Source organism: Pelobates fuscus, chromosome 3 (assembly GCF_036172605.1).
Source record: "Pelobates fuscus isolate aPelFus1 chromosome 3, aPelFus1.pri, whole genome shotgun sequence".
Lineage (NCBI taxonomy): Eukaryota > Metazoa > Chordata > Amphibia > Anura > Pelobatidae > Pelobates > Pelobates fuscus.
The window spans coordinates 282,158,466-282,227,439 of record NC_086319.1 but is presented as its reverse complement, the minus strand read 5'-3'; the positions used below and the strand labels follow the sequence as shown (position 1 = coordinate 282,227,439).

The window sequence follows — 68,974 nt, the reverse complement described above, 5'->3', positions numbered from 1 at the left end:
CTTTCTCCCCCCTCCCTCCCTGTTTCTTTCCCCCCCCCTCCCTCCCTGTTTCTGTCTCCCCCCTCCCTGTTTCTGTCTCCCCCCCTGTTTCTGTCTCCCCCCGTTTCTTTCTCCCCCCTACTCCCTCCCTGTTTCTTTCTCCGCCCTTCCCTGTTTCTTTATCCCCCCTCCCTGTTTCTTTATCCCCCCCCTGTTTCTTTATCACCCCTCCCTGTTTCTTTATCCCCCACCGTTTCTTTATCCCCTCCCTGTTTCTTTATCCCCCCTCCCTTCCTGTTTCTTTATCCCCCCTCCCTCCCTGTTTCTTTATCCCCCCCTCCCTCCCTGTTTCTTTATCCCCCCCTCCCTCCCTGTTTCTTTATCCCCCCTCCCTCCCTGTTTCTTTATCCCCCCTCCCTGTTTCTTTATCCCCCCCTGTTTCTTTATCCCCCCTCCCTGTTTCTTTATCCCCCCTGTTTCTTTATCCCCCCTCCCTGTTTCTTTATCCCCCCTCCCTCCCTGTTTCTTTAGCCCCCCTCCCTCCCTGCTTCTTTATCCCCCCCCTCCCTCCCTGTTTCTTTATCCCTCCCTCCCTGTTTCTTTATCCCTCCCTCCCTGTTTCTTTATCCCCCCCTCCCTCCCTGTTTCTTTATCCCCCTCCCTCCCTGTTTCTTTATCCCCCTCCCTCCCTCCCTGTTTCTTTATCCCCCCTCCCTCCCTGTTTCTTTATCCCCCCTCCCTCCCTGTTTCTTTCTTCCCCCCTCCCTCCCTGTTTCTTTCTTCCCCCTCCCTCCCTGTTTCTTTCTTCCCCCCTCCCCTACCTGTGGCCGAGCTGTGTACTGTCCGCGGGTACAGGGAGCTTTTGTTTCCTGTATCCGGCGGACTAACAGGAAGTGCACACTCAGTGTTCACTTCCTTTTAGTCCGGCCGGGTACAGGAGACAGATGCTCCCTGTACCGGCGGACTATGCAGGGCTCGGCCACGCTACATTGAGGGAGTGACAGGAGGGAGCGCTGAGCGCTTCCCTCCTGTCAGCCCCTCTCCTCTGGCTGCGCCCGGGCAGAGCTGCAGCCGCCTGAGGCTCTCTGCAGAGCGCTCGGGCGGCTGCAGCAAAAGGGGGGCCGGCGGAGCTGGGGGGGATTTCCCCATTACCTGTCCCCCCCGCATGATTTGCTGGGGGGGATGCGTCCCCCCCATCCCCCCCGGTTCCTATGCCCATGGACCCAATCCAATACACCCTCGCCACCCCCCACTCTAAAACATTGCCACCAAATCCAAATACACTGCCCCCTTCCCTCCATCTCCCAAATTAATACACTGCCTTCCCCCCAATTTAACACACTACCTCCCACTCTCATACACTGCCCTCTCCCTCCCCCAAATAATACACTGGCCCCCTCCCTCCCTCAAATTAATACACTGCCCCTCCACCACAATTGAATACACTGGCATCCTCTTTCCCCCAATTTAATACACTGGCCCCTTCCTTCCCCCAAATGAATATACTGCCCTCCCCCCAATTTAATACAGTGCCCCCTCCCCCAAATTAATACACTGCCCCCTCCTTCCCCCAAAGTAATACTGTCCCCCTCCCTAAAATGTATACACTGCCCCCTCCCTAATTTAAGACACTACACAGGAAAATCCCCCAAACCCCTCTTCTCCTACCTTAAGATGAGCCACCCGTCCTCCAGTTCCAGCTCTGCTCTGTTCAAGCAGGCCAGAGGCTCCATTGGCTCTGCGAGAAGGAGGGAAGGTGGAGTGGCTTGCCTACTCTGCAGACAGACAGGCACTCTGCCCTCTTGTGGCCGCCGGAGGAAAGACAAGGATCAGACAGAGCCATAGCACAAAGCGGCCCCAGGGCAGGCAGGCCGCAAATATATTAATTGTGGGCTGCAAGTTTGACATGCTTGTTCTAGATTCCTAGCTTCAATGTAATTTCTCTGTCACTTCTTTATTCCCTCTCCACATTAAACGCTTTAGAAGCACCAATCTGTTTTTTATTTTAGGCAACTGAGATATACATTACATTTAAAAAGGAGTCATAGTAACTTCTTACAGGTGTAGATAAACTTAAAATGCACGAAAACAGAAACATGACAACAAAGCTCAATGGTATAGACTCTTAGTGAAGTTTGAGGAAAAGAGGAATTTTTAGTGTATGAATAACCTTCTTTGCGAATCATTGTGAGCTTTCTACTAGTTATTTTTCAGTCTGTACGTATTTTTTTAGAATTACGAAAGATACAGGATATATATTCTTGTTAAATCAATAGGTATACTCTAGGCCAGGGGTCAGCATACATGTTAAGGATGTGAGAACCAAACAGTCTCTAACCTATCAGGAGTCCCAGCAGGACTTCAGATATCTGCTAGTGCAAACCGAGTGGTGATTGCAGGTGCTGAGGGGCAATCCTCAATTTACGCATTGCTGCAATAATAATAATTGCAGTAATTTCAGGTCACTTCTTCCCCACACCTGTGAACAGTAATCCACACTAGAGTAGAGCAGCTTGCGGCAGTCATCGCAGCTCCTGGCAAGCCCTCTCCCACTACCCACACTGCTACATACTGTAGCAGTACTTACCCTCTCCCGCCTGACACTAAGAGCGCGCCGCGCGTCTCGGGCGCGCTCTTAAAGGGACAGTGGGAGACAAAATTACAATCAGTCTCCCATTGGCCCCTGTCATGCCACGTTCCCCATACATTCACGTTTTGGGGGCGTGGATATAACAGGGGCCAATCAAAGTGAACTTTAGGGTATTTATACTCACCTGTTTCCTTTGCACCTTGCCCTATCGTGGTTTCTGTTCAGTTCCCTTTAGTGCTTGTTTCGTTCAGTTGTTTTTTTGGTGCTTGACCTTGGCTTTGTTCCTGACTCTGTTCTCTCTTTATCCTTGCTTGTTTATCCGCTGGTTTGTCCTCCTGTGTACCAGTCCCCGGCTTGTTCTACTTTACGCTGTCTCTCCGTTCCCTTGACCTCGGCTTGTTCTGGACTCTGTCTTTTCTTGTACTCGTCTAAGTCCGGCCATTCTAAGGTCCGGTAAGACGAGTCCTGTTTTCTTGTCGCTTGACTATCTGGACTATTCCTGCGTGTTGGGGTATATTACCGTGACATTACGATAGGGCCATGGACCCCGCAGGTTTAGGACAACAGATGGCCACTCATGAGGCTAGATTCGCAGAACAGGATCACCGTATGGATCAAATGGCTCAAGCCATCCAGACACTGATATCCAGAACAGCTCCGGTACCTGTACCTGCGCCTCCTGTAACCCCTGTACCAGACACAGCTAATATGCCTAATGCTTCAGCACATCTAACCCCGCCACCTAGGTATGGAGGGGACGCTGAGACATGTAGGGGATTCCTTAATCAAGTGGAATACCACTTTGAAATGTACCCACGTTCATTTCCCACTGATAGATCTAAGGTGGGTTTTCTTATGCACCAGCTTACTGATAAGGCACTTGAATGGGCAAATCCGATTTGGGAGGCTAATGGACCTATGGTACACGATTTCAATAGCTTCCTCACAGCGTTTCGTAGAACATTTGACACGACTAAAGGGTCAAAGAATGCCGCCAGGGCGTTAATGAGAATTAAGCAAGGATATAAATCTGTAGCCGATTATGCTATTCAGTTCCGTACCCTTGCCTCACAGGTAGATTGGACTAACAATGGGCTTACTACTGCGTTTATGGAAGGCCTGTCTGAAACTATGTTGGATGAGGTAGCAGCTAAGGACCTCCCTGTACCCCTAGAGGACCTTATTGACTATCTCATCGATATAGATAACAGGATCCATGACAGGTTATATACCAAGTCCAGAAATAGACGCTTTGTCCCCGTTAATTCACCTAGAGCTGAGACTCCCGAGGGATCTAAAGGGTCAGAGGAGGAACCTATGCAGTTAGGGGTTGCTAAACTTACTGACGCTGAAAAACTTTATAGGAGAAAGGAGGGACTTTGTCTTTATTGTGGTAGGAGGGGCCATATGAGACAAAAATGTTCCGTGCGTCCGGAAAACTATCGCACCTAAGACCGTATAGAGGACAGGCCTTGGGTGTGACATCAGAGTCCTCACATTTGCCTCTTAATAAATTGCTTCTCCCTGTTTCCCTGCACCTTGGTAGTAACTGCATAGCAGGGAATATACTAGCCCTGGTTGATTCCGGAGCGGCCGAAAACTTTATAGATTCCAGTTTTGTTAAGGAGAATAACATACCCACCAGAGAGAAGGAGACACCCTTGGCCGTTGAGGCCATAGATGGTAGACCATTATGCTCTCCAGTTATCACACATGAAACTGTACCGCTACATATGTCTACAGGGGTGTTACACTCTGAAACCATTCGGTTTCAGATCATTACTTCTCCTTCCTCTCACCTCGTGTTAGGGTATCCTTGGTTGCGTACTCATAATCCCACTATTGACTAGGAGTCAGGACAAATAGTATCTTGGAGTGATGCTTGCCAAGAGTCTTGTATTGTTAAAACCACCCCTTTGAATTCTACTAATATTCCTACCGTGCCTACTGTTATACCCCCTCAGTACTTGTCTCTTAAATCTGTTTTTGATAAAAGGGAGGCTGAAAAGTTGCCACCTCACAGGCCTTACGACTGCGCTATTAATTTACTACCTGGTACTATGCCTCCCAAAGGGAGAATATATCCTTTGTCTCCTCAGGAGAATCTTGTTATGGAGGAATATGTTAAGGAATCTTTACAAAAGGGATTTATAAGAAGATCCTCTTCCCCGGCAGGGGCTGGTTTCTTCTTTGTATCCAAGAAAGATGGCGAATTAAGGCCTTGTATTGACTATAGGGGCCTTAATAAAATCACCGTCAAAAATGCGTACCCCATACCTTTGATCACGGAACTATTTGATAGGCTTAAACATGCCACGGTTTTTACTAAATTGGACCTTAGGGGTGCTTACAATCTCATACGTATCAAAAAGGATCACGAATGGAAAACCGCATTCAATACCAGGAGTGGTCACTACGAATATACTGTGATGCCCTTTGGCCTTTGTAACGCCCCAGCAGTTTTCCAAGAATTTATTAATGATGTCCTACGTCAGTACATACACACATTCATAATAGTATACTTGGATGACATATTAATTTATTCTACTGATTTACAGACTCATCACATGCATGTTAAATTAGTGTTGAGAACTCTTCTTGTTAACGGTCTCTATTGCAAACTCGAAAAATTTTCATTTGATCAATCAGAAGTCCAATTCTTGGGTTATATAATCTCTGCTAAGGGTTTTCGTATGGATCCCAAGAAACTTTCTGCCATCATGGAATGGCCTCTACCTCAGGGTTTGAAAGCCATTCAGCGTTTTCTGGGTTTTTCAAATTATTATAGGCGTTTTATTAAAGGGTTTTCTGCCATTGTAGCACCTATAACCAGAATGACCAAAAAGGATGGTAATACTCATGTCTGGAAACCAGAAGCACTTGAGGCTTTTGAATTCCTGAAGGCTTCATTCGCTTCTGCCTCTATTTTACAGCATCCTGTCCCTTCCCTACCCTTTATTCTTGAAGTTGATGCTTCTGAGATTGGGGTAGGTGCTGTCTTGTCTCAAAGAGATTCACCTGAAAATCCGTTACACCCTTGTGGCTTCTTTTCCAGACAGATGTCCAAAGCAGAAAAGAATTATGATGTAGGCAATTGCGAACTCCTTGCTATCATTTTGGCGCTCAAGGAATGGAGACATCTACTAGAAGGCACTAGGGATCCCATCCTCATTTTAACGGATCACAAAAACCTCTCCTACCTTAGTGAAGCAAAAAGATTGTCTTCTAGGCAGGCCAGGTGGTCTCTGTTTTTGTCTCGTTTCAATTACATAATCACATACAGACCAGGTGATCGTAATACTAAAGCTGACGCTCTGTCCAGACAATTCAAAACTACTGACAAACTAGAAATTGATGTTACCCCTGTCATTCCTCCCAACAGAATAATAGCTACTACTGTTCTCTCTATTTCTTACAAGCTATACAGGCTAAACAAAACATGGCTCCTGGAGAGAGGCCTGCTGATAAACTGTTCGTTGATATCCCCGAGAGACGGGACATTATGTCATTGTATCATGACACAAGAACTGCTGGACACCCTGGTATTTCTAAAATATTATCAGCAGTTTCTAGATATTTCTGGTGGGCTTCCTTACGCAAGGACGTCACCGATTACGTTAATGCCTGTACTACTTGTGCCAGTATGAAGTCCTCCCACAGAGTTCCTTGTGGGTTGTTGCATCCGCTGCCCATACCCGAGAGGCCTTGGTCCAATCTATCCATGGATTTTATTGTTGAATTACCCCCTTCAAATGGTAAAACTGTCATCCTGATGATAGTGGATCGTTTTTCTAAGATGGCTCATTTTGTGTCTCTTGTCAAACTGCCCTCATCCAAGGAACTTGCCTCTATCTTCGCCAGGGAGGTGTTTCGGTTGCATGGTATTCCTACTTCGATCATGTCCGATAGGGGTAGCCAGTTTATCTCCAGATTCTGGAAAGCATTTTGTTTGTTTTCTTCCGCTTACCACCCCCAGTCTAATGGAGCTGCTGAACGTGCCAACCAATCTCTAGAGCAGTATCTTCATTGTTTCGTGTCCCAACATCAGAACAATTGGGCTGACCTTCTTCCTTGGGCTAAGTTTGCTCGTAATAACGCTGCTCATGAATCCTCCGGTAACAGCCCTTTTTACGTTGTTTATGGCCGACATCCCCTGGTTCTTCCAGCTGCATTCTCCTTACAGGGCATGCCAGCTCTGGATGAACATTTGGCTGGTTTACGTAATACTTGGGAGCAGGTTCAGTGTTCTTTGGTGGATTCCGCTGCTCGCCAGAAGGTTCAGGCAGACAAGCATCGCAGGGCGGCTCCATCCTATGCTGTGGGGGACCGGGTTTGGCTTTCTACTCGTCATATTCGTCTTCGTGTGCCTTCTATGAAGTTGGCTCCTTGTTTTATTGGTCCTTTTCGTATCTTGCATGTGGTTAATCCTGTTTCGTATGCCTTGGATCTTCCTAGGAATCTACGCATTCCTAACGTGTTTCATACTTCCTTGTTAAAACCCCTCCTGTGCAACCGTTATACTCGGCATGTTCCTCCTCCCCCTACAGTTTCTGTGGAGGGCCATGAGGAATTTGAAGTGGCTGCTATACTCGACTCTCGTTTTCTTCGGGGTCGCCTCCAATATCTGGTACATTGGAAGGGCTATGGGCCTGAGGAACGCAGTTGGATTTCCGCGGGCGCTGTTCACGCTCCTCGCCTTGTGCGTTCTTTCCACGCTCGCTTTCCTGCCAGGCCTGCTCCTCCCCGCCCGGTGGGCGTGTCTTCAGGGGGGGTACTGTAGCAGTACTTACCCTCTCCAGGGGCCGGCTGGGGTCCTCTCTTCTCGCCGCGTGCGGTCCTGCTCCTGCACGAGTCGCGCGCGGCTCATCCAACGACGAGATCAGGAAGGCGGGCAGTGACCGCGAGAAGCGGTCACGTGTCCCGCCTGACACTAAGAGCGCGCCGCGCGTCTCGGGTGCGCTCTTAAAGGGACAGTGGGAGACAAAATTAGAATCAGTCTCCCATTGGCCCCTGTCATGCCACGTTCCCCATACACTCACGTTTTGGGGGCATGGATATAACAGGGGCCAATCAAAGTGAACTTTAGGGTATTTATACTCACCTGTTTCCTTTGCACCTTGCCCTATCGTGGTTTCTGTTCAGTTCCCTTTAGTGCTTGTTTCGTTCAGTTGGTTTTTTGGTGCTTGACCTTGGCTTTGTTCCTGACTCCGTTCTCTCTTTATCCTTGCTTGTTTATCCGCTGGTTTGTCCTCCTGTGTACCAGTCCCCGGCTTGTTCTACTTTACGCTGTCTCTCCGTTCCCTTGACCTCGGCTTGTTCTGGACTCTGTCTTTTCTTGTACTCGTCTAAGTCCGGCCATTCTAAGGTCCGGTAAGACGAGTCCTGTTTTCTTGTCTCTTGACTATCTGGACTATTCCTGCATGTTGGGGTATATTACCGTGACACATACACACAGAGCTGCATAGAAGCTACCTACACTGCTACATACACACACAGCTGTAGAATAAGCCTCCCCCTCATACAAATAATACAAACAGCCCACACATAAACAAACACAATCACAACATAACTGACAATCCACATACATGTACACAACCTCGCACATACAATACCCCAAGTGACCCCACACATCACCAAAAACACAATGTGATGTTAATAATGCATGGCCATTTCAAGTAGGTCTAAAGTTAAGATTTGCTTGATTTTATCTTGAGTTAGCAGGAGCTAGAGAAGGACATATCTGGCCATCTAAGGTGTCATCTTCCCCCCTCCCACACCACCATGATTATTTAGATGATATGATGCACACTCCAGCACTTAGAGAAAAACACAGCATGGCCACTGTGGAGGTAAATTAATTTCCATGTGCCAAGGCAGCCAGGAGTGCAACATAAAAAAGAAAAAACGAAAAGGTGAAACAATAACGAAGTTGTGTACTTTAAAGGAACTCTCCAAACACCATAACCACTAAAGCACACTGTCGTAAGTATGGCGACAGGAGTGCCTTACATGTGTATACAAGCAGTCTTGCATCTCTCCTTACTTGCTCATATTATTATGCATAGGTGCCCTGTGCAACACATCAGTCATTTTCTGTAAAAATGGGTCATTTCACAATTTTCTTTTCTCGTAGAAAGTTGTAGATTTCAAACACTGGTCCACACATAGTTACATGGGATGAAAAGAGACATGTGCTGCATAATATCACATCTGAACTAACCATGACACATTATTTACTCTAATATTACAGGATTTTTTCTTGTTCAGTTACCCCCTTTCTAAAGTACTCTTACGACACAAAACTTGTGACGATTTATGTCTTGTACCTGTTGTTATGTGAAATCTTAGTACTGTTTTAAATTTCGAAATATTGAAATTGTAATCTCAATGTAATCTCGCTGTATCAAAGCTTTAGTATTACTATGTAAAATATATAAACCAATAAAAATGTATTAAATATAAAAAAAAAGAAGAAAAGAGACGTGTCCATTGAGTTCAGCCTTCCTCACATTTGTTTTTTGCTGTTGATCCAAAAGGCTCTCACATTTCAAGGCTTAATTAGAAAATCTTAAACCCAATGTTTGCTCCCTCAACTCACGTTACCAGCAAGAGGGGATTTTTGAGTAAATTGACATCTTCATGCTATTTACCAGGTCTTTGCCAGTTAAGATATTAGTGGAATATTTTCAGGGTCAGAATAATGAATGACCAAGCCATGGAGAGTATCACGGCAGAACGAGCTGTACAGGAAACATTAAATATTAAAACATTCCATATGAAGCTGCAGTGCATTAAAAGTAAAGATTTTAAAAATACAACAGATTCTCTTCTCTACTCAATGGAATTCATTTATTGTATATTTGTATTTATTTATATTGCAGTTTGTTTTCCAGGAGGCATGTATAGAGATTTATTTCCTTTTAAATATGTAATGAAACGTCAATTTTGGGGAATCTGCATTCCTTTGAAAGAATCTGGACCATCAACTCCAGGGAAGTAAGCAACAGATTGATATAGTGAAGTATCCTCATTCCCTGGGCCTTTGAAGCATGTTATTTACCCACTCCTGAAATTGGAGGGATTAAATATAACATTACCATTACAGCACGCATTCGTTAGACATTCTTTTTATGTTGTAAAGATAAAAAAAAAGGATAAGAGGAATTTTTAGTGTATGAATAACCTTCTTTGCGAAACAATCATTGTGAGCTTTCTACTGGTTCTTTTTCAATCTTTCGGTTCTCTCTGGATAACCACAGTACAGTCAACTTCCTTAAACACTACAGAATCGTAACAGGCTTCCACCCTACTTGAATTCCTCTCATCTCTTAATACTCTCTAGTTCTGACCACATTAGTGCAATAACACATGTTGCAATAGTTTTGTAAATTCACTCATACTCCACGAACATTGAAATATTTCCTTTTTTTCTGCAAGATTAAGGACCCTACTTTTACTCATCCTAGAACTTATTGTTCCAACAATCACTGTGCCCTACTTAGCAGTTCAGCTGTGCCCTATTTAGCAGTAGCAGGGCTATGAGGGTATGAAGACGTAACAAAGGAGACCTGTTTTGGTGGGACTGTCAACAAGAGCATTCCATACAAAGCAACTATGGAGAAGAAAGGTATGTAATTAGAGGAGAGGCAAATATGTCTGCTCACCTTAAGATGTGGTGCTGTTTGTCCATGATGTTCTATCCATGTGGTGGTCTGTCTTTATTGATGCTGCAATAGCGTATCCTCTCACAAAATGGCTCCTGTCACATAATGATACACCAGGTGTGAATTAACTTTGAAATTAATTTTGAAATGTCTATGAATTCTCACTTTGGTGAATAACCCTGCCTAAAAGATCTTCCTATGCTTCGCTAATCCTTACATGTCTTCTTTTTTTTTATTTCTCAAAAAACGCAGATTTCAATAGGGATTAACACTTTTATAAATTAACCTGGTTACACCCCCAGGCTATCCATCAGATAGCTGGTCCTGTAACTTCCTGGTTTGTTAAGCTCAGTGGAGCTTATCTCAAGAGACAATTGTTCAGATTCAGAGCACCTGTTTTGCAAACCCTTCTCATTAAACTGCGTTGGGAAGTTTGTGATTGGAGAGCTATAAACAGTCTAGGCAGTGTTAGAAGTGGAGGGCTTGCAAACGCTTTAGACAAGATATCTGCAGTTTTTGCCACTTGTTTTCTAGATATAATTACAATGAAAAAAATACAAAGTTAAATGCATGCAAGTTATCATTAAAGGTATATATCCTAAATTGAAAAAAAAATGAATAGAAATAAACATTTTACAATTGGAGTGTTCCTTTATCCTGGTTATCCAACCTTTCACAAGATTTCTATATTTTTTCCTATTCTGAAAAATACTTTGGAATAAAGCCTACTGCTAGCCCTACTCAGACAGCCGTCATGCATTCACCTGAGTGCACAGCTGCAGGTCTCTAGTGTGTAATTTTCATAGACCATGAAAGAACTTCTGTATTTCCTCTTTTAACTTTCCATTTGGCCCACATCTTTGATGACAACTGTGGCGAAACCAACTTCGCCACTGTGGGCTGGAGAAGCCTGGCTGCTAGCCTCCTGCCCTGCGACTATGGCCCCTGGACATATTGCACTTTAAAGACTATATTTGGGCATGTATAATTTATATTGCTGCTACTGGCCCTTTAAAATCAGCAATGGACAATTTGGGACTACTGTCCCTTTAAGACTGTGAAGCATATCCTATTGTACTGCCTGTATATTGTATATGTATTTATGTATGCAGTTAACCTGGGTTATATATATATATGCAGCCTTCATCTGATTGTTCGGTAGAATCACTCCATTCATTGTATTGAGGAAACTACCGAACAACCAGACCACCCAGGATTAAGTGTGCCTCCAATTACCGTTTGCAACAATGTTGCAAACGGGTAATTGGCAATCATGTAATGTGTTCTGGGTCCTCTGGGTGGCCGCCATTCAGGAAACAACCACGTGGCGGCGGCCATCTTTAACTACCGAACAGCGGTGTTTTGCCGTCGAGTGTCTGGAACTAAAATCGGACACTTGACTAGGCAAACACCGCTGAGACCTCCATACTTCCAGAAATTCGTATGGAAACTACCGAATGACCCGCCGTTCGGTAGAAAGAAACATACGAACTAGGGGATTCATGCGAATCCCCCTTAGTCTCTATAACCCAAGTAATTCGTATGTTTCATTCACCTGTTTGTGACCGACCGCAGGGCCAAAATGCATGGAACTGTTTTCGGATACTTTACCCATGCGGTCGGTCAATACTTTAAAGTCCCATAACTCCCGAACCATTTATCCGAATGGGCTGATTCTTGCATATGTTGTCCCCCTGAATAAGGGCTATCAGGGGATACCTGTTTTGGAGGTGTAGCATATGTATTTGGGGTACATCCAGGAATTGGGGAAAAAGGTGTACAGTATAATTGTGTTAAGTGTTAATCTAAGGGGAGGAAATGTGTGGGAGGTACATCCATGTGATTGGTTAATTTCATCCTCCCCCTGGGAGTGTCCTGTATGTACTTGTTGGTAATAAAAGCCAGACTGGGTGTCCCAGTCTTGAGTTCCTGCTTAACCCTCAAAATGAAGTGTTGTCTCGTTCTTGGGGGGGATTGGATTGTAAGCTGACTGCCAAGAGTGTAAGCCGATTGTATGCTTTTCTTGTTCAGCTGTTCCAGTTCGGAGTGTTATTTCGTATCCAGATCGGGAGTGTGGTGTTCTGCAGTAGCTGTGCCTGTATCCAGAAAAGGGGATTATCGCCTAAACGGATTTTTCCCCTTTCATGCTAAAACGGTCCGTTACAACAACAAAAGTGGTCATGACACTATGACATCTGGTTCTTGAATACACTTTGATTAAACCTATAACCATAGCGTCATACAGTTTGCTGTAAGCACTGAGCTCCCCTATGTATCATGATATGGGGTATTTCCACCAAGTTCTAAATGTAGAACACTCAGCACAAACATTCCATTTGTTTCTATGGTGATTTGTCCATTTTTAGAACCCTGACCCATAATTGTCTGTATATATATATATAATGGAGTTGTGCAATTAAGTGTTGCCATAAACTGGTTTCTACAGAGGTCTGCCGTTGTGTGATTAAGTAAATAAGATTGGATGAAAAAAAGCAAGCATTTCAAATTAGTATGTAAATTATATATAAAAAAATATTATAAAGATAGACTACACTGCACAAAGTCAATGATTGTATTAAACATTGATTCAACCTGCAGAGACAATGTGCAATGCACGTTTTTTTTATTTTCATAAATTTATAGAAGTCCATGAATGATCTGGACAGTGGGATGAATTGTATTATTTCTGGTACTTTTTCATTTTTACATTTCGTTTGCGTTCAATATGGTCAACGTTTGGGGCAAAGCACACTTCAGTCTTGTTATTCAATAAAGCAGTGGCATAACTAAAAACACATGGGACCTGTCACACTACAATGCTCAGTGAGATACTTTGTTCTTCACATTTGCTCCCCACCTGTTTCTAAGTTTCTGTAGTGCAAAGTGCTACAGATGCAATTTTAGAATTGTGCTAGAACAACTCCTTTCTCAACAACCCACAGAATATTGAGCAACAATGTAGCAATTAATAGTTTACATCCATAGCACAAAAAAAACCCTTCTAATATATTACCAGCACCAATTAGATGAAGTGGTCTCTTATTAGGTTTGCATTTGATAGATCTCAGCATATTCTTTCTAAATAGAAATAAATAACATTTTGTTAATTAGTAATTGTCTAAAAATCACAAACTATTAAGATCTTATAATGCAATTCTAACACTTTAAATGTATTTCTTGTAATCTTTTTCATATACATTTGGTCATTATGTATAAAGCTCTTTTCTGGGGTGAATTTCTAAAACGTGATTGCTCTACTTTGTGCCAAAAATATATTTTTTGATAAATTACCGGTTTTATACAGCAACAACCAATCCAGTCTGGGTGCAGCTGTTGTATTGATATTGTTTTTCATTTATTTATTTTTTGGTAGTTATTATACGTTATGTGAAAATATGTGGTTTGTTGCTCTGGTTCTATTTTTATCCATCCATCCGTCCATCCATCCAAGTCATCTCTTCTAACCCTTCTGGTTAATTTATAAAGGGAATAAAATTCCTTCTTTCTTGGGCATACAGCATATCGAGGATGTTGTGTGGATCACTTAGCAACTTTCCCACGTCCCTTGTAGTGTGACAAAAGGCTTTCCTCCCCCCTCCCATCTCCTCCTGCCATGCACCAGTATTCTAAGGCTGATCTTTCAGACAGATGCTAAGAGCAACACACCCCTCCCTGAGCCAGCATTGTCTGAAAGGGTGTACACCCAAGTGGATCTCTGTTAACCAATCCAGTGCAGGCCCAGACACTACTATCAGCTACTATTGGACAGGAGGAAAGGATATTGAGCCATCTATCACAGTGTGAGCACAGCCAAAGCTCATGCATTCACAGACTTCCCTTTTATTGATGAGAAAAGGGGGGGGATTCTATTGAATGTACACTGGGGGAGGCGAGCACCCTAAAAGGATTCACTGACACACACAGAGACCCTTCACCAAACCGATAAGGCAGGGGGACAGGGTGAGTATATTATGCATTGTGCATACACCAAATCATGAGACTTCCTTTTTTGGCTGCATCGTTGTTTCTCGTTGTTTGTTATTTTTGTCTTTTTCCTATGCATCCAGTATCTCTGAAAATGGGCAAGATGTCTAAATAAAGACACAACTATCACAGCAGGCGTTTCCTGCGCAGGTTAAAGGTTGGACAATTTAACCTTTTTTGCAATGTATATTCTGGCCTCTTTGGTAACCACAGAGTTAAATACAATTTCCTGGCATGCACTATCGTATATTTTGGCACAAAAAAATGTCAGTTTAACTTCTAAGAGGTTTTACTGGCAGAAGAACTGCTATTTGATTTTCAAATTCATAACTAAATATGTTCTGCATACCAATTGCAGATGAGGCTCGCATGTACGCACAAGTGGTATCACTTGAAGGAACCCCTCCTGAATTCAGACTCTCTATTCTGGAGTTTACATATCCAGAAGGAGTTTATTGAATTAAAGATATATTATATTATAATGCAGGATAGAGTAAGTCTTGCATCTTAGGGATAAGGTCAAGGAGTAATAAAATAATAGGAATAACAATGCTCAAACAACTTCCAAACACTTAAAGTATTTTTAAAAGAAAGTAAAAGGATACAGCAAGAAGTCCGATCATAAATTACATTTTTTTTAGTCCAAACTAAGAAATATTTTTTTTTTGCGGAAAAGGTGGTAGGTGCAATGTATGTACTTACAGAGGAAGAGTAAAGGACCCGTGTCTTATGCACGTCCAACAATAACTAGTTTAGACATGTTTTCATTTGGACACTAAACCAATATTTAGATTATGGGGAAATTAAATGGAACAGTTGACTTCTCAGTGTATATGTGTACCTATAAATGTATGGATTTATATGTATGTATTGTCGTGTGCTTACATGTTGACCACACAAAGCAAAGCAATGAGTATTTGTACAAAAAGTTTGCAAGAGATTTGTCAGTGTCATAATTTGAAGAGTGGTGCAGACTGTAACAATGGCATATTCACCAGTGGAATGCACCTAGTAACTTCCATGCTGATTGACCCACCGTTACAAATTGGAGACACTATAAGATCCTGTAACAAAGATAAATTGAGACTTATTATTGCTAAAACAAAAGTTCCAACCACAGCTGCCATGAAATACTGATGTGTAGACACATGCACCATCATGGAAATGTCATTGTGTTTTTAGGTTAGAAGCTGGTCCATTGGTCCAGCAGGTGCAATGCATTGGTGCAATGATTGGCATGTGCTGCAAACTGTTTTGTGTAAGTAGGATCCTGCAAGTTGAATGCAGTCCTAAGTGGATCCTTGTAATGTCCTAGAAATAGCATACTCTGTATTGTATTACATTACTTCTTCTTTTGGCCTGCATCTTTTACCCTGTCTATTTTATTGCCGCCCTCCCCCCAAATTAGACAACATTCTATACAGCATAACATCTCTCTATATATTTTTGATCATTGATGTTGGCACAACAACAATACAAAACTGGAACCCTTAATGTCAAATTCCCTCCTTGGATCTGAGGATATTATTATAATTATATATTATTAGTCTGAAATCTCCATAGAAGCAATATAAACTCTCGACCCTTGGACACCCTATCCATGTAAGCACAGCAATCTAACGAGGTTGGATTACTTTCAGAGGCAAATTCTTTATTTCTATAAAATTGTATAGGTTTTACAGTGGAAAGGTGGGTTTTCTCTCTTTTTATTGTTTTACTGATTTTTTTGTTGCCAGTGTCAGCACTCCACGGTGAAATCAGAAGTAACCATATATTTAGGATGGATGTCATATATTTAGGATGGATGTCATTCTTTCCTGACATCACATCAGTGTGTAACCAACATTTGTGACCATTGTTATCACAAGTTGTCTTTTTTTTTGTATACCTTACAGGCTCATTGCAACCCAGTCCACTAAAAGTATCCCAGCTTACAAATGTGATTAGCCTAAACTTTGCATTTAGATTCCAATTTGCTACAATTCAGAGTTTAGTGGATACGTCATGTGTTACACATTCATTTAGAACTCAAAAGGTAACATTTAACAAATTGTAATTTTTTCTTACTTTATTCAATGGGTCACACACCTGCCTGCCTGTATTGGGTACTTATCCACCATAGATTCAGTTTTATATGAATGGATGAAAACTGAAAATTATAATGTGGATATTTTTAAGTTACTTTCCTTTATGTAGTATTTATTGAAGGTTTATTGGCATTATATGAAAGTATTTCTTATACATGTAGACTTCTATCCATCAGCATTTAAAAGATGCCACCCCCACTTGAATTGTCAAAAGCTTCCCCATCAGCAGACGAGAGAGGAAGTGACTCCTGGAAGGAAGTGACTCTCGTGCCGCACGTCTCATTGACAGGCCAGATCTAGTGCAGCGTGTCGACAAACAGGAAACTACAGAAACTATTCTTTAAATACAATTTATACTTTGGTGCCTCCCCTCCCAAGCAGAGGTGGAAGACTAACAAACGGAAATTCTGTAGCACACTGTGAATTCTCATTCATTGTGTATGGAATATTGATTTCTGTGACTTAAATTCTAATGGATGAATGGATGTGCTAATAATGGCAATACGTGAAGTTAATTAATCAAATTATTAAAAAAAAAAAAAACTGGCTATAACCAGAAATTATCAGCAATCTCTCAGACTCCTTTGGTTAAACAGCTTGGGGATCTTGATCTAGAGCCTGAAACTTCAGATTTTCCAGAATATGACATGGGACTTTTAATTTAGTTTAGATTTCTGATTTTGAAAGAGTTTGTTGTTTGTTGTTTGTTTCTGTCTAGCTGGGTGGCTTGGCTTTCCTCTCTGTATTGAGTAGTGAGAATTGTTTTCTATATTATATATATTCTCCTAGATGTTAAACATTTAGACTACCATGTAGGCCTCCATTTATGAGTGGACAGACTCCATGAGTATCAAGCATCAATATCACTATGCATGATGAATTGGTTTCTGTTAATCTGTGTACAATACACTAAACCATTCATCGAGCTTAAAATTGAAGAGAATTGCTAATTTTACGTCAAATAGTTGTAATTGGAAAAAATATTTTTACAGCTGTTTAGACCTAAAAATTGCAGTTACCTGGTCAATGCTCTACACTTTTCAGGTTAATGAATAAACCGCTTTAGGTGTACATGAGAATGAGTAATATAAGGAGGCCTCTGACCTGATATTGTTTCTTTTTTCAGGTTAGCCCTCCAACAGACATAGGGATGAGCACATGGAGAATTCACCGGAGACCTCATTAGTCCCTTGCGGAAAGGACAAGTATATTTCCAAGTGAGTTTTTCCTATTTGTGTCTTCCTGCTCCCTACAATAACCTTGTAGGGATGTAGGATGTAGGACGTCAACCACATAATAAAATACAGCAAATATGACAACCCCTACACATTATAATATTCATTTTCTTTTTTATTTCCAATTTAAATACTCTTTTTATTCCAATCTTTAAAAACTCAGAAATACCTTGATAAAAAGAAGTCTGTATTAGCAAGGGTCAGATGTGGCCCAACTACTTTAGAATTCCATAGGACACCAATGTATCACACCATTATTTAACAACCTCCAGCCTGTGTTAATGAATAGTATATTATATATGATTATGATGCCCAAATCAGAGTGTTTATTGTACAACGGAACAGCTTGTAAAAGCATGGTCTTTCTTACAGATCACCCCTTCACTGCCAGGCAGTGATTTAAAAAGTAGTAGCAAAACATTTATTTGAAGCGAGGGATACCTACACAGATATCATAACACAGATATTGTGCATAGCTTGCTTTGCAGGCAAACTTAAAACTTAAAAATATGTAAATTTACACAACTTTTATTTTACACTTATTTGTTAAATTTTTATAAAACAAATATTTGGGATATGAAAAGCTGTAGACAGTATACAGTGTCCTTTGTCTTGCAATAGTTCACACATGGTCTGAAATGTTAGCATTAATGCAAAAATGCATTGTTTTTTCTCACAGTAGAAGTGAATATACTATATACATAAAAATGGTCAAAAACCTTGCTTATAGTTATTGTTAAGAATTCTGAAGGCATTACTTGCAGTTTTTGCTTACTGCAAACCGCAACAGAATGTAAAAATAATGTATGGATTTGAGCATAATGCCTACATAAAGTATATACAGTTAAATCATATATTTCTAAAATAAAGGTACTTAAATATGATATAGCAACCTTTATTAAGCTCTGAAATGTTAATGTAATGCTGACAGTGAAATGACAGCGTTCACTCACTGCTTACCCCTCCCTGATTGTAGGAATGATATGACCTAGGGAAACATCCTGTACTATTTGGAATCGGGGGCAGGCAGGGAGCTTACATTTTCAGTGAATTTATATTGATCTGTAACTAGTGGCTTCTGGCAGAGAAATGCATTCTTCTACAGGCTGGTAATCATAACTAGAGTATAAAATAGGGTAAGTGAGTTTTTACGGACTAGATTTCATACTGCAAAATACATGAAAATTAAAACATTCATACTCAAAATGTACAGGGTACAACAGATTTATAGGAATACATTCTGCTGTTTGCACAAATTGCAGCAACATAAGGCCTTGGCCATTGTAGCTACCCAACATACAGTCATATTAGTGAAAGGAGGACTTTAACAGAATTAAAGTATAAAACAGCCAAAACATGTTTTCTTTAAAATAGTTACTGTTAAAAATTAAACCAAACATTGATGCATTTTAAATGGTTTTGGTCAGCCTTCATTTATCTTATATGATTAAAAAAATATTATAGTTACAGTACAAAAACAGGGCAGGTAGCAATAAACATTGGTGGATACGTGGTAAAATCAATTCATTGGATTGAAATTGTTTCAGTGATAATGTTAATTCCAGCTATTTGAGAGACATTCAGCTGACGTTACATCAGTAATCAGTATAAACTGTGAACAATACCAATTTTTACTCTGTTACAACCATGTTCACATTAACCCTGTTGACGAATTTGCAGACGGTGTCTAAATCTTTTTTTTAAATCAGCACATTTAAAAATTAAGCAATACCAAGAAAAAACAAACAAAAAACCTATTAAAATCAATAGACTGTATGGAAGAACATTTTCTGTAATACATGACTTACTTAAACCTGTATTCCACCCAAATAAAGGAGTTATTTACAATGTGAAATTCTTGCTGTGATTTTAACACGCCCAACTCTCTCCCATACTAATCTATTCCCAAAGGCCCGATACATGCCATTTCATGAGTATGAGAACAAAGACACAAGTCTTCTCATAAATCATTGTTCTTGCGAATATTGTTTATTGTAGCAGAAGGAAATAACCTTGAATGAATGAATGAGCTGCAGCTGTGTAAAACTGCAACCAAGCCAGTCAACAAACAATATGCAGTCATAATTTTAAAGGGGCCCTTTCATATATTTGTATTCAAGATTAACTGTTAAATACTCTTTATATAATTATCCTGCCAAGAGACAGGACTGGCTCGGAAGGTTTTTAGGTGACATAAAGGGAGCCTTTAAGCATCAAAACAGCAAATTCACAGGATTCACAGTCCACTCCATCGTCTACTTGCATACAGTTAACATTCCAAGGTTCACAAGGTTTTGCACACTCTGCCTTCGGTGGTGCTGGTACCTGATCTATTACCAAATACTCATTACTCTTGATTTTACGTGTGCACTAATTTTACATTATATTGAAAAAAAAAAAATCCTTCAACGGCATTTTCTTTCATGTGCATTTTAGACATTTTGTGAACAGGTTACCCTCCTCCCATTGTATTTCTGTTATAGTAATAGGTAATTGCTACCTGCGTCACCTGCCCTGTACCAACAGATGGTAGGATGACCTTCAATTAATGTTTGCTGACAACTGGTCTCAGTTTTTCTACTTGCTCCATAAATCATCTCTTTAGCTATTCATACTCGTAACTAGGGATAGACCGATTATTGGTTTTGCCGATTATTGGAGCTGGTTTTCAGCATTTTACTGATAATTGGTATAAGCCTTGTAATTTACTGTTATCACTGATAACTTACTCAGCTGTCCCAGTCACCACATGTATCTGGAAACTCTAGCCTTCAGCCAACGAAGAGCCATTTAGTGACCTCACGTCACCGCTTTCTGTGAGTCTCTACATGCGGAGATCAGCTGAAGGCATGGAGGTGAGACAGTGAAAAATCTACTGTAATATACTGGGCTTGCTGACAAAGATTTAGGAGTAGGATTACTGTCAGTAATCACACTTCTGTCATTACCAGCACATGCTGGGACATCAGTGATCCCAGCATGTGCAGGCTGCCTGAGCGTGATAGGCGAGTGATTGCCTACAACACTGTCATCCGGAATCACCATTGCCATGTATGTGGTCTAACAATCTCTACGTAAGTGTCAAAGTAACATCCACATGAATGCTAAGACCCAAGGTTTTCCAGCAGAATATTTTCCAAAGCATAATCCTGCCTCTCCCAGCATGCCTTATTCCCATAGTGCATCCTGCTGCCATCTCTTTACCAGGTAAATGACTCACATGCATCTAGCCATCCACCTGATCTAATAGAAATTGTGATTCATCAGACCAGGCAACCATTGTTCTATGGTCCAGTTCTGATGCTCACGTCCCCATTGAAAGTGCTTTTGGCGGTGAACAAGGGTTATCATTGGCACTTTGGATGATCTACGCAGCCTCATACGCAGAAAACTGCGATGCACTGTGTGTTCTGACACCTTTCTTTCATGGTCAGCATTAAGTTTCTCAGCAATGTGAGCTACAGTAGCTTTTCTTTGTGATGGCAGTGGACGGGCTAACCTTTGCTCCCCATGTGCATCAATGAGCCTTGAGCGCCCATGATTCTGGTTCCGGATCACTGGTTGTCTTTCCCTGCACCACTTGTGGTATGTTTTAACCACAGCATACCAGGAACACCTTATAAGACTTATCATTTTGGAGATGCTCTGACCCAGTCATCTAGCCATAACTATTTGGCAGTAACTCTTTTCACTTGCCCATTTTTCCTGCTTCCAACACATGAAATTCAAGAACTGACTGTTCACGTGCTGTCAAATATATCCCACCCTATGACAGGTGTCATTATGACCATATATATAATCAATGTTATTCACTTCACCTGTCAGTGGTTTTAATGTTGTGGCTGACCAGTGTAGAGGGGTGATGTTAAATAAAGAATACATTCATAATGTCTTTCATTTGAACATAGGTACTAAAGGGAATCTGCTTTGGTTTTTTTCTTACAGCATTTTGTAGATAATTAGCTTAAGAGGAAGTTTTCACTTTCAAAGAATTTTAATGCAAGCTTTGCTTATCCCTATATTTTTAATTAAGATAATTCACACCCCTTTTCTAGCAACTGAGCATCACCATCCCTGTCAATCATTGTTATAAGCTCTGCCCTTTGCACCTGCAATAGAGAAAGCGTACAGAGAAGAGGTGAAATGTTTCCGTTCCTCCTCCTCATTTGATTGTGTGTCATTTTCTACATCATTGTTTCCAAGTTAAAGATACAAATACAATTATAAAGATTAACACAAGTTACAAGTGGTTTTAATGTTTCAATCAATGGTGTTTTTTCCAAAGAATTTATGGATATTTTTTTTAATACCGATTGAATCATTACTATTTTCACTAAACAGAAATTATTTAATATCAGTGATTGGCACTAGTGTTTAATTTCACCAAGGGCCATCTGCAATCACACAAGGTATAGATTGTATTTTTTTTATAAGAACATTTTATATAAATAGAGATTTTCAGTATATTTCATGCTCATTTAAGTCATGCACTTTATTTCTCAAACCATTTACTGAGAGTTAGCAATGCATTATTTTTTAGAGTATTTTTTATACACATCCTGTTTGTTTGTACTGCTATCTCTTTTGCTATCTCTTTCTTTTGCTTGAGTGGGTTTGTTAACGTGGCAGGTTGCTCTATATTATGCGTGGCTGACTTTGTGTGGAGATGTCAGAGTTCTGAACATGGAAAAGTACATCCTAATGATCCGTGAATATAAACTGTCCAATTTTGTTTCTTGCAGGAATGAGTTGCTGTCTCATTTAAAGAACTATAATTTATATTATGAAGGACAGAACCTACAACTGAGACACAGAGAGGTAATAGAGGAGTGTCTTCCTTGTCTTGTATATTGGATGTTAATGTTGATTTGCTGTCCAGGAAAATTAGAAATCATTTGGTGGTAAATAAGAATCAATACTCTCATCTGATCTTCTCATTCCCTCGCAAAAAAAGCTCTGACTTTAATTTTAATCTTATTTCCTTCTATAGTATTTTCCCACTGCTACAGAATCTCAGTTATCCTTACTTGAGTTTTCATTATGAGTACGGTCCAACACTGAGTATTGTAATATCAGGACGGGGGTATGAGAAGAACCAAATGGGGATGTCAATGAAGCAATGTGTGTCACTAGTAATTCAATAAATAGTTTAGCTGAAAAGGGGACATGCGAGGCTAGTGAGAGTGCATGCTGGACTAACAAGCAGCTCTGATAGTCAGCCAACCAGGACTGATATTACACATAGGTTTGTGGAAGCACTAGGGGGAGAAATGCCCTATATTGGCCTTCTGCAGTTGCAACCACACTAGACTTGCCTTTTTTTCTTCTTCGCAGAAGTGAGACACTGGACTGAGTAAATAGGATAGTTGGATGATGTGAGAAGTTTATAGTGAAGGACCTAGCTGGGGATGGCGTGGTATCAATAGAATACATAATATATGACAGAGAAAGGTGGTTATTGAGGAAACAAATCATAATGTGTATGAATGGAATGCAGCTATATGAGGTAAATTTGCATAGGGCTTCTGTTACGAACGCTGGTATTTAAAGTACCTTGTTGGCCTATTCCTCCCGAACTGCTGACCATTAGTGATTATAGCTACAGTTTGGGTGTAGATACGAAAAGTTCCAGACGAATGCAGCTTCCAAGTAGTTTCTTCCCCAGCCAGTAGATAGTTACCCAAACATGAGCCTAGACTTCATGAAGGGTACAACAGGAATAATAGTTTATTGATGCAACACTGGCTTTTATGCAAGTCCCCATGTAAGAGGACCTCCCACATGGAACTTGTGGGGCACCAGGACACAAAGGTTACAACCAATAATATTACATTGACAAAGTGAAACACTCCCACTGCAAACATACAATCCCCTCCTCTCTCCAGGCAGAAAAAAAAAAATATTTTCCCCAAAACTTGGAAAGTACCCTAAAACACATGGTATCCCCATAAATGATATAGCCCATGATAGCCCTGATCTGGGTGACCAACATATTTAAAAAAACACCCAGATCAATTCAGGGGTTTTCGAATTGTATGGAAGTCCCATTTTACCGACCGCACACAAGGCTCCTGCCCAAAACAGTTCCATGAGTTTAGGTTGTGTGGTCGGTCTATTTCGATAAAGTCAAATAAATGAATGGAAGCACGAACGGAGCCCCCTGGCTCATAAGAGCGATTGTTCCCCTTGTTCCTGAGAACTAAACTACCGTACGGCGCTCTAGCTGTTTGTGAAAAGGAAGCACGCGTTCGTATGTTTTTACCGGTATTCGGGAAGTCGAGTGTCCAATTTTAGTTCCAGACAATCGACGACAAAGTCCCGCTGCCTCCTTTCGTGCAAACAAGATGGCCACTTTTTCTCTTCCATGTGGCGTTCGGCTATAGTTTCATCTACCGAACTAATAAAGCAAAAAAAGTCTTGAATGAAAAGTCTCTTTTCTTCACAGCTTCCACATCTGTCGATAAGGTTTGCAGCCTAGGCCACACATATAGATGTAGGCAAGTTTATGTGTAAGTGGGGCTTAATATATATGATTAGTGAGGCTCCTCAGCCTCTCTCACACATTCAGGTACTGCCTTATACAAGGTTTGTCCCTGTCATGTCTGTTAGAGGTCTAGAGATCCATCAATTACCCTTTCCATGCTCCCACACATATGAAATAAACCCATACTTTAATGCAGTCGTAAATGTGAGTTTAATGTTGGTCTTTTATTTTGTAGGAAGAAGGCGAGTTGATTGTTGAGGGTCTTCTCAATATATTCTGGGGTCTAGGGCGCCCCATTCGTCTTCAGATGCAGGATGACAATGAGAGGATTCGTCCACCTCCCTCTTCCACATCATGGCACTCGGGCTGCAATTTGCTCTCCCAGCGGTTGGTATCAGAATTGTAGTTCTGTTGCGGTAATATTTAATGTCAAACTTCCAAGATGCAATGCTACATCCTGTTGCCACAAGACCTGCAGTCAGTAGTGTGTTTAGACTGAGGCTGATACAGCTGCCCCCATCCATTGTGCTGCAAGCCACTCAAGCCTTACCTTTAGGTTTTACTATAATGATGGAACTGGAGCGTGGACAGTTGGTTCATACTTGGAGGCTTGCTCTCCAGCGCATATATTTTATACAACTAAATGTAGCCATAGTGGTAATGCTGGAGTCAATTTACAAAAATGTTAAACTGTTAGTGCTACTGCAGCCATATTGGAGTAAGTGACTTTAACACAGTAATAACTGCAGTAAGAACACTGTAATAACACAGGCAATCATTCATCCCTTTCTCATTCTTTACCAAACCTTACCAGCCCTACTGGTAGATATTAATCTGATATATGGCTCAAATTGTAACTGAGAAAATGTTGCTGTGCTCATAAGAACATGAAACATGAAAAAGATGGCATTAAAGCAATGCCATTTATAATGAAGACCCTAGGTTAAGGTAAGGGTTGAATTTAAAGGGACACTCCAGGCACCCAGACCACTTCTGCCCATTGGAGTGGTCTGGGTGCCAACTCCCACTACTCTTAACCCTGCAAGTGTAATTATTGCAGTTTTTTATAAACTGCAATAATTACATTGCAGGGTTACTCCACCTCTAGTGGCTGTCTAATAGACAGCCACTAGAGGGCACTTCCTGCTCTATAGCACAGAAAACCTGTGCTAGAGCGTCGCTGGACGTCCTCACGCTGTGTGAGGACCTCCAGCGTCGCTCATTTCCCCATAGGAAAGCACTGAAAAGCATTTTCAATGCTTTCCTGTGGGGAGCGCTAATGCGCATTAGGTCTCCCCGGCCGGTGGGCAGGATCAGTCTCGCCCACCGGCCGACGCAATCACAGGGAGGAGCAGCAGCAGAGGAAGAAGCAGCGACGTAGGACATCGTCGCTGCCTCTGGTAAGTGACTGAAGGGGTTTTCACCCCTTCAGCAACCGGGGATTGGGGGGTGGGAGGGAGAGGGGACCTGCAGTGCCAGGAAAACGGATTGTTTTCCTGGCACTGGAGTTTCCCTTTAAGGTGTTAATGGTTACTGAATTTAGAATTAAATTATTTTTGTCACCAATTTCTTGGTTGTTTTAAAGTATTAAGTTGTACAACAGGCCTTTCTCCAAATGGTGGCACATCCTCACCGGTCACTAGTGATAAATCAATCAAAATAATGGTGTATTTTGCAATAAAGTAAAGAGAATGCATTTAAAAATATATTTTGTGGCAGTTATTCAGCAGCAATAACACTATTTCCTTTCTTGGTACTCCAGTTGTCTCGGAACTACATCTCATGTCCTTATTAATAGCTGAGCATCATGGGAAATGTAGTCCAAAAAACATCTAGTGTACGAAGGTTGTCCATCACTAATTTACAAAGCATGGTAAATTTTGGTCATGTTTGAAAGTTGATGTTATCATTAATATTATTGCTTACTAAGGGTTACTGAGTACTTTCTAGCAGGCAGGAATTGGGTCGGCGGCTGGATTCTCAAAGCCTGCAAAGCTTTTATATTTCTGGCAATTTCCCGTGACTTTTGGATTCCAGACGCCTCTTCTAAGCCAACAAGAGGAATAGTCAGATTAAAGACATGTGAAAGTCATCTGGGCACCAGTTCCTGTTAACTGTTGCAATACTGTTTGTTTTAAAGCAGAGCTGTTCAAATACTGGCCCGCCTTCTTTATTTTTAATACAACTCCCAGCTACTAGAGGCAAAAGCTTCATGCCGAGTTCACTAACTGCTGGAAGGCTATTGCACACCGGTAGCAATAGCTCCAAGTGACCCTATTTAGGAGGAACAGTCCCTATTTATTATTCTGTCGTTCTTTTTTATCCTAATGTCCCTCTTTTCTAGGAGCTCCATGTTGTTGGTTTCCCTCTTTGTACTTTTGAAATTTGAATTTGAAATTTACTTTGAATTCTCACTTTAGTGAAAAATCCTGTGAGGCCAAACATAACACATTTTTCTAATTTGGCTATTTAGGCATAAAATATGAAATTCACTATGATTTCACTTTATATTCCTGGTAATTCCCACATTTGTGAATAACCCTGATAATGTTAAAAAAACAACAAACAGGGTTATTCACTAAAGTTAGAATTCAAAGAGAATTTCTAATTTAAAACCGAAGTAGCTGACATGTTTCTAAGACAGCTATGCTTCCATTTCTGCTTCACTGGCCATAAATGTAAAATTCACTTTAATTTCTTACTTTAGCGAATAATCCTGAAAGTAAAAAAAGAATGATGAAAAAACCTGACAATTACCGATCCCATCACACGTATTGACAGCATTACCCAGCATGCTCAGGCTCCCATCACACGTATTGACAGCATTACCCAGCATGCTCAGACTCCCATCACATGTATTGACAGCATTAACCAGCACGGTTGTTAATTTTTTGTTCCTTGAACTTAAAGGGATACTATAGTCACCTGAACAACTTTAGCTTAATGAAGCAGTTTTGCTGTATAGAACATGCCCCTGCAGCCTCACTGCTCAATCCTCTGCCATTTAGGAGTTAAATCCCTTTGTTTATGAACCCTAGTCACACCTCCCTGCATGTGACTTGCACAGCCTTCCATAAACACTTCCTGTAAAGAGAGCCATATTTAGACTTTCTTTATTGCAAGTTCTGTTTAATTAAGATTTTCTTATCCCCTGCTATGTTAATAGCTTGCTAGACCCTGCAAGAGCCTCCTGTACAGTGGTGTATTTTGGATTTGTGCTGCCCTAGGCACGACTAAATTTGGGCACCCCCAAAATCTAAATTTGCCCCCCCAATTCATGTCAAGGCCACTTTTTTGACTGACAGATACATGCCCTCATTGATACATGCACTGATATACACTCACTGACAGATACACAGTCATTGGCACATACATACAGTCATTGGCGCACACTGTTTAACCAACACACACTTTCACTGACAGACACACTGACAGGCACACACTCTCAGATACACATAAAATGACATACACACACTGACACACACTCGCATGCACACCCATTCTCACTGGAAGACACACACTTTCACTCACTCACAGACACACACTGACAGCTACACTCACTTACTCACAGTAAGGTGGACAACCCCAGAACATAGTTACATAGTTACATAGCTGAAAAGAGACTTGCGTCCATCAAGTTCAGCCTTCCTCACATTTGTTTTTTTGCTGTTAATCAAAAAGAAGGCAAAAAAAAACAGTTTGAAGCACAATTTTGCAACAAGCTAGGAAAAAAAATCCTTCTTGACCCCAGAATGGCAGTCAGATTTATCCTTGGATCAAGCAGTTATTACCCTACATTGAAAGATTATATCCTTGAATATTCTGTTTTTGCAAGTATGCATCTAGTAGCTGTTTGAACATCTGTATGGACTCTGATAAAACACTTCTTCAGGCAGAGAATTCCACATCCTGATTGTTCTTACAGAAAAAAAACCTTTCCTTTGCCTTAGATGAAATCTTCTTTCTTCCAGTCTAAACGCATGGTCTTGTGTCCTATGTAAAGTCTGGTTTGTGAATAGATTTCCACACAATGGTTTGTATTGGCCCCGAATATATTTGTATAATGTTATCATATCCCCTCTCAGGCGATGTTTTTCTAAACTAAATAGGTTTAAATTTGTTAACCTTTCTTCATAGCTGATATGTTCCATTCCTTTTATTAATTTTGTAGCCCACCTCTGCACTTTTTCTAGTGCCATAATATCCTTCTTTAGAACTGGTGCCCAAAATTGCACAGCATATTCAATATGTGGTCTTACCAGTGATTTATAAAGAGGCAAAATGATATTCTCGTCCCGAGAATGAATGCCTTTTTTCATGCATGACAATACCCTACTGGCATTGGCCACTCCTGATTGACATTGCACATTGTTGCATAGTTTGTTGTCTATAACAATTCCCAAGTCCTTTTCATGTGTTGTTATCCCTAATTCGCTTCCATTAAGGGTATACGTTGCTTGTGTATTCTTTACGCCGAAGTGCATAACTTTGCATTTTTCAACATTAAATTTAATCTGCCATTTGAGTGCCCAGTCCTCCAGTCTATCTAAATCCCTCTGCAGCAAAGTAATATCTTTCACATTGTATTATTTTACAAAGTTTTGTGTCATCTGCAAACACTGAAACATGACTTTCAATGCTGTCTTCAAGATCATTTATAAACATGTTAAATAGAAGGGGTCCCAGAACAGACCCTGAGGGACACCACTTGCCACCTCTGTCCAGCTTGAAAATTTACCATTAACGACAACTCTTTGTACTCTGTTTTTAAGCCAATGTTCTACCTAAGAACAAGCATTTTCATGTAGACCGATTTCCTTGAGTTTAAACACTAATCTCTTGTGTGGAACTGTATCAAATGCCTTGGCAAAATCCAAATAGATCACATCCACTGAAACACCCTGATCTATACTTCTACTTACTGAGGCAAACAAGGCATTTGTCTGGAAGCTTAGGGTGGTGTTTTTTTGGCGCCCCCCCTGAAAGTGCCGCCCTAGGCAAATGCCTTGTTTGCCTTGTGGTAAATACATCCATGCTCCTGTATGTGATTAAAGTTCAATTTAGAGATTGAGATACAATTATTTAAGGTAAATTACATCTGTTTGAAAGTGAAACCAGTTTTTTTTTTCTTGCAGGCTCTGTCAATCATAGCCAGGGGAGGTGTGGCTAGGGCTGCATAAACAGAAACAAAGTGATTTAACTCCTAAATGACAGTGAATTGAGCAGTGAAATTGCAGGGGAATGATCTATACACTAAAACTGCTTTATTTAGCTAAAGTAATTTAGGTGACTATAGTGTTCCTTTAACATATATCAGTTTAACATATTATTATAAAAAATTGCTTTTTTGTTTGTAACTTATTGATTCAGGACTCTGTCAAGTGTTCCCCAAAGTGCCAACAGGAGTAACAGGACCTACAAAATGGATTATTATATTCCAGAGCAAGAGATGTGGCAGAACAAATGCCATTCTCTGATGAGTGAGAGTAACATGATGAAGTATTATTTAAATAAACAATAAATCCTTCTTGAGAAACTGCCTTGGATTTAGTAGTGGTTTCAAGTTCTAAGCTAACAGAAACTTATTCAATGTACTCTATCTATATGACATGATCATGTTTCGTTTGCTTTTATGTCAGAAACTATACATTGTGTTTGCTGTAAGAATGGTTTGCCAATGTAGATGGTGGATTTTGTTACCAGAGATTAGTTATTTCTTGGGAATAGAATAGCAATTTACTGAAACGCAATAAGATAATTGCTATTCAATAACTGGGGATAAAGGTAACATAATCCAGTCCCATATGTAAGCTTCAAATACCTACCAACCATTGTCCTTCTACGGTAAATTGCAGTTATTAGATTTAAGTTAGCATTTGCTCTTTCTAGAATGAGATTTAATGCACCTTATTTGATATATTGTTTAAATTTATCTTTCAGACAAGTGGCTAAGCAAGACACAATCCCAGATATACAGATAACAGATGTTTCGGATTCACCCAATACAGGTGAGTATCTGACAGATGGTTTTTAATTTGCATGCTTAATATTGACTGAATTTTTAACATTAGGAATTATGAGCACCACTTTAAAGTTTCTAAACATAAAAAAAAACAACAACAAACAAACAGGGAAAACAAAAACCTGTAAAACTTTATAGAATATGAAGTTCATGTGAAGTAGGGTAAATTGGGGGACTATCAGGTAAATATTGCTCAGACTGACCAAGGGTTCACAATACCATAAAATAAAGTTATAACCTAACTAAAAATATAGCAAGCAAGATGGCAATAATACTTGCCCTCATATTCTGTTGACATTCTGTACCAATGTATTTTATTGTCAAGTTTTTTATGTTATATAAATTTAAATAGCATTTTTTTTGGACTCAGTAGTGGATTTTACACCCTATTTATAGACATATGTTATTTTTATATTTCTATATTTTTAATTACTACTTATTATTGCATCCCACTCAATATTATTGCTCCTGTCCATCCTGCTATATTTTTAGGTTATATCTTTACAGTTTCTCTCTCTGGCTGATTATTGGAATGAACCTTGGACAACTGCAACAATTGAAACAAAACTCTGTCAAAACCTTGACAATAGTTCTTAAAGGGACTCTATATGCACCCAGACCACTTCATTTCATTCACCTTCGGTACGGTAAATGACGCTGGATACATCCAGTGTCAGATTTTTCCCCATAGGAAACCACTGATTCAATGCTTTCCTATGGGGAGGTCTAATGCGTGCGCCATTCACCACGCACGCGCACTAGCTCCCGCTCAATACAGGATGTCAGAGGAGGCAAAGTTAAGGTAAGTAAATAACCTTTTATTCACCGGAGAAAGTGAGGGAGGTAAGGCTGGCAGAGAGGAACCTAAAGGAATCCTTGATTAATTCAATTGATTCCGTGTCTACATTACTACTTTAACCCCTTAAGGACCAAACTTCTGTAATAAAAGGGAATCATGACATGTCACACATGTCATGTGTCCTTAAGGGGTTAATAGGACCCCTATCTGAATTTTCCACTTAAATTGTCCAATAACTTGGACAACTATGCGTTTAGTGAGACCAGCGGTTATTCCAAGAATTGGCACCCATCTGGTTCCTTGAGAGAGGTGCAAAGTGTGTAAATATACATAGTGTTCTACATTATGAATTCAGTAACTCTAGACTAGACCTTGGCCTACAAATCTTATCACTGTCCCTGTGCTAGCAGATATGTGCAACTTTGACAAACAGAAAGTGTGTTTTTATTTCCTCTGACAAACTGATATGGGAGATCTGACTCACTGAATTATCTTACGGAATTTAGCAAATAAACAGGGTGCATTCTAACACTTTTCTAAACCCAACATACTTCCTTTTTAAACCACAACAGCTATTGCCTACATTTTGCACAGAGAATCAGACCAGCTGTAGAACTTCCTCTATAAGGGCGAATCTCTGATATTCAGTTTTCACTGAATCCTTTGCACTCCTAGTTGTTTTGCATATTGTTCATGCCTTGTGTGCTACCCAAACCACTTTTTCCTGTGTTACAAAATAGATACATAATATCTATTTCATATTCACACTAATCAATATCAAAAGGCAGTTTATGTGACACTAGTGGTGTGTCCTGTGATTTTAGTTTGTCTCAGTGAGGATATTTGCAGCAGATGGATTGGTTGACATTGATGTCATGTGTCTTGTGCGGATCATTTAGAAATTTCCAGACCAGTACATGTATAATCAATGGCAGCTGGTGAATTAAAGATGGTGGGATGCTAGATTGTATCTCTAGAATTTGAGTCTGGAGGGGTGAATACCTGCACTACTTGCACCTAAGGTCCAGTCTTTACTGGGTGTGCCTGATATACAGGATCAGTTGTTTTGCCTGATATACAGGATCAGTTGTTTTGCTCCGTCAGTCTTTAAAGGACCGCACCACACTTCCATCCACCCCCCACAGTTTAGTAGATATACCCCCAATGAATACATGCATGCATATTTTCATGTATGTATTCATTGGGAGTATAGACTAAGAGAGCTTACAAAATCTGCAGTTCTTGTGAAAAAATCTGCATCCCCTTTTTAATGGAAGAGACTTTCAGTCAATTCACAGGGAAATACCTAATCAGTGGCTTCTCATTAAGAAGCCTCTGACTTGGTCCCTAGGTGCACACACAAGCCAGATCCTGCACGCGCATGCACACGGTTCCATGCACCTGTACCAGATCGTGCACACGCAACCACTTCAAGCACACATGCCTGTTCGTGAATGTGTGCCGGCTTGTTTACACGCACCTGTTCGTGCACATGCGCACACCCCGTTTCATGTGCATTTCTTAAGCTGAGTATCTGGTCTGAGGTCTGTGAGGAAAGAAGGGGGGGGGGGGCACGCTCTACTCAGGGGAGCTAACTGAAGTAGGAAAGAATCCTCCCTGGCTGTTTGATTGACAGCCAAGGGGGAGTCCCCTAGTTAATTTTTAAAAGTGCTGATTTCTCATAGAAATCGGTATTTTTATAAACTGGGGTTAAATGAGGGTACCTCACCCATAAAGCACTTCAGCAAGCCGAAGTGCTTTTGGGGTGTGGAGTGGTCCTTTAATATAGTGAACCTCCCCCTTCTGTGCATATAATAAAGGTAGGCATGTTACTGAAACAGAGGGGTAGGTGGAATATCAGTACTTGTAATTATAGTATGTGGCTGCTGATACTTCCCAAAAACCAGAGTCTCTTCTTTTCTGCTGGTACGATTGATGTAAATAGTAGGATCAGGGAGCAGCGCCTGTGATGGAATTCCCACGCTCAGAGCGATATAGAGGGAAGGAAAAAGACACGGATATAGTGTAGTAGGTTGAGATCTTAAGTGATAGTAAATGAAGCTAAAGGAATCGCACTTACAATTTTCTGGAGCCTATACTCAGCTCCAGATATGTGCTCCTGGACGGTACAAAATAGTGCTCTCTGGATAATACAAAATAAAATGATAAAAGATGGAGGTATACTCACAAGTGGAGAGCAAATAGGATATTGCTCAAGATATGTAGGCGTAGGTGGTATGATCCCAACCAAGGATATCACTCCTCGAGTCCTCCAGTGGGGGTGTTGAAGAGAGTTGAAAAGAATTATATTATTTAAAAAATTAAATAAAATAGAATAAAAGGATAGGCTTGGAGGGTCTAATAGCATAAATGGGCTATCTTTATTGGAGACAAAAAAATCAGTAACATAAAACAGCTTTAAAAAACACTAACGCGTTTCTCCTGCAAAGAGGCTTTATCAAAGTGTAACACTGAATACAAAGTGTAACACTTTGATAAAGCCTCTACGAGGAGATGCTGATTGTCCAGCGGGGCATTTGGCCCCGCCCCCAGCCTGCCTTCTTGGCAATCTCACCAATCCAATGCTTTCTTATGGGAAAGCAGTGTGACTGGCTGAGATAATCAATTCGGATGATGTAGGAAGCTGATCGGGACAGAGCAATATTCCGGTACTGGAAATAAGGTGAGCTTTCACCCTATTTAAAGGGGGCTAACTATTGTTTTTAACTGTATAGGAATACATATTTGTGTTCTTGACCCTATAGTGTTCCTTTAATTCACTACTTATTGAAGATAGTACAACATACAGTACATCAGAAATATGGCTTGTATGACAAAAATCAACTTGAGAGAACACGATAGATACATTTATGCAACAGTCAACCATGTTGATGATATAAGCCAAACGTTAGGCCTGTAACCATGCTTTTTTAGAGAAAAGGCAGATGTCTCTGTACCTGCAAATTCATGGAATTACTGAAAATATAAAAATGAGGGGAAAAATGGAAAATATAACATGAGTGGTAGGAGATGGTAGAAAAGGTTAGCAAGCAGCCCAACCAGGTTTTGTGGTTTGGATCTTTTCAGATGTTTATAATTTTAAGAGAGTTTTATTTGCAACTAGATTGTAATTATGGTGTTAGCTCCTCACAAAATTGGTTTTGAGCTAAAATAAATTTGGGTTACTGCAATCAATTTGATAGAAGACCTTGCAACAAGAAACCAGTTGCTGTGCCACCCATCAGCATGCATTTCTTTTATCTTCCTCATTAAATGGGTATCTTCTGGCAACTGTGCCACTTCTGAGTATTTATCGAGGTCACACGATGGTCTGTCAGTCAATGTCGCACACACAGCTGCTCCTTCCCTATAAATTATTCAAGACGGCAGCTGGTCTCAGCCTAGGTGCCTTAATAATTAAGGACTCACTTCCTCAAGTCTCAGAACTAGCAGCTTATACCAATATTTGACACTGATACAGTTAGGAGAACAAAAAAGTCACAAGAGAGTGCTGAGAACGGACAACAGCTCAATTAGCCTGCCCTTTGGTGGGTCCCCGTTCGGTTCTCAAGCTGGTTTTAGCTCATCTTGTGCCGTTACAGAGAGAACCAGGCCATGCATCTCAGACTGATTCCACCCAAAAGGGCAGAACAGATCCAAAATACAGGCCGGCTCTCTCTGCACGAGAGATACAGCAACCCCATGCGTTTTCCGTTCTCAGCACTCTCTTGCGACTTGTTTTTTGCACTGATACAGTTAGCTTAGGACAAATGAGCACATCCTGATGCCAGCCGTACCCACTTACTTCATGCTACACAATAACTGCACAAAGTACAAACAAGGTCAAGTATATTTATTGTGAGGCATTAGATGTATTGTACTATAATACGCATATTTAAATTCTGCATGATTTATTAGCTCGTTAAATGCTGTTTGGCTGAAGAAAAGATTAAAAGGATTAAGTAAATAGTACTCCTTGTGTTCAGTAATTTGTATTTGTTTGTGATTCTGTGCCATAACGCTTTACAAATATTAATATATAGTTTTATTTAGCAAGCTACATCTGATTAGTATTAAATGTTTCTATTAATTAGGCATATCCAAGTAATATTTCCCATAAACATTCGCTTTAGAAACACTGCAAGAGCAAAGGGCTCTCGTGACCCTAGATGCCGGTGGGCAGACGCGTGAAATGTCCAAAGGGGATGGAATGTAGGCTGTTCTACCTGAAGACCTGGGAGGCAATGCTTCCCATGCTGCTTGCCAATCACAAAGGCCAGACCATGAGGGCAGACTATGCACAGATAACTATTTCTGTGCAATCTGCATGGTCCTAGTGTCCTGAGCGTAGCGTGAGTGTGCCTAATTTTAAAAGTGGGACACAAGGAAACAAAATTGGGACATAGGGACTCTCATTATATCTCATGATGCTTAGTCAAATATTTGTCCTTTATTTGCTCCAGATTTGGAGATCTTGTTAAGTAGGTATCTAAGCATCAAGGAAAACATTGGTCAAAGTCAGTGGAATTCCAGATTTACACTTTACTCCTATATAGTTGCTCTCACTTTTACAAATGCTTATTTAGTCTTGCCCAATGTTTTCTGTCACTGTAGAAGAGGAAGATGTGAAACAGTCACAGGATGAAGCACCTCAGCTGATGCGGACTAGGAGTGATGTTGGAGTTCGCCGAAGGGGAAATCTGCGTACACCAGGAGAGCAGAGACGCATCAAACGCCATCGTTTCTCCATCAATGGGCACTTCTACAACCACAAGGTGCAGGCTGGGTGCTGAAATGGTTGTTTAACATCTTTGTGATTTAAACTGCAGCTTATCTGTAGTAAAAACTATATGTAAATAAAAAACTGGCAAAAAACTGGGATAGTTCAGATACCAATCAGGGCCTATCACTCTAGATCCTAGGTAGAGTCTCCTTTATGGGGTTCAATCAACAAACTTCAAGTTGTTGTAAGTTGTCAACACAATATGAGATAGGTGAATTTGGAATCAAGTTAATTTACAGTATATTAAATTATGGTTTAATTAACAACATACTTTAGACTGAAGTATAGATTGGGGGATGGGGGGGAAACTCCAGCTAAATTTTGCAGTCAGTTTATCATGATTGACAATGTTTTCAGTGAACAGAGAGCTGTGGACAGATGACTTGAACCGAGCATTATAACTAATTAAATCATTTCCAAATCTGCTCTCCTGTACTAAAGCTTGCAGCTTATGTGTCACTTTGAATATTAAATACCATATATGGGATCCCAGTAGCTGTCCATTTTTAGTAAGCGGGAATTTGATAGCTGAATAAAAATAAACATTCGGTTTAAATAAAGACTATTCAGTGACAGCATTTATTTAGTTGTCAGGAAATGAAGATGATCTCATACAGCCTCCCCATTTCATAGTAATATTAACCATTTCCGTTTGTGAATAATAATCCTTTTATACAGGTGTGAGGCTTGAGAAAGGTTGTGAAATGTTGCTCTGTTGGTGACTTGTTCGATAGAGAGTCCTGATACGTATGCTGGAGATACAGTGTGTGTGGGTGTTGAGGGGGGTGCCAGGGCACTCCTTGCACCATAATCACTACAGCGTGTTATGGTGAATGTTGTATTCCTTTAATACTCATTATTATAAATATTAATGTACTGATTTACTTGAGCTACTCTGTAACCTTTTGTTGTCTCAGACATCAGTGTTTACTCCAGCGTATGGATCAATAACCAATGTCCGAATAAACAGCGCCATGTCCACACCTCAAGTACTCAAACTCCTCCTCAAAAAATTTAAGGTAAGAAATATTAAAAGATAATAAAAGGAGGCATTAAGATCTAACTAGAGAACATGTTGCTTTATGAAATGTATCCAAGGTTTTCTCTTGCATGTATCTAGCACATTCCCTATATACAGAACTAGCTATATTGACATTAGCCAGGTATCAACAGCTAATCCGATTTTCTCTCATCTAATTGGCTGGTTTTTCAAGCCATGCTATAGCTAGCTGCTACTATAACACTGGTTTTGGTATATGTTTTCTTCCTACAGGCATGGGTTAACTGTATGAATAACCATAGCTTTAGTTGAATTAAGCCCTAAGGCAAGCTGAGCCTCATGCAGACTTTACTGGAGCTATAAGCATAACATATGGTTAATCATCATCATCATTACATTGTCACCTGTCATCAACACTACATTACCTATCATCATCACTACATTGTTTCCGGTCATCATCACTACATTATTACTTGTCATCATCACTACATTGTTACCGGTCATCATCACTACATTGTTACCGGTCATCATCACTACATTGCTACCTGTCATCATCACTACATTGTTACCGGTCATCATTACCACATTGTTACCTGCCAACTCATCACTACATTGTTACCTGTCATCTCATCACTACATTACCTATCATCATCACTACATTGCTACCTGTCATCATCACTACATTGTTACCGGTCATCATTACCACATTGTTACCTACCAACTCATCACTACATTGTTACCTGTCATCTCATCACTACATTACCTATCATCATCACTACATTGTTACCGGTCATCATCACTACATTGCTACCTGTCATCATCACTACATTGTTTCCGGTTATCATCACTACATTATTACCTGTCATCATCACTACATTGTTACCGGTCATCATCACTACATTGCTACCTGTCATCATCACTACATTGTTACCGGTCATCATTACCACATTGTTACCTGCCAACTCATCACTACATTGTTACCTGTCATCTCATCACTACATTACCCATCATCATCACTACATTGTTACCGGTCATCATCACTACATTGCTACCTGTCATCATCACTACATTGTTACCGGTCATCATCACTACATTGTTACCTGTCATCTCATCACTACATTACCTATCATCATCACTACATTGTTACCTGTCATCATCACTACATTGTTACCTGTCATCTCATCACTACATTACCTATCATCACTACATTGTTACCTGTCATCATCACTACATTATTACCTGTCATCTCATCACTACATTGTTACCTGTCATTATGACTACATTGTTACCTGTCCTCATCACTACATTACCTATCATCATCACTACATTGTTACCGGTCATCCTCACTATATTGTTGGTAAACAAAAGTACAAGATCTTTCTTGCCTGTTCACTAGATCATTATGAAAATGTAGGATGTATAAAGCTTTTCATTCCTTACTAGGGAAAACATACTAAATATATTTTTCATTATTTTAGATCGAGAATTCTGCTGCAGAGTTCTCTCTCTATATGGTGCACACGAGTGGAGGTAAGTTCTGGGCAGCTTTACAACGAGTGGGGCTAATATATAACCAGGGAAAATATAAATACAATGGGCCTCTGCTTCAGCTGAATACACACACAGGGCTAATTTTATGGTATTGATTGATCTAGTCAAGATTGGAAATCTCCATTGAATACATTTTAGTCACATATACCAAATAAATATACAAGAACGATGCAAAGAACTGTTTTGTTTCAGGGGCTTTATTTCACTGTAGGATTACCAGTATGGGATTTAATCATGAAAACAGTTGCCAAAATATCTAAATTAGAAGAAATAGTGTCCTTGACCTACTTTGGACTCGATGTTGAAATGCAAAGCTAAATCTGTTGCTAAATCAGTCTCTTTAATCCAGCTGTTCCCCACTACAGCTACAGCATATTCTGTCTACTTGGGTACCCAATACTCGGTTCAAATTAGCAATGCTAGTGACAGCATAACATTGGTGACACAATCACAAACTGAAATATGAATAACAAATGTAAAATGCCATATTATGCTCCAAATCATTGGGTTCATATTTGCTACCCATGCCTAAAATAAATCTATTTTAACACTGTTTGCATGTTACCTGCTGGTAGGTGTCCTCATCCCTTCCTCTTGGAAACAGGAACAATGTAGTTGAGCTAAGCTGAAAATGGTCTACACCAATAATGGAATCATGCAAAGTAAATTCATGTAAAATCAATCAATTACAGTGCTGTAAGAATATAAAATATATTTTAAAACTCCAAAGAACAATAAAGGAAGCTTGTATCTATTCCTTTCTCATTCTCAGTATTATAATATTGTTAATGAATTAGATCAGACACTAGATGGCAGTATTGTTTCCATTAGTGTTGAGAAGAATTCCTGTAGCTATGCTATAGAGCAGGGCTGTCCAACCTGCGGCCCCCCAGATGTTGCTGAACTACAACTCCCATGATTCCCTGGCTATCTTTTTATTGAAAGAATCATGGGAGTTGTAGTTCAGCAACATCTGAGGGGCCACAGGTTGGACAGCCCTGCAGAGCTACCAGTGATATAAACATGAATGGAGAAAGCAGGTGTATAGAATGGGGCAATGTGGAAAACTTATGAAAAAAAGAACAAAACACATTTTTAAGGGGTCTATTATCTTATTCACATAGCTTTAAAACAATGATATTTCTACCAGAAGAAGGAAATAAAAAACAAAGTAAAAATAAACAAAGCCATAATAAAACTATAGTATATAGTGGTATAATATTACATTTTGTTTGACCATTTATTTTTTCATAAATAATGTGTTCCTGTTGTCCCTACTGTACAAAATCGGTTTAAAGTATGCCTTCTAACAGATACCCCCTTCACATTTTTTAGAGTTCTTACCCTTGTGGATATACTTTCTTGGTTGGTTTTCTTGTTGTAATGTTTTTGAATAGAATGCCTAAAATATATCACCATGTCACATTCTTTCTAATGCAGAGAAGTGGAAGCTAAAAGATTGTGATTATCCTCTCGTTGCTCGTATTCTGCAAGGACCCTGTGAGCAAGTGTCTAAGGTTTTCCTAATGGAGAAGGACCAGGTGGAAGAAATCACGTATGATGTAAGAGATTTTCTTTCTCTATTTGCTGCCTGTAGACATGTGAAAATTTATATTTATTTTCTTCTTTTCCACTGTGTTCATTATTTAGTGAAATGCATGAGTTGGTGAGATTTGTGAACCAATTTCTAAGTTACCTGGGTTCACCCTGGTATCTTCAGTGTGAAGTCCCTATTTCTACATGCTTGACATTATTTCTACACATTTTTGGATCAAATTGGCTAAGAACCTTTTTTGATGCTCACAGCTAATACATCCAGTGTCCAAATAGGGACAAATTAATTTTTTTTTCTAATCTAGAACAGAAACGTCTGTCTTCGGTATGTCTGAAGAGGTGGTCCAGACTAGAACTGTTTAACTACTTACTGTCGGATACTGCCAGTGGCTCGGGCACCATAGCCACTATAGCAGATATAGTGCTTATGACGCTAAGATTACCAATTTAGATTTACAAAGTCACCAGAATGCACTATATAGTGAAAATACCCCATATTGTTTAAAGTTAAAAAACCTTGATCACAATTGTGTATATTTTCCCTCCTTAGGTGGCACAATATATAAAGTTTGAAATGCCTGTTTTGAGCAGCTTCATCCAAAAGCTAAAGGAGGAAGAAGACAGAGAGGTCACCAAGCTAACGAGAAGGTAAAGAAATGCACTTTAACAGATTTAACAGTGTGATCCCTTATAAACCAGTGACAAGCAATGCTTTCACCACTAAAATCACTCAGACCACTCAATCTCAATTACGTTGTCTGGGTGCAGTGGTCATGTTTTCCTCCCACAATGTAAGACAGTGCCGTTTTGGAGACATTGCAATTGTGAGGTTCTACACACCTCTAGTGGCTGTCTTCTTAACAGTTCCTAGAATGTGGTGCGTCCTTGGGGAGAACTGAGCCTGAATAGGTTCTTCAGTGATAGAAGCACTTGATTGCAGCACGTTAAGTCTGCAATACTTCTCAATGAGTAGCATTTGATTGGACAAAATGGTCATCAAACCTGATGACCTCAGTGAAGGCGGACTGGGCTGCTCAGAAGAGTCTGCATCAGCACTGGCTTGCAGGTAACAGGTTAACTGAAGAGTTTATGTGAAGTTTTTTTTGTAGCATTTAAAAATGTCACCTCCTTCCCATAATGTTCCTTTCAAGACCCTGTAGCAATATGGTTCTCTGTCAACATTAATTGAGAAGGGTATCAGTGGATCATATTGTTATGGTGATATGGAGTCTATCTGTTCTATCAATAATAAACGTAAGTTGGTATCAAGTTAACAATTAATGCTAACATAATTCACTAGAAGTGAACTTAGTGCTGACTCCAGAACTCTCTGTAGCTAGACATAGATTTATAGATAGATTTATAGATAGATTTATTTTTACAGAAAATATCCTGTTGGTTTACTACATGACCTTTGTTTGCATTTGCGTTTGAGGTTAGCTCAATAGAATATTATAGAATACTATCTATATAACTCAAAGCAATGTCATGCTCAGAACTCACAAATCTTTTTTCCAGCAGTTTGTTTGGGTATTTAATGCATACACATGGAATTGAAGCTGGCAAATTATACATGAAAGAAATAAAATTGTGCTACTCTGCAGAATTATATCACATCACTTACTAAACCCTTAGTTAGTTATGTAAATTGGAGTCCGAGAACTTGATGAATTTGCGATTCGAAATACAGCTCAGATTTTCCCTAATTAAAGGAACGCTATAGTGTTAGGAATACAACACTCTGCCTCCTCTCCCTTGCGACACCCCATCAGCATATAAAGGATTAAATCCCCTTTTTTGACTTACCTTATTCCAGTGCTGAGGACCATCATTGCGTGCACTTTCTGCCTCTTCTGACATCATCGCAAGGGAGGAACTAATGTGTATGTGCACATTATGTGCGCATGAGTGTTGAGCACATTAGGCCTTCCATATAGGAAAGCACTGTATCAATGATTTAGAAGACACTGCATGTCCTAATAAAAAGCTTGCGGACATCCAGCATAGTTTCATGGAGTCAAACTCTGTCAAACTGCAGGAAGCACCTCTATTGGCTGTCTGGTAAGCAGCCACTAGAGGTAGTCTTGTTTTTTAGAAACTGCAATGTTTTACATTGTAGGGTTAAGGGGACAGGGACAGTGCACCCATACCACTTCAATGATATGCCTATAGTGACTTTTTAGGTTTATGTTGCATTCATGAAAAATTCACATTTTTGTTCTGCAAAGTTAGAACCTAATTCCCCAAATCCTCCTATAATTGAACATATTACCCACATGGAGGGTTATGTATAAAGGGCAATTCAGGCACAATCAGCAGGATCATTCCATAGGTTTCCATGGTGATTGCTTGAGCTTTAGGATATTGCACAGAATTGCCTTTTATTCTTAACCCCTAGCATTGGGTCACCATTATGTAAGTCACCGATACAAATGCTGTGGCAACAGCAGTCCTAATTCAGCTATAAGACAGAGTAGAAAACAAGGAAAAAGCACTTACAAGGAACAGATACAGATGCTCCAATTCACAGTTTGATGATGTGGTATCAGTGACAATGTTTGTGAACATTTTCTATGAAGAAAGTGGCATACTGCACACATGCTCACACTGATCGTCAGGGCTGCAGAGTGTGAGCACTGTAGGACTGAATTATGTGTTTGAAAGCCCATCATTGCTCCATTATCTGACAACAGCAGCAATGGTGTCAATGAGGTGTGCTGAACAAATGCTTTTATAGTGAGTTGTGCTCAGCTGAGCCTTTGACTGTGCACACATACTGCTGGACTATCTGCATTATCTACGGCCAGTGACATAACTACATGGGGTCAGGCCCAGTCTGGAATATGTTTAGGCTCCTTGCCAAAGGCATTAAGGCATTTTCTTGTGCTCTCTTGTTACCCTATGAATCCAGGGACAAGATATGATGCTATATTCAGCACAGGTAATTATACCCACATTAGGTTTGGCAAATGGGAAATGTCCACATTCCCTCACATAGCATCATAAGGAATGATGTGCAGAGTTCCCAGGAGCTTTAGGAGCCCTGAATTTTTCCCACTAGCTGATTTATATCAATATGTTTACAATAGATGCCAATCAATGGGAGCATCTAATTTGACAAGTGAAAACGTGAAACCATGATGTTTTTTTTCTGTTATAGTGATCCTAAAGCAAACAATTGCCTCTGCAACAGAGCTCAGTTTGTCCTGAAAAATGCCTCTGTATGCAGATTGCATGAGTATGATCTGTGACCTTAAAACAAAACAAAAACACCATTTCTGACAGCACCATTAATTCTGCTTTGCAGGTATACAGCTCTACGAGTAGTAATCGAGCAGCGTTTACATGATATGGCCCGCAGCCCTGCCACCATGTAGCAATCAGGTCTTCTTGGACTCTCTGTATCAGTATTCCTGTGGGCTGCTGACATCATCCCTCTGTACTAAAACCAAAGGAGTTGACTGGGAAGGACCTGCATCTTTCTTAAATAGTACATAAAGCTTCACCTCTCTGCTTCCAGACCAAGAGGCCCCGTATTGCTCTGCCTCGCGTTCACTAATACATTTCCAAAGTTACTGGAATGAGAAGACCGTGGGACTCTAAGTATTACATAAGTGTTGCTATGGCCAGCTTTTACATTCCAACAGCATTCCCTTTTGAACCTAAACGGTTTGTAATATTACATTGGGTCCCCCATAGAACGCTCTTATTTTACCTAAACAACTGGACAATTCCATGAACTAACAAGAATAAAACATGTAGGAGAAAGGCAAACTAGTAATTTTAGAAGGAACAAGCACTTGAAACAGGAACAAGAAAATCCACGTGCGGGTCTATTCACTGGCGTGGTGACTTGACAATGACTTATTTAGGTCTACAGAGCAGGGTTAGAAATCTTCAACTCCTTGGAACCAGAAACTTTTCCATATTTGCTACTACACATTAAATGTTGCAAGTTTGTTTTCGCTTCTCTATAATTCACTGGAAAAGGATATGAGTTTTGAAAAATGGTTCAATTTGGCTATTTTGATCTAAAATTTGCAATTTCCAAGACAATGCTTTTAGCATTTCCAATTCAGTGAATAGATCCTAAATAATTCATATGGCACCTTAGCTACTTCAAATGTGTTTGCTGCCCCCTCCACAGTCACCTGTTAATTAGTAGACAAGGACTATGTGTAATGACAGTCATATATCACAGAATTAGAATTGATGGGATTGCTGGGTGCGATGCATAAAGACAGGTACGTTTTTGCTGTAGGATAAAGAGCTTATTTTTTGCTAAGCACATAACTTTTAATGAAAAGTTTGAGATATTGTTTGTAATAAAAATTTAAAAAAAAAGAGAAAAGCACAAAGGTAAGTTGTTTTTTAGAAACGTGTAAGTAAGTTTTGGCAGAAGTGAAGCCAAATAGTATTATAATGTATAGAACAATAACAATGGTCTTTGAGAAATATTAACCGTTTCATTGGCAGACGCTGTGAGAATTGCAAAACATTGTTCAATGAAATAAAAAATAAAAAAATATCCCCATTCCAGGCAGAGGATTGCAAATATAATTTATTTACTACTTAATAAAGCCAAGGGTTGAAAAAATCATGAGCCTTTTGCATCAAGGCTACATCTAACATAAGTGTATACCTGTAACACATAGTGATAATAACATTGCTACACTTTGTGCTGAGCTTCCAAATTTTGTTTAATACTCTTGTTTCTTTTTCTATCTAACAAATGTGAATTTTGCAGCAGGAAATGTTTACTTCATGGCACATCTGCCCATTTCTGAATAAAGCACTTTGCAGAAACATCTCCTGAGTGTTATCATTTTTTAACCCACATTCCATATTTTAATGGCTGGAATTTATCTTTCCGTCTTACAAATGTAGTCTGACGTTGGAAATGAAAGCACAAAGCTAATGAAGATTCCAGTAAACAAAAATGTTCCCCATGAAATCTATAAAAGGACTGAACTAAATTAAAGGGACACTATAGCCACCAGAAAAACTACAGCTTAATGTAGTTGTTCTAATGAGTATAATCATTACCTTCAGGCATTTTCATGCAAACATTGCCTTTCTGAGAAAAGGCAGTGTTTAGATTGCTCCCTAGGGACACCTCCAAGTGGGTACTCCGCAGATGGCCACTGGAGGTGCTTCCTGGAGCAGTGCTGCACTATAGGCAGCACTAACATTCAGCGTCTTGATTCAATGCATCTCTATGAGGAGGTGCTGATTGGCTAAAACAGTGTTTGGCCCCGCCCCATTCCGCCTCCTTATCAATCTGCCATTCCGATGATGTCACCAAGAAGGCGGATCATGGGCGGGGTCAGCGTCAGTGGATCCGTGCGGCGCTGGAAATAAGGTGAGTTTTTCTTTTTTTCTAAGGAGGTTTGGGTAGGGAGGGGGGGGGGGGCAAGTTACCTAAATGGTGGGTTAAACACTATAGGGTCAGGACCCTATAGTGTTCCTTTAAGGATCTTTTGTGCTCTAGTTCTGTCAGAGAATAACAATGGAGATACCCTAAAGGTGACAATGTCAGTCTGGGTTCTATCTCAGTTTGCTTGTTTCTATTGAGTTTGCTTTTTAACTTGAATCTCTTATCCTTAAAATAAATGAATTTGTTTGGTTATATGACATAAAATTACTGGAGTTTTGCCACTAACCTATATCCTCCTGGGAACCTAAGAAAAAAATTGTCTTCCAATTTCTGCCCATTTTTGATGAAAAGGAAGTGGAAGTTCCCAGCATCCCAGCCAATCACATGGCATATCACTGGGAAGCCCCGGATGTCCTCTTTACAATACAGCAGGGATTGATAGAGCAGCTTCAAGAATAAAAGGAGATGCATGTGAACGAAATGTCCAGTACAGAGGGCACAAGTTAATGGGCTGGGTCTAAAGGAGGACGAAATGTCCAGTACAGAGGGCACAAGTTAATGGGCTGGGTCTAAAGGAGGATAATACTGCCTACTTCTCACTTACTTCTCCCCCCTCTACTTCTTACATATGTCAATGTAACTCTTTCTTTGTCTATGCCTCCCTGACTCCAACCCCACTCTGCCATGACTCCTTATCACACTATCCACTCCATTACTGCTGTATTAAAGGACTACTCCATCAATTTAAATCTGTCATATTTTTTTTTTTTTTTTACAATTTAGTATAAATATCCGCAAATAAAGCAAGCATGTGGTTTTTATTTCTGCATGTTTTCTTTGGGAGTATGTAACCAGCTTGCAAAAGCTTCATGTCTGCAGCCTTTTGAAGCAATCCCCTGTTTCTCTGACACAGACGTAAAGTATGTGCAGCAGAAAACGTCAATGCTAGAACTGCAGGAAAGTGCACACCGATCCCGGCTTTCCTATGCTGCTCAATGAGCTGTCATGTGGAGCTAACAAAAGCTGAAGAAAACCTCCATGGCTATCTCATTGATGGGCAGGCATGTGTTTCTGCCCTATTACAAAAACGCAGATTTAATTAGTCTGCACTTCTATAAACTGTCACAAATAAGAAAGGCTCCAGACACGTGAAACGTTGTTTGTGGAGTGTTCCTTTATCCCTGTCCTATGATTGTCTACAGAATAGACAGAAAACTGAAACAGCCATGTCTCACAAGTGTTCTGTATCAGGTGGAGGTGGGGGTGGTACTGGCGAGATTCTGGCATGATACATTTTAACCCTGCACATACCCTATGTTAAACTCTCTCTTCCATCTATTTACCTATTTACTTGTATTTACAAGCCCCACAGCTCTCATCTCCTCTCTCTCACTAATTACAAAAGCTAAATCCTTTTTGTTCAGGCAGAGGCTTGCTCCAGGGAGGCAACCGAGGACAGAGAAAGAGGTGTACTAAATGAGTGTAGTGTAGTGAATGTAGCAGAAAGGGGGCATTACACTCTGCCACATAATAACAGGAGGATATTGGAGTGTTAGAGAGATAGGAACAGCAACAACATATGCACAGTGCACAGGATAAGCTTTACGTTAAATGTTACAGCCAGTCCACAAATGCTTTGTTTCCCTACATCCCTCCTTATTCCCATTTTCTATTCCCTTTGCACAACATTTTAGAGCAAGAACATGTGACGAGGGCGGAAGATTATGAGCCTATAGTATAGGCCAGGGGTAGGCAACCTTTTAGCAGCACTGTGCTGATATAGGATTGTGATGTCCCGTAGCGTGCCGATCCTCAGGCCCGTCGCTACCAGGCCAGCTAACCAAGCAATTGCTTGGGGCCCCGAGCTGGCCTGGGCCCTCAAGCAGGGCTGGCCATTTCTATAAGGCTGCAGCCGCCTGAGCGCTCTATAGAGAGCCTCAGGCGGCTGCAGCACTGCCTCTCTCGTCATCTCCCCTTCCCTGTAGCGTGACCGAGCTCCTCTTCCTCCTGTCAGTCCGGCTGGGTACCACGCTGTACAGGAGATTTAGTTTCCTGTTCCCGGCCGGACTGACAGGAAGTGCACCCTGAGCTCGGCCACGTTACAGAGAAGGGGAGTCGAGAAGAACATAGGGAGGGAGGGAGGGGGGGAGTAAAAAGAACATAGGCGGGGGAGTAAGAAGGACACGGGAGAGGGGAGTAAAAAGGACACGGGGAGGGGAGTAAGAAGGACACAGGGGGAGGGGAATAAGAAGGACACAGGGAGGGTGGGAGGGGAGTAAGAAGGACATAGGGAGGGGAGTAAGAAGAACATGGGGAGGGGGGAGAGTAGTAAGAAGAACATAGGGGGGAGTAGTAAGAAGAACATAGGGAGGGGGGAGGAGTAAGAAGAACATGGGGCAGAAAGAAGAACATATGGAGGGTGAAGGAGTAAGAAGAACACGGAGGGGGGAGGAGTAAGAAGAACACAGGGGGGGTGAGGAGATGAGGAGAACACAGGGAGGGGGAGGTGAGGAGAAGGGGAGATTAGGAGAACATAGGGAGCGGGAAGGTGAGGAGAAGGGGAGATTAGGAGAACACAGGGAGGGGGATGGTGAGGAGAAGGGGAGATTAAGAGAACACGGGGGGGGTGAGGAAAAGGGGAGATTAGGAGAACACAGGGAGGGGGTGAGGAGAAGGGGAGATGAGGAGAACACAGGGAGGGGGTGAGGAGAAGGGGAGATGAGGAGAATGCAGGGAGGGGGTGAGAAGGGGAGATGAGGAGAACACAGGGAGGGGGTGAGGAGAAGGGGAGATGAGGAGAACACAGGGATGGGGGGTTAGGAGAAGGGGACATGAGGAGAACACAGGGAGGGGGTGTGAAGAGAAGGGGAGATGAGGAGAACACAGGGAGGGGGTGTGAGGAGAAGGGGAGATGAGGAGAACACAGGGAGGGGGTGTGAGGAGAAGGGGAGATGAGGAGAACACAGGAGGGGTGAGGAGAAGGGGAGATTAGGAGAACACAGGGAGGGGGGGTGAGGAGAAGGGGAGATGAGGAGAACACAGGGAGGGGGTGAGGAGAAGGGGAGATGAGGATAACACAGCGAGGGGGGGTGTGGAGAAGGGGAGATGAGGAGAACACAGGGAGGGGGGTGAGGAGAAGGGGAGATGAGGAGAACACGGGGGGTGAGGAGAAGGGGAGATGAGGAGAACTCAGGGAATTTTCAATTGTTGAAAATGTTCAAGTTTTATGCACATTATATGCAACAGCAGTATTTGCACTGTAAACCTTTTTTATTTATATAAAGTGTGGGTGAACTTAAACTGTATGGCTATGCTGTGGTTCCTGTAGGCTTTGCGTGCGGGGGAGGGGGCACCATGTCCATTTTGCTTGGGGCCCCCAAATTCCTTCAAACTGCCCTGCCGATCCTATTTTTTTAAATTGAGGTGTGTGTGCTGCCGTATTCTGCTTGTGTTATTTATACTGTAATTGCTTTGTATCGTTGTATTTGTACGTATATGAGCTATTATATTGTTTATGTTCATTAGTAGTTTATGGTATCGTGTATGATACATATGAATGTGGGCTGTGTATGAGGGCTGCTTGTGGAATTGTGTGTAGATGGATATGTCACATTGTGTGTTAGGTAGTGTATGGGGGCTGTTTGGGGTTTTGCACGTGAGAGGCTGCATATGGGATTGTGTGCATATATGTAGATTGTTAGTGGTGTTGCGTTTGTGGGGATTGTGTGTATGTTTGTGTGTGGGCTGTTCGTATTATTTGTATGAGGGGAGGCTTATTCTGCAGGTCTGTGTATATCTAGCAGTGTGGGTGGCTTCCCTGGGTTCCAGTGGGGACCAGCCGAGGGCAGGTACAGGTCAAGGACAGGAGCTGCAACATCAGCTGTGGGCTGCTCTACTACAGTGTGGATTCCTATTCACAAGTGCTGGGAGGAAGTGATCTGAGATCACTTCCTCTAAGTGCTGCAATGCATAAATTGAGGATTGTCCTTTACTACCTCTTTGTATTAGCAGATATCTGAAGTTTCACTGGGACTCCTGATAGGCCAAACCCTGTTTGGCTCTAGCAGCCTTGAGTGCCGTGGAAAGACACCTCGAGTGCCGTGCATGGCACTAGTGCCGTAGGTTGCTTCCCCTGGTATAGGCCATGAACTGCAGCTCCATTATCCTATGAGTATATGAAATATTAGCAAGTCAATTTAATTGCTTAAAAATCAAACACACAAAATTAATGTTAAGGGATGGAGCTCTTGAAACCTTGTTTGAAACCAGTATGTTAAAATAAGGTGTTATCAGGGCCGTCTTTAACGCGGGGCAAAAGGGGCAGTTGCCCCGGGCCCATTTATTCCTGGGGGGCCCAAAGCATTTGCCCCTTGAGCCCCGCGGGCACTTACATTTTTCACCGGACCGGGCCCCTTCTCAGACAGACCGCGGCCAGACTCATATCATATTTCCAGCGGGCCCTTTAATCATGAGGGCCGCGGCTGGGCCCCTAACAATGTGTTTCTCCGTGGCCGGGCCCCTCTCCCTTGCGGATCATGGCTGGGATCGCATTGCCTGCTGGGAGGAGTGAGTTCCATTCACTTCCTCCCGGCCAGCTAATAGAGAGCCGCCGGGGATGGGGGAAGGAAGAGGAGGAAGTGGCAGACACAAGAGGTATTTAAAAGAAGTCTGACACCCATCACCTTAGGTCAGCCACTGCAGCAAAAGTAAGAAAAAATGTATTATTATTTATATATGTACTTGTGTATGTGAGATTGTGCATATCTGTGTGTGTGTGTGTATGTGTACCTGTGTGTTTGTGTACCCATGTGCCAGAGTGTATGTGTGTTTGTGTGTCAGAGTGTATGTGTATCTGTCTGTTATAGTGTATGTGTGTTTGTGTGTCTGTGTGTCACAGTGTATGTGTACCGATGTGTCTGTGTTTGTATGTATTTGTGTGTCAGAGTACATGTGTACCGATGTGTCTGTGTTTGTATGTATTTGTGTGTCAGAGTACATGTGTACCTGTGTTGTCAGAATGCATGTGTACCTGTGTGTCATAGTGCATGTGTACCTGTGTGTCATAGTGCATGTGTACCTGTGTGTCATAGTGCATGTGTACCTGTGTGTCATAGTGCATGTGTGTTTGTATGTAATTGTGTGTCAGAGTGTCTGTATGTCGGTGTATGTGTATCTGTATGTCGGTGTATGTGTATCTGTATGTCGGTGTATGTGTATCTGTATGTCGGTGTATGTGTATCTGTATGTCGGTGTATGTGTATCTGTATGTCGGTGTATGTGTATCTGTGTGTCACAGTGTCTGTGTACGTGTGTCATAGTGTATGTTTATCTGTGTGTCAGAGTATATGTGTACCTGTGTTTGTATGTACCTATGTGTCCGTGTTTGTATGTACTTGTGTGTATATGTATGTCTTTGTATCGTCGTGTATGTATGTGTACATGTGTGTTTATATACCTGTATGTATGTGTAGCTGTGCGTCAGTATATTTGCTTTTGCATGTGTATCTATTTGTCAGTGTTTTTTTTGCTCCTGTGTATCTGTGTGTTTCTAAGTGTGTGTGCATACCTGTGCATGTGGCAGTGCATGTATCCCAGTATTTCAATGCCAACACTGCACACAAATACACCCCTGCACCTGTGTGTGTAAGGGTGTATCTGTGTGTGGCAATACATACACCCCTGCATGTTCAACACTGCACACATACACTCATGTCACCCTCCACACAATGCCACCCCTTTCACCCAACAAAACTCACATTAAAAGGGACACTATAGTCACCCAGACCACTTCAGCTCAATTAAGTGGTTTGGGTGCCAGGTCCCTCAGGTTTTAACCCTTCAGATGCAAACATAGCTGTTGCAGAGAAACTGCTATGTTTACATTTGGGGTTAATCCAGCCTCTAGTGGCTGTCTTCCGGACAGCCACTAGCGGCGCATCTGCGACGCTGGAGGCATATTATGCCTCCATTACGCAGAGCGTCCATAAGAAAGCATTAAGAAATGCTTTCCTATGGACACTTTGAATGCGCGCGTGGCACTTGCCGCGCATGCGCATTTGGCTCCGCTGATGTCTGACATGAGAGCTGACGTTGGCAGGGAAGGAGAGGTTGCCAGCGCAGAGGGAGCCCGGCGCTGGATTAAAATAAGTAACTGAAGGGGTTTTAACCCCTTCAGCGCCACGGGAGAGGGACCCTGTGGGTGGGGGCACTCTCAGGGCACTATAGTGTCAGGAAAACCTCCTTGTTTTCCTGACACTATAGTGATCCTTTAACTCTCCTAATGCTGTCACACTCACCCTCTTTCACTCTGCCACACTTACCCTATCACATTAATCCACCTAATCCTGTCACACTCACCTTCTCTCGCACTGTCACAAACACCCTTCCATGCTTTCACACTCATCCTCCATCACTCTGTCACACTCACCCCCTTTCACCCTGCCACACACCCAATCACATTAACCCCCCCAACTCTGTCACACTCATCCCCCAAATCATGCTGTACACACCCTGTCACATGAATCAATCCCTAATCGTGTCCCACGTCCTCCTCTAACCATGCCACATTCATCCCAACCCTGGAACACTCACCCCGCAACCATACCACACCACCGTGTCAATTTAATGCCCCCAAGCCTGTCACACTCACTGCCCAACTTTGTCTCATTCACACCGCCCTAGCACACTCACCTTGCACAGTAACCCCTTTAAGATGGCAAGGTCCAGGGGGCCCAAGCAAATGCTTGCCCAGGGTCCAATCAATATTAAAGACAGCCCTGGGTGTTATTCTTCACAATGAACCAAGGTTACTAAGCAACCGATTCCCTAAAAAAAAATTAGGTGTCAGGGATGACAAAGAAGAAACGGTGCTAAATGCATTTCTCTTGGAAGCATTATGTGTAATATAAAATCTACTTATACATTTATCAGTCAGGAGTGAAGTAGTTATCATTCTTTGCTGGGATTTCTCCTGCACTGCCCTAAGAAGACAGAATAAACATATGGATGGGAAGTCCTTCTGGCCACTGGACCATGCCTAGTAGTATTGATGGATATAGACATTTGTCTCTCTACATGAAATAGAGGGTCGGCATTCACCCATCTGCCTTGAAACTGGTTGTGTCTCTTAGAGAGTAAGTTTATAGTTCAGTTGCCTATAGGGATTTGCATCTGTTATTGGCTCAGCAGAGTTCTGCAAGAAACCTCAAAATAAACAGTTAAAAAATACTGCTAAACTCTAAGGCAAACTCAGAATACTTTATTGTCAAACATGCATGGGTTATCCACAGAACAAAGCGGATGGGGACATGACATGAACTATATGTAAAGATACCTTCTGTTTTTATTTAAAGAAAAGCAAAATCGACACATTCAATGGCTGTTATGCACAGCCAGAATTTATTTTGTAGATGCTTTGTGCTGCATCAATATTCTGAACAGGCACTGACCAATCACACCTGGTGCCCCAGTCAGTCCATCCATCATGCTGCCCATGTTACTGATCTCTCTGCCAATGCAAAATGGCAAAGTTAGTTTATGTTGCAGTAAATACAATGTTTTAAGGAATATTAAACTAATAAATAAAGAAGATCCAGACCCCTCCATACTCCTAAACTGTGCACTTTTAATGGCCTGGTTGCGTCATTTAGAATGAATCTGAAAGGAACATGTGTCACCTTCTTGAATTACAAAACATATAATTCAGCACCAAGGCCAGTGTTCAAACGAGCCAGGATGAATGCTCAGGATAGCTCCCACAGTGAGATATAGCTCTCTAACAGCATTGCTAATAGGTCGACTAACAAACAAGTAATTGCAACAAGAAAAGCTGGACATACGGGTACAGACGGTGCTGAGGGGACAGCTCAAATAAGCTTATGTTCTAAGCAAAGTGCACACAAAATCACACAAAAGCTAAATGAATTGTTTATAGAAAACATTTTATAGAAGACATAGTTTGAGGAGAGTAAGTAAACCAGATTACTAGGAAGGATTTTACCAGCTTAATTGTGATAATTCAAAGAAGTGTGATTTTGGTGATTTTTTTTAAGGAATGTAGACTGGAAGTGTTCATTTTATTAATGGCGTATCAATGCAGAGTTATTTGTGTGACTATATGCATGTGACTCTGCTTCTGGCTACATGACTGTGTGTGTTTGTGTGTGTGTGTGTGTGTGAGACTATGTGCCTGTGTGCAGCTGTGTGCTTGTGACTGTGTGTGTATGAGACTATGTGACTGTATGCCGGTGACGGTGTGAGTGTGACTGTATGTAACCTAGTACATGTGTGTGACTGTGCCTTTGTGTGTATGTTTGTGATTTTGTATCTATGTATATGTATGTGTAAGTGACTGTGTGTGCAATTGTGTGATTATGTATGGCAGTGTGTGAATGTGTGCCTGTGTGTGTTACTGTGTATGTGTTGGTATGTATGTGACTCTGAGAGTATGCATATTTGTATGTGTGTGCATGTATAATTGCATGTATGCATGTCACTTGTGTGTATGTGCAGGAACAAAAAAAGGTAAGCGGGTTTTTAATCAAGCAAGAGTCAGGAAAAATGTAAAATGTCAGTTTTAATATGATACATGAAATGCATGATTAACGCAAATATCTTCTAGAGATCAGTTTGAAGTAGGGCAAGTTTTACATCAATTATCTCCACCAAGTAACTGGTTATAAATAGAAATCGTCATTAGAGACTTATGTCAGTTGTTCAGATGTGCGACCCTTTGGGAATGTCTAATATGGATCAAACTTAAATGCATAAAAATATACTAATCGCCCACTAAAAGTAATGGAAACTAAAGGAATAAAGCACTTAACTGCTTTAGTCTATAATAAATAACCACTGCATTTGGGATATCCTACATGCAATGGCTCCATTATTCTTGTAGTTATTCCTGTGGTCCATTAATATTGCATATCACCTTGTCTCAAGGAGATAATCTAGAAATATCAGCAAAAACTTAATTTTTTTTAAAAGATTACATAGGTACTGCATTAAACATCAATACTTAAAACACAATATTAAAGGGAACTTATAGTCCTGAAAATAACAATTAATTAAAAAATGTAAGTTTAAAAGAGATGACTTACCTTGTGTCCCGTGCCAGGACTCCTCTGCCTGCTGACATCTTCCGTGTCTTTCTCACAGTGTTTTATGTTATCCCACACTGTCATTAATGCTACACTTCCCTAACTAAATGCCGCTATCTGCATCTTTTGATTCAAGGACAGAGTTTCACTTAGTTCTGGAGGAGAAAACACCTCTCGTGGCTGCCAGGAAGACTGCCACTAGTGATGTATTTAACCCTGCAATGTAAACATTACAGATTCTACAAAATAGCAATGTTCTGCATTGCAGGGTTAAATTTAGAGGGTTACTGCACCCTTCATTGAGATGAAGTGACGTGGATGACTTTAGTGTTCCTTTAAACATTCCTCTTTTGATAGCATTTCTGGTGATCTGAGTATTTATAGAGTCCACAGTCATCTGTTGTCTTTCTCACAGTGTTTTATGTTATCCCACACTGTCATTAATGTTTTTTTTTTTAAATATCTATTTAACATATAGTAACAATTAATACAAATACATTTCTTTCTTCATTTTTTTAAAATCTTTGTTTATTGTCTTTTATTTTGTGAAAAGGTAGATAGTTAAACAGTTACAGGATATCAGATAAACAGGATATTGACATTTGTTTTGTTACAAAAGTTTGAGTAAACATATCCCTCATGGGGCATCAACATTGTATTATTCACAAAATGCGTCGTAATACAAGATGTTATATCTTATGTGTGCTAATGCATGACATATAAGGGGATCATTACATAGAATCCGTATAATCTTGTTCTCAGAGGCCCACTGATCTTTGATGTTAGCTTTAACATAAAACAACAATTTTGCACTCACATTTGAAGAGAAATAATAAACAAAATATATTATTATATATATTATTACATAGTAAAAAGGATTACTCCAATTACTCCAATCTCCATGAACACATCTGCTCTAAGAAGTAGTCATGGAGCAAGCAATCTGTATGTACAGCTGTTTTAGTTCGAAATGTTGCCTGTACAGAGAAATCTGTGAATTTGTGCTTGGGTGTCGTTGCAGTTGTACCCCAGCCACAGAGCCAAACCTCTGTTCTGGATTGAACAATGAGTGCAAGTGTGTCTGGAAGAAGTCTCTGCTCCTTCTGTATATTCCTCTCCTCATGTCCACCCCCTTACCTTCTGTTCAGCCCTCCGTTTCTCACTCCTTAACTTTCCAGCACTTGGGTTGGTTGTTGCCACTCATCTCATCTCACTGCTCTTGAATGCACAAACCATGCGATGTAGCGATCACTGCTTCTCTATCAGACGAAGCTCATGTAAGCATTAGCGGTACTTATCGTGCACGGACTCTGTCCAACAATGCTTCTTTATGAGAAGCATTTGATTGGACCGCAAACTGAAAGACGATGACGCAGTGTGACAAGGAAGAAGGCATGGAAAGGATCAAGGAGAGCTTGGCCAGTAGCTGGATTCCAGATAAGTTGTAAGCTATTTTAAAATGTTTTTGAGCCATAAAATGGGAAAGGAGCTAACTAAAGTTTAAAACCATGCTGGAGTAACCCTTTTAACAAATACACAAAATAATGGAATAAAACATATATTCACTGTAAAGGGAAGAGAGATGATCTGTTCTGCTATATCACCTGTCAGGGGTGTACCTAGAGCATTTGGTCCCCGGGCGGGTCCTATTTTTGGCACCACCCCTCCCCCCACTTTAAAATGTAAAAAACAACCGCAATTTCTTTTTATGTATTTAACGCTGAGCAGTGTTTGTATGTTTGAATGTTAGCATGTTTTTGTATGGAGTATATTTGAGTGAATGTAGGGGTGTGGTTGTATGTAGTGTTGGCGTTTAAATGCAAGCATGCATTTGTGTGTAGGGTGGTTTTAGAATGCAGTGATGTGGTTATATATAATGGTGGGGTTTGTATGTAGTGTTGACGTTGAAATTCAGGGGTGCATGTGTGTGTAGTGTTGGCGAGATTCTGAGATGTATGCACATATACACACAGTCACACACACAGTCACAGGTAGACAGTTGAAATGCCATATCAAACTGTACATTACTACTGCTGTGAAACATTACATGATATTCCTTACAGGGATTTAAAATAACAATATAACCCACTTTTTCTGTCATAGATGTTTATGTTAAAATCTATATTTGATTAAAAAGATTGAATGATATCGATCCAAATACCAACAGAACATAGATAAAGTAATCCTGCACGTTCTGTGTGGCTAAGTGCTACTTGAGAAAGTGGAAAAGGAATACAAATTAAAAATGCATTCTCTTTATAGCTGTTTGACATTTTCACTCTCTCCTTTTTTCTTATTTTCATTGTATTAGCTGTTCAGCCTTGCTTTTCCCCATGGGCTTACAAGGATCTGTCCTGCATTATCATGCTGACACCAACATGTTCTCATTTATCCAAATCTATTCCGGATAATGTACAAATCTTGTAATTAAGACCACTTTAAGTTGCTCATTTTTCTTGCTGGCTGCCAAGACAATTATGTTTTCCATGTTTCTTTGTGACCCGTTCCATTATCCCTAACCTCTTGCATTGGTGCTCAATTCTTCCGAAATTAAGTTTAGAATGGAAAAACACAAATAAAACCTGGCTACAGTTCAAGCATTCTTCAACTAAAACAAATTTCTCCAAACTTGCCCTTCACAGTACTTCAGATTATATCTTGTACTATGCATTTGTGTGTGTATATATATTTTCTGATCCATCTGTCTATCCATCCATCTGTCTATCTATGTATGTACACCACACACCTGAATTAGTAAAAAAAAGTATGGGGATTTAGTTACGCTATATGATTATACATTCAATAAGAAAGGCGAATGTATCCCATTTTTAGCAGGTCCTACTCTATGAACTAAATAGACTTGTGTCAGATCGTCAGAAAAAGAAATAATAATAGTTTGTGTGGTCCAAAATTCATCCCTGTGGTGTTTCAGTTAAGGCAAATGTTTACCTTGCAATTTCTTTGGGAAAAAACATTCAGGTTAAACATTAGCCAATCAGTGTATTGCAAACTATATATTCAGTGCAAAAATAATATGAATATTTAGCAGTACACTGATAGGGGCATTAGGAAGTAACCAATCGAGGGAGAGAATTACACATGTATACATTTCCTAACCATCTCGTTCCACAATATATGGGTGAAAGTTACTTTTTCTAAACATTACCTATCTCTAAAAACATATCTGTACCACATTACATACTCACTGACTGTACCTTGCTCACGTCAACAGCTTGGCAGTAATGAAACCAAAATGAGTGATGTCATAGATGCTTAAGATGTCATGGTCCAGACCTAGGCAATGCCAGTACAGTTCACATCTTCAGCAGTTTTTATTAGATGGCACAGGCAGAAGATACACACTCAGCATCTAAATGATTAAAAAATAAACTGTTTTAATAAAAAATTCCAGAAACAGAGCATCAAAGTGGCACTGTCATGCCAAACTTACCTTTCTCCTATTGTTTCCTCTTCTCTTCCTATCAGAATCTGTTCTTTTTTTCTGATCTAGTTTTCTTTCAAATATAGGACAAAATATGGACTATTTTGTCTTATGTATTTTTTCATACACTTGACTTTCTTTGTCCAAAGGAGGAGCTTAGGTCTGCTCCATTTCCTATGTCAAGGAGAAGGGGGGGAGGGGGGTGCTGTGCTGCATAGACATAGAATACGTAGACGCCGAATTGCGTGCTGAGCGGCGAGAAATGCGGGTGCCATCTTGGACCCCTACCCCTGCACACATAGTGTTAATACCCCTATCCCAGCACACATCCCAGCATAGTGTGCTGGGATAGGGGTATTAACATTATGTGTGCAGGAGTAGGGGTATTAACAGTGTGTGTGCAGGGGTAGGGGTATTAAGGACTATAAGTGCCCCAAGTCCTTCACTTACCTTTTGTGAGATGGACTTTCCAAGTGTTCTTCAATAGCTTGAGAAGAGCGGCGACTGGTCCAAGATGGCGCCCGCATTTCTCGCCGCTCAGCACGCAATGCCATAGACGTGCGGCATCTATGTATTCTATGTCTATGCTGTGCTGTCTCTGATACAGGAAATAAAGCTCCTGCTTAGGTCAAAGTAGCTCCACTGTAGAATGAAAAAAAAACTCTCCTCTTTCAATCAAGGACTAATAAAGTTTGAAATTTGTATTGTGATCTGGAATGGTGACTGTTCAAATTTATGGTTTATTAAACAAGCAGATGGATCAAGATACATTCAGAATTCAGTAAAATATGTTGAAATGAATCCATGTTGCATTAAACTGAAAAAAACAACACCACATGCTTGAGTTGCACAAACGTTCTACTGCAGTCTGCAGATAAGAAAGTGTCGTAAACAGTCATGTTGCAGTAATGAAACATCCCACGACTAAGCTAAAAATGTGATACAGAAAAACTTCAAAATGTAAAAATAAAACTATTTATGTATCCCCTTATCTTACTTCCAAAAGGAAAACATAACTCACGTATGTTACAGTAGACATTCTTATGAAAGAATTATTAGTTGCTTACAGCTAGAGGTATGACTAAACTATTATATTAAAAACCTGTTTGTGGAACAGGTGCCACAATAATAGTACCCAAAGGGTTCTGTAATAAACTAGAGAATCCCAGTTTGTTGATTAATCACCACTTGAAGCAAATTAATTACTGCAGATTATTAATATATGCATAAGCAATTGAGTAAGTAATGCATCATTTAATGAAATTACTGGAGTACAGATATGTATGACTAAATAAGCATTATGCAGCTGAAGTATTATCATTATAAGTAGTTTTGAGCGATTCACACTTTGCTTTATTTGGTGGAACCGCTACTAATTTATATGGAGGTTCTAAGTGGAACTGTTACTGTTTACATTTTGCACATTTCATTAACTAACTAAAAGTTAGCTCGGGTTTATGATTTCTTTTTTCTAAAATCCTAAATAATGTTTTATTTTTATTTGCATTAATTCTCATTAAGAGCTCTGTTGAATGAATCCCTAGACCTGGGCATTTCTTGATATGGAAGGTACATAACTCTGTATATATTGTTTATATATTTTGTTCATTTTGCCAGCATTCTATTAATATATCTGTCCTGCTGATTTTGTTCCTCCTTTGCTTTTTCTTTAACGAAATAACACAAACGGTTGGATGGATTTCTCGACCATACATTTCTGAAGAGTTCCAACCTCTAGATCAAAGTCCAAAGGAACCTGAATCAAAGGATTTGGAGAACCTCAAATTATATAAAATAGTACTGTGTAAAACGTGTACATTTCCCATTATTTATCTTCGATACATGTTTAATAATATAGCTTTGCTAGATATATAACTTCCTTTTCTACCCATGCAATATGTTATGCAGTATTCTATATGGCCATATAGGCATTTGAAAAGAATCACATTAATTGTGTCATCCCTCTGCTGCAACCCCCTACTTGCAATTCTCACAATCAGTATGTCTCCAGCTACATCTACAGTCAGAATCTTTGTTGAGGTACTTATTTGAATGCTCCTTTAGACTCGTTATGTGCTTTCACTAAGGTTGCCTTCTCCTCAGAGTCTCCAATGTTCCATTTGCTCACTAGCTATTACTAGGCATGACCCTGACTTTTTATTTTTGATAAGTCAGTTGTTCTTTAAATAAGATTATTATTTAGAACTACCCAACACAGGTCTACAAATACCACCCAACATTTCAAATGGACAAAGAGGGAAACTTTGCACGCGGTGTGCCGGGTGTGCCTGGGCACACCCTTATCCCTGCGGCACACGATATGTGCCTCCGTCTGTGGGCCGGTGAGGGAGATCAAAGATCTCCCTCACCTAACCACAGGCAGGTAGGGAGGCAGGAGAGGACCCGAGGAGCTCTTGCCAGCAGCTCCGCCCGGTTCCTCTCGCGAGGTCGGAGCGTTGCCGCGGCAATGCTCAGATCTTGCAAGAGTGAACTCTTGTGAACCCTGTGGGGCTAGAGTTCACTCTCCACTGGACCACCAGGGATGTGTCACGTATTCATCCTACATAAGGCAAGAAGGGAGGGGGGATATTAACTAAACAGCACCCCCACCCCACACACTACACACAAACAGCAGACACACACATACATCACCCTTACACACACAGCACCCACACACACACACACTAACAGCACTTTCACACTAACAGCACCCTTACACACACACAGCACCCTTACACATACACACAGCACACACTAACAGCACCCTCACACACACACTAACAGCACTCTTACACACACAGAACCCTTACATATACACACACACACATACACACACACTAACATCACACACATACAGCACTCTTACACACACATACATCACCCTTACACGCACATACAGCACCCTTAAACACACATACATCACCCTTACACATACAGCACCCGTGCACACCCACACACAGTGCCCTCACACACAGCACCCTTACACACACAGTGCCCTTACACACACAGCACCTACACACAGCACCCTCACACACAGCAGTATATGTGTGTGTGAATGTATATGTATATATGTGTGTGTATATATATATATAATATATATATATATATATATATATATATATATATATATATATATATATAATGTGGCGTGTGTGTTTGTGCTTTAGGGTGCACACCCTTATACAATAGGCTGCGCACGCCTATGGTTGTGACTGAGTGTGTGGCCAGGGATGTGTCACGTATTCATCCGCTTATAAAAATGTGATTCATGGAATTTACTGTTTAGACAGGAAAAGTTGTGCTGAACAACATTACTGTCCTGATAGGAAAAGTTGTGCCGAGCAGCAACGAAATCCACAGGAGGGTTTGTGCTGAGCAGCAATTATGCAAATGGAAACCTGGTAACTGCCTTTGGGGTCAAAGGCCGATTACAGCCTCAGATCAAGAGGAGAGGTATTTAGGCCCAGTTCTCATCCTGCTCAGTGCCCTGTTGTGGTTTCCCTTGTGGTTGTCCGAGAGCAAATTATTGATTCTGGTAATTCTGGTTATTTGACTTTGGCATTGTTTTTGACTTCCCTGTTTTCTGGAATCCCTGACCTCTGGCTTTTCCTTATCGTTGTGTCTCTTTCTGTATCCCTTGACCTCGGTTATATCTGACTATTCTTTGGTACGTTAGTCCGGCCATTCTAAGGTCCGGTATACGTTACCTATCAGCATGGGCGTCCGCAGGAATTTTTCCAGGGGGGGGCATAATTGTCATGACATCTATGCTTGGCCCCTTTTTGACAGTGTCATGAAGGGGAGGAGCATAGTCATTATCACATAAAGCCAGGGTGAATAGCGTTTTCACAACTATGGTGTCAGGAATACATGTTTGTATTCCTGACACTATAGTGTTCCTTTAAGCAAATTAAAGGAACATTCTGGTCACCATAACAACTTCATCTAAATGAAAATGCTATGATGCCAGGAAGCCCCTGGGTGCTCTTTCCTTTAAGGGGTTAAACCGCTCTCAAATGATTTAACCCCATAGGCTTCCTCCAGCACCATGTCCCTCAGTGGTATTCGGCATCTGAAACGGAGTGTCAGGAAGTGCAGATTGACGTCAGGCATGGGTGCCGCTGATTGGCTAGAGTTGACAGTTGACGCTCTAAGCCAATCGCTAGTTCCCGGTTCATACATTTTTTTTACTTTTTTATGAATGGGGAGCTACTGATTGGCTTAGAGTGCCAGCTGACCGCTCAAGCCAATCAGCAACACCCCTACCCAGCATCATTCTATGCTTCCTGACACTCAGTAAATAAAAGTGAACACATTAACACTGATTTTTTATTTTATTTTTTTTACCTGGGGAGATGAGAAGGTTCAGAGTTTCCCTGCCAGGCCCAGGTACCAAAGCCTTATGATGTGGTGTCTAGAATAAAGTGGAGGGTTCACTTCATTTGTCCTTCCTGCTCTAATCTCATTTTCTTCCCCTTCATTTGACAGTCTTCTTTTTCTTCTGACACTGTCTTCTATATTTGGCTCCTTCTGCTCCTTTACCTTTCTGCTCCTTTCTGCTTATTTTGCGCCCTTCTGCTCCTTTCTCATTCTGATTCCTTTTTGCTCCTTGCAGACCCTTTCTGCTCCTTTTCCTACTTTAGTTTTGTGCTTCTTGCTGTCCCTTTCTGCTCCTTCTCCTACTTTAGCTTTGTGCTTCTTGCTGTCCCTTTCTGCTCCTTCTTCAACTTTACCTTTGTGCTCCTTCTGATTCTTTCTGCTCCTTTACCTTTGTGCTCCATCTGTCCCTTTCTACTCCTTGCAGACCCTTCCTGCCCCTTCTCCTTGCATACCATTCCTGCTCCTTGCTGCCCCTGCACCTTGCAGACCCTTCCTGCTCCTTGCTGCCCCTGTTCCTTGCAGACCCTTCCTGCTCCTTGCTGCCCCTGCTCCTTGCAGACCCTTCCTGCTCCTTGCTGCCCCTGCTCCTTGCAGACCCTTCCTGCCCCTTGCTGCCCCTGCTCCTTGCAGACCCTTCCTGCTCCCCCACACATCACTTGCCTAATCCATAGGCTGCTGCACCCTCAGCCTCACTCCCCTAATCTATAGGCTGCCCCCCCATGCCTCACTCCCCTAATCTATAGGCTGCCCCCCATGCCTCACTCCCCTATTCTATAGGCTGCTGCTCCCCCCATGCCTCACTCCCCTAATCCATAGGCTGCTGCCCCCCCATGCCTCACTCCCCTAATCTATAGGCTGTCCCCCCATGCCTCAATCTATAGGCTGCTGCCCCATGCCTCAATCTATAGGCTGCTGCCCCATGCCTCACTCCCCTAATATATAGGCTTCCCCCCATGCCTCACTCCCCTAATATATAGGCTTCCCCCCATGCCTCACTCCCCTAATCTATAGGCTGCCCCCCCATGCCTCACTCCCCTAATCTATAGGCTGCCCCCCATGCCTCACTCCCCTAATCTATAGGCTGCCCCCATGCCTCACTCCCCTAATCTATAGGTGGCCCCTCATGCCTCACTCCCCTAATCTATAGGCTGCCCCCCATGCCTCACTCCCCTAATATATAGGCTCCTGCCCCCCATACCTCACTCCCCTAATCCATAGGCTGCCCCCCATGCCTCACTCCCCTAATCTATAGGCTGCCCCCATGCCTCACTCCCCTAATCTATAGGTGGCCCCTCATGCCTCACTCCCCTAATCTATAGGCTGCCCCCCCATGCCTCACTCCCCTAAAATATAGGCTCCTGCCCCCCATACCTCACTCCCCTAATCCATAGGCTGCTGCCCCCCCCATGCCTCACTCCCCTAATCTATAGGCTGTCTCCCCATGCCTCACTCCCCTAATCTATAGGCTGTCCCCCCATGCCTCACTCCCCTAATCTATAGGGTGCCTCCCCATGCCTCACTCCCCTAATCTATAGGCAGCCCCCCATGCCTTACTCCCCTAATCTATAGGCTGCCCCATGCCTTACTCCCCTAATCTATAGGCTTCTGCCCCACCATGCCTCACTCCCCTAATTTATAGGCTGCTGACCCCCTCAGCCTTACTCCCCTAATCTATAGGCTGCTGCCCCCCTCAGCCTCACTCCCCTAATCTATAGGCTGCTGCCCCCCATGCCTCACTCCCCTAATCTATAGGCTGCCCCCCATGCCTCACTCCCCTAATCTATAGGTGGCCCCTTATGCCTCACTCCCCTAATCTATAGGCTGCCCCCCATGCCTCACTCCCCTAATATATAGGCTCCTGCCCCCCATACCTCACTCCCCTAATCCATAGGCTGCTGCCCCCCCATGCCTCACTCCCCTAATCTATAGGCTGTCTCCCCATGCCTCACTCCCCTAATCTATAGGCTGTCCCCCCATGCCTCACTCCCCTAATCTATAGGGTGCCTCCCCATGCCTCACTCCCCTAATCTATAGGCAGCCCCCCATGCCTTACTCCCCTAATCTATAGGCTGCCCCATGCCTTACTCCCCTAATCTATAGGCTTCTGCCCCACCATGCCTCACTCCCCTAATCTATAGGCTGCTGCCCCCCCATGCCTCACTCCCCTAATCTACAGGCTGCTGCCCCCCCCCATGCCTCACTCCCCTAATCTATAGGCTGCTGCCCCCCATGCCATACTCCCCTAATATATAGGCTACCCCCACCATGCCATACTCCCCTAATATATAGGCTGCCCCCCATGCCATACTCCCCTAATATATAGGCTGCCCCCATGCCATACTCCCCTAATCTATAGGCTGTCCCCCCATGCCTCACTCCCCTAATCTATAGGGTGCCTCCCCATGCCTCACTCCCCTAATCTATAGGGTGCCCCCCATATCTCACTCCCCTAATCTATAGGCAGCCCCCCATGCCTTACTCCCCTAATCTATAGGCTGCCCCATGCCTTACTCCCCTAATCTATAGGCTGCTGCCCCCCCATGCCTCACTCCCCTAATCTATAGGCTGCTGCCCCCCATGCCTCACTCCCCTAATCTACAGGCTCCTGCCCCCCATGCCTCACTCCCCTAATCTATAGGCTGCTGCCCCCCATGCCATACTCCCCTAATATATAGGCTGCCCCCATGCCTTACTCCCCTAATATATAGGCTAACCCCCCATGCCATACTCCCCTAATATATAGGCTGCCCCCCATGCCATACTCCCCTAATATATAGGCTGCCCCCCCATGCCTTACTCCACTAATATATAGGCTGCCCTCGCCATGCCATACTCCCCTAATATATAGGCTGCCCCCCATACCATACTCCTCTAATATATAGGTTGCCCCCCCATCCCTCACTCCCCTAATATATAAGCTGCCCCCCATCCGTTACTACCCTAATATATAGGCTGCCCCCCATGCCATACTCCCCTAATATATAGGCTGCCCCCATACCATACTCCTCTAATATATAGGTTGCCCCCCCATCCCTCACTCCCCTAATATATAAGCTGCCCCCCATCCCTTACTCCCCTAATATATAGTCTGCCCCCATGCCATACTCCCCTAATATATAGGCTGCCCCCCATGCCTTACTCCCCTAATATATAGGCTACCCCCACCATGCCATACTCCCCTAATATATTGGCTGCCCCCATGCCATACTCCCCTAATATATAGGCTGCCCCCCATGCCTTACTCCACTAATATATAGGCTGCCCCCACCATGCCATACTCCCCTAATATATAGGCTGCCCCCCATACCATACTCCCCTAATATATAGGTTGCCCCCATCCCTCACTCCCCTAATATATAGGTTGCCCCCCATCCCTCACTCCCCTAATATATAGGCTGCCCCCATCCCTTACTCCCCTAATATATAGGCTTCCCCCCATGCCATACTCCCCTAATATATAGACTGCCCCCCATGCCACACTCCCCTAATATATAGGCTGCCCCCCATGCCATACTCCCCTAAAATATAGGCTGCCCCCCATACCATACTCCTCTAATATATAGGTTTCCCCCCATCCCTCACTCCCCTAATATATAAGCTGCCCCCCATCCCTTACTCCCCTAATATATAGTCTTCCCCCATGCCATACTCCCCTAATATATAGGCTGCCCCCCATGCCACACTCCCCTAATATATAGGCTGCCCCCCATGCCATACTCCCCTAAAATATAGGCTGCTCCCATACCATACTCCTCTAATATATAGGTTTCCCCCCCATCCCTCACTCCCCTAATATATAAGCTGCCCCCCATCCCTCACTCCCCTAATCTATAGGCTATTTAACCCCCCCTCCCCCCCCCCTCATCCCTCACTTACCTGATCTGTAGGCTGTCTCTGGCTGCATGTGTTGCTCCCCTGCGGTTTCAATCAGCAGAGAGAAGCAGGGATAGATGCAGCTTCCTATCCCTGTCTCTCTCCATACACAGCGCTACCTACTGGCCGGAGCCGGTATTGCAGTTCATTTTAAATCACACCAAAAATAGCAGAACAGGCTGAAAAATCCAGTGGGGGGGGGGGGGGATGCCCATGCCTATCAGTCCTCTGTGTTACACAATTCTATGTGCTGGATTATACTGTAATCCTGACAGGATGGGACTGTTCTGAGAAATTGTTGGTGGTTTACTTACAATTTATGCAACTAAAATGTAATTTTGAACAAAAAAACTGTATCTTATTTACACAGACTGATTTCCAAGCACGTTGTAGTTTAACCCCTTAAGAACCAAACATCTGGAATAAAAGGGAATCATGACATGTCACACATGTCATGAGTCCTTAAGGGGTTAAAGAAACATTGCTGTGAATATTATTGCTGTGGAGCTCTAATAAACACTCAGACACACCAGCAATTAGGAGCTCCTATGAAATAGGGGTAGCATGAAAAAAAGAGGGACAGAGGGACAGAGGGATTTGAGCCCAAAGTAGGGACTGCCCCACCTAAATAGGGACACTTGTGAGGTATGTCCACAGATTGAACTACAAAATAGTTATAACTCTTTAAGACTGATGATTGCAATAGCACTATATACATTTAATTATTGTTGGCTCTCTTGTTGCGCATGCCTTAGTAGTAAACGACATAAGCATGTTTTATACTCATTAAACTAATTTATCATATGCTGATAGCACAACTGCTCTTTTACTCAAAATTAAAGGAACTATCCTAGATATCTCATTAAAACTCCTACACTTATATGTAACATGTGTTCACAACACCACATAGTATACACACATAATACAGCATTCATAGCTGTGGGTTGTTATGTTAAAATTCTTTTAGCATTTTATTTGAAGGTCCATGGAAACTTAAAAGGACCAAACTTCTACATAATATTTTCCAAGAGACAGTGAAGGGGTAAAAGGTGAAACTTATATGAGATTTACTTTGGATGTTTATGTCAGGGGTTCTCTTGCCTGAAATGTTTACTTCTTAATAAATCTACCCTACAGTGAGAACATCCATAAAGACATGATAAATGCTTTTAATCACTGCATGGCACCTTAAAGGAGACATTTTATGTTCGGAGTCTTTTTTCCTATCCGAAACAAAACTGGTGAATATAGTTTTGAAAGAAAAGGTAGGTAGAGGTTATTATAAAATAGACTTGGTTTTGATGACAGAACTGAATTGGCAACACATTATGAATAATTGAACAAGGGATATTAATATCTTACAGGATTCCAGTTATGCACAGTCTATAGAACACAAAGCTAATATATTTATTCCTCATAGAACAGGCTTACATTATTATTCTGCATGGGTATATAAAGTCAGTAGTCTATACATACAAATTAAATTTTCTAATTTCTGTCCAGAATATTCCCAGCATTATTGAACGTGGGTCCCTTGACCAATTATAACACTACCTTGACATGAATCAGCCATATCTTAGTAAAATAATCTTTTGATTAGCTTCTGTTTTAATGCATAAAATAAAAATACTTATACATTGAATTTAATGATAAATTATGTACCACACCCATGGCTCCTCAAATATCTACGAAGCCCTCTTAAAATGTTTGGTCATTTGTGGCTTTTAACACCAGTAAACGCTACAATTCCACATACATGGGAATCCCCAGCAGTCCAGCTGTTCCACTCGTGGGTGGAGGTAGTTGAGGAGATTGGACAGTTGGAGGATCTGATGGTCCAACCTCTCTAGCAGAGGGAGAGGTACACGGCGAGATGGTTTTATTGGCTGTAGTTCATTTCTCCTCTGGAGTTTGTGCATCAGAAATGGGATGTACCTACCTGAAGTAATGTGTGATGTGGCGGCTGTGGATCTTGTATTTTTTAGTTGCGGTGGGCCTTGTGGCTAGTCTTGAAGGGATACTGGATCCTCATTCTTTGGGGTTAAAGGTCACTCCTTGTTCAACCCTAGGGTGCTGGGGTGTGAGTTTTTTTAATCTTCTTCCTTATTCTCTCTCTTTCTCCCTTTCACTGCACTTCCTCTTAATCTTTGTTTCTCTCGTTCTCTCTCTTCTCAACAACTACCCTCTTTCCCATGTGTGTGAATGTCCTCTACATACACACCTAGTACCTAACTGCATCCACCATTAAATGTCAGAGCCGAGCCCTAGAAAGTTTATATGCAGGATTTTTACTGTGTTTGAAATTGAGATTAGTTACTCAGTAATATGGAGAATGAAGTTCTGCCCCACCAGAGGAGTTGATGCTGCTTGATGCTACTGAATTATCTGACTGTGTGACTTACATTATTGCCTTGCAGATATTTTTCTCAATACATTTTTTTACCATAAAATATGTAGTACACTTATTACATTTACACCATATCAGAGATGCCATTTATTTCATGTGAAGAACAGGAAACAGACAAAGATCATGCGAAAAGGTGTTATACAGAGTTACAAAGATATTTTTGTTATGATCACAAGAGTATTGAGTCTGTGACGCCATGAAATTGATTACATTAAGGTACAGTAACATTCAGCATTAGTAAATTGCAAGAATAAAAAGTTAATAATTTAACATTTTAAGGAAATTTGGAATTTTTTTATCTTTGCATTTGACTATATTTAGCTCCACTGATATTAAATACATATACACATATAGAGAATTTGATGTAGTTTGGGGTCAATTTAAAGTTGGTTTCTAGTGTTCAAGGTTCTATTCTAAGCATCAATGCATAAAACATAATGTGATCTGTGCACACAGAATAAGTCTGAACAAGATTTCACTTTCAATACATGGTCGTGAATCAATACAGCACGATTACTCATGGTGTGATTTTGGCCAGTTGATGGATCAGAGCAAAGGAAACAACAAAATGCATCTCTTGAGTATGCTTATAGTGATAATAATAATAACAATAATAACAATAGATATTGGAACAATTTGCTGCAGTAGGAAGCTATGAATTGGGA

General features: G+C 41.3%; 1 protein-coding gene across 2 annotated transcripts; it reads left to right on the top strand.

Moving 5' to 3' along the window:
• The first annotated feature begins 10,045 nt into the window (after positions 1–10,045).
• Positions 10,046–44,542, top strand: RASSF2 (Ras association domain family member 2). 2 transcript variants are annotated; one of them, XM_063448632.1, is made up of 11 exons: positions 10,046–10,196; positions 17,431–17,521; positions 22,282–22,357; positions 24,259–24,410; positions 29,964–30,031; positions 35,459–35,619; positions 36,545–36,646; positions 38,106–38,157; positions 39,619–39,740; positions 40,283–40,380; positions 43,040–44,542. In XM_063448632.1, exons 2-11 carry the CDS (start codon positions 17,463–17,465, stop codon positions 43,107–43,109), a joined length of 960 nt encoding a protein of 319 aa, XP_063304702.1. In that variant the 5' UTR covers positions 10,046–10,196; positions 17,431–17,462; the 3' UTR covers positions 43,110–44,542. The 2 variants fall into 2 exon arrangements, with proteins under 2 accessions (XP_063304702.1, XP_063304701.1); XM_063448631.1 differs by lacking the exon at positions 10,046–10,196 and adding an exon at positions 13,916–14,193.
• Positions 44,543–68,974: the final 24,432 nt, after the last annotated feature.

What these genes read in the sequence shown, in the direction of transcription:
- RASSF2 (XM_063448632.1), top strand. Translation starts at nt 17,463, where the DNA reads ATGGAGAATTCACCGGAGACCTCATTAGTCCCTTGCGGAAAGGACAAG. An exon ending in AAGGACAAGTATATTTCCAA is followed by an intron (nt 17,522 to 22,281) that starts GTGAGTTTTTCC and finishes TGTTTCTTGCAG; the next exon opens with GAATGAGTTGCTGTCTCATT. An exon ending in TACAACTGAGACACAGAGAG is followed by an intron (nt 22,358 to 24,258) that starts GTAATAGAGGAG and finishes TTTATTTTGTAG; the next exon opens with GAAGAAGGCGAGTTGATTGT.